This window comes from Mus caroli, unplaced genomic scaffold, assembly GCF_978045245.1.
Source record: "Mus caroli unplaced genomic scaffold, Mus_caroli_1 scaffold_16, whole genome shotgun sequence".
NCBI classification, from domain to species: Eukaryota; Metazoa; Chordata; class Mammalia; order Rodentia; family Muridae; genus Mus; species Mus caroli.
Genome location: NW_028227271.1, coordinates 11,012,535 through 11,084,623, shown reverse-complemented (window position 1 = coordinate 11,084,623; position 72,089 = coordinate 11,012,535). Strand labels below are relative to the sequence as shown.

Below are 72,089 nucleotides of genomic sequence, written 5' to 3'. Positions count from 1 at the left end.
AGCCAGCACTCTTAGCTACTGAGCCCATGGAACTTGAAGACCACTGGAACTCTTTATTTGTTCCTCTGCACTGTGTGGTTAAATGACTCTCCTCTCTTTGATTTTCACCATCAGCCTTCTCTTTAGTTCAGGGTGGGTGGCTGAGTTTAACTTGTTAGAACTTCTTAGGCCAGGCTTGGACCCCAGAAACCCTGATCACAGTCTCCTCTTCTATCACAGAAGGTGATAGAGAAATGGTTTAGGTCCTATGAGAAGCACCTGGTAGGGTATTGCATGTATCTAACACTGTTTAATCCTAAGACGGGGTAACACTTTCAAACCTTTAAAAGTCATCCTAAGGGAGAAGGAACTCTCCTCTTCCTCTCATACATCCTACAGCAAATGAATATATTTTCACTGTAACATACTCTGAGAACATAGGGTTACTGTGAATAACTTTATTTTCACTGTAACATACTCTGAGAACATAGGGCAGTCTTTGTTCAGATCTCTTCTTTCCCCTCAGAGGAATGCACGTTAACAATCCCAGGTGCCACCTTCCATAGACTCAGTATTCAAAGCCTCCTGTAAACAGCAAGCAATTCACTTACAGTTGCGGTGGGAGAATAGAGACTGGAAGAAAGATAAATGAAAGACTAACATATTAAAAAAGAAAAAAGCCAGTTGGCAGAGAAAAACAGCACCTTCCCCAGCTCGAGATTCATCCAACAAATGGAGAAGGCTCCTGCCACGCGCTCTGGTCGAGTCAGCTTGACAAGCCGAGAGGCTTGGAAACTACTCATGAGGCAAAAAGAGTTTCACAGAAACTCGTTCCTGGAGTCTGGCGTTCTCTCTAACCCATACATTAATTTTCCATTCCCACATTAGTCTAGTGTATGGATCCACATGCTCTCTTTTAGTATTATCCTATTATAAGTGCCTTTTAAGATTGAATTCTGAGGCCAGGCATCGTGGCGCACACCTTTAATCCCAGCACTCGGGAGGCAGAGGCAGGTGGATTTATGAGTTCGAGGCCAGGCTGGTCTAGAGAGTGAGTTCCAGGACAGCCAGGGCTACACAGAAAAACCCTGTCTCGAAAAAAACCAAAGAAAAAAAAAAGTTTGAATTCTGACATAGCTAAAGCCAGTGTTCCAACAGTCCTAGAATCTCCTTGAGCAAGACCATGGACTTGAAATTCAGTAAAAATGTTGCTATTCACTGACATTCAGAATAGCCTTACACAGGAATTTACCATCACTAAGGAAGAAGGAAGTTTCAGACCAAAGGAGAAACCAGAATAGATACTTAGACACTTGATCTTAGCTAAAAGGCTAAGAAGCTATAGAATAGATACTTAGAACTATAGCGGAGTTAAACCCATACACAGGTATTTACAATGGCCTAAGGGGAAGGTGGACTATACAAAAGACTAAAATAGGAACTATGGCAAGGGCACAAAGCCCTTGACCCTGGCTTCTAAGATTAAGTGAATCTTAGGTGCAGCCCTTGTTGATCCCAGTTGTTAACAATGAATTCTACCCCAGGTGGTTCCTGTTAGACCTTCTGTGTTTGCATTCCTCTGTTTTATGTAAGAATCCAGTAACCTCATTTGTACCTTGCAGGTATGTCACCCAACTTCCTTATTGTCTTCTGCATAAAAAGTCTGATGCTCAATTTGAGAAAATACATTCAGATCCAACACAGCCTCTCCTGTGTGCATCTGTCTGTCAATTCATCCGACACTTTGCCCATCCGCGACTAGAGACCCGTTCCATGCAGACAAAGGGGCCCAGAGGGTCTGCGGCAGGCTCCAGAAATTCTCTTTAGATACAAATGTAGGAAAGGTCAGTACAGTGTAAATGTCCTATGAATGGTCATGTGACATATGACCCTGTACTTTGGGGGTTTTTCCTTCAGCTCACTAGCCCATCACCACCCTGTACTTTCCCTTTCTTAATGAAAGTCTCTATTTCTAATTCAGATCCTGTTTCCTTGGACACAAGGACTAGATACCCTAGAAGATGTGCCTGTTACACAATGACCTCCTGAAATCCCTCCACCACTTTCTAACCTGAGAATGACCTTGGGGAGGGGGTGCTCAGCAGGCAACTCTACTTGCTGTGTCTTTTAAGATGATAACTTACTCTACAAAAGATTCTGTGCCAAGGGCAGCAGTTCATACACATACATGAAGGAGGAGGGGGAGGAGGACGGGGAGGAAGAGAGGGAGGAGGGGGAGGGGAGAGGAGGATAGGGAGAGGGAGGGGAGGAGGAGGGAAGGGGAGAGAAGGAGGAGGGAAGGGGGAGAGGAGGAGGGGGAGAGGAGGAGGAAGGGAGGGGAAGAAGAGGAGGAAGAGGAGAAGAGGAGGAGGAGGAGGAGGAGGAGGAGGAAGAAGAAGAAGAAGAAGAAGAAGAAGAAGAAGAAGAAGAAGAAGAAGAAATAATAATAATAATCAAGTTTCAAATGAGTTACCTAAAACCAGAAAGATGGGTCTGTAGATGAAGCTAATTGCTGTGCCAGTCTGGCAACTTGGGTTTGATCCCAGAACTCAAGTGGTCATAGGAAAAAACCAACTCCAAAATACTGTCATCTGTCATCTACACAAGTGCGCTCTTTCTCTCTCTCTCTCTCTCTCTCAACAAGCTTCTCCGGAACCATTCTGTTCCATCCTAAAACATGACCCAGAACTTCACCTGTTTAACTATTGGTCCTGCTTATTAGACTGGGTGGTCTGTGAGGCCAAGAAGCCTTTTAGTTACCTAAATAAATGCAGAAACCTCACAACAATTCAACACATTTGCCTAAGTATGGGGAAGGAAGTTATAGGGCATCAGGTTTGCTTCAGTGGTACTAAAGTCAACATTTTACAAAGTGCTGTTTAAAGGAAAACCAAGTACTAGTGAATGAACCATGGCTAAAGGTAAGTTTTTGACCAAAGGTTTTCATCCAAAGAGTTTCTTACACTGTAGGAAAATTCGGTTTGTCCATGTGTGATAACCCTTGACGCTAAAATTTAATACCAAAATTTAATTCTGGTTCTACTTATTTTTTTTTTACTGAGTGTGTGTTTTTTCTCATTTGTCTGTTTGTTTGTGATCTTATGTGTATATGCATGTGCCTGCATGTATGTATATGCACCAGAGCATGCAGAAGCCCATAGAGGTTAGAAGAATTATCGCATCCTCTGTAACTAGAATTACAGATGGTTGTGAGCCGGCTTGGGAATGCTTGGAACCAGACTTGGGTCTTTTGTAAGAGCTGTAAGCACTGACACTGCTGAGCTGGGACTCCAGCCCCGTGTGTGTGTGTGTGTGTGTGTGTGTGTGTGTGTGTGTGTGTGTTCTTCTAAGAACTGTAACAAGGAATCCAAAGAGACCCTACTGTCCCTCTTCCTTATGGCTCCTCTCAGTGAGCGCCTCCCGGATCTTCCTTCAAGACTCTAAGCAGAGGCGAGAAACCAGGTCCTAGTTCCTTTGTAGTGTTGGAACATAGAATCCTTTCTTCATTTGTTCCTTCCTTCTTCAACAGGACACAGTCAAGTTTGAAGACATGTCCTTATAAACATGAAAGACTAACTCTGCTTTTGTGTTTACCAGGTTCTTAAACGTTAACGACTTTACTTCACTAATCAGTAAATTTCAAGAAAACGATCTTCATAAAAGCAGCATTAAACTAGGCTGTGGTCATTCGTCATCTCTGATCATCCCAGGTTGCTCAATGCTCCTTTAGTGGTCTGCCATTTTTCTTGCTTTCCTCTGCTTGTTTACTTATTTCTTCCAGATCTCCTGTTCCCATTAAGTCTTCACAATAGCCTATAACTCAAAGGAAAGAATTTTTCGCATCGTATGAGATTAAGCGAAAAGCATTTCCTTTCAATATTATCATGAGAAATTTTTCCGGCAAAAGTTTTCTTTTCCCCCTCTTCGGGTGGATCTTGGGTTTTCTATCAGGATTTTTGCAATTATCCCACAGTTATCAGCCGCCCCTCAAGGCCAAATCGAATTACTTTGAGCTTATCGCCAACCTTTAGCACTTCTTTCATATTGTTGGGATCTAATTAGAGGCAGTTCTTTCCTAAGTAACATTTCAAAACCATCCCCTGAAAGCTGGAATACCCGCTGCTGCCTCGTCTGTCTCTTCTCCCGGGTTCTCCCACCCACGGCAGCTCTAACTGAACTGCGGTGAAGGCTGCGGAGTGGCGGGGATGAAAGCAAAGCCCGTGTGCGGAACCCGAACTGAAATCACAGAAGGCAGGATTCACACTGCTAATTGTTGCTTAGCAATAATGCTCAGAACATGCTAATGGAACAGTGGCTCCGGGCCCCGAGAAGGCTGCTTCCACGCTGCAGTAAATCAGGGAATTAGAAAGCCCACAGAAGTGCCAGGCAAAGCGATTCCTTTCCCTCAGGAGCGCAAAGAAAGCTCTGCCTCCCTACTTACTTCTCAGTTGAAAGGAAAGCCCGCTTTACCCATTAGACAGTCCTGTTGCAGATGCGCGGAGGCTCTGATTCTCCCAAAGCAGTCCCTGGTGAACTGACTTGTGCCTCCGAGAAATAGTTGTGTTTTGTTTCTCTGTTAAAATATTCTCAGTGCGACTAGACGTGAAAATTCCCCTCGTTAAAGGAGTGAGTGGGGATGGGCTCCTGCTGTCACAATCCCCCACCGAGTGGCCTCTTTGGGTGCTATTAATATTCATGCTTACACCTCCAGTACTCAGGAACCAACAAGCTTGAGCATACTGGACTAAAGTGGAATGAACAGATCTAAGAACAGCTTTTCCTGGCATTTAGTTCAGGAGTTTGTCCTACCTGTGGTTTTTTGAATGGGCTTCCAAAATAACTTGGTCCAAGATGGCTGTGAAGGAATCCGAGCTTATCCCTGGTCTCCAGCTCATGTAAATGAGCAGATGGATGCACGGGGAAGGTATCTGGAGATTAAATAAATAGAACCTGATTCCAAAGTATGTCATTTTTTTTCTCTTTTATTGGAAATAGATTTTTTTCCCCTTACAATATATTGTGATTATGGTTTCCTCTTTCTTAATCTTCCCAATCCCCCGACACCTCCCCTCCCATCTGGATCTACACCTTTCCTGTCTCTGATTAGAAAAACAAACATGCATCTAAGGGATGATAATAAAATACAAGAAGATAAATTAAAACCAACAAATCAGAATAGGACAAAACAAGCAAATGGAAGAAAAAGAGTCAAAGGAAAAAAAAACACAAAGAAATACAGGTGCAGAGACATACATTCACATATGAGAATTCCATTAAAAACACAAATCTGAAAGCCATAAAACATACAGGAAGGACCTATACTTTTGTTTTGTTTTGTTTTGTTTTGTTTTGTTTTGTTTTGTTTTAAATATACTCTGACTCAATGTTACAAGCCAAAGACACCTTTGAGTTTGTTTTATGTTGGTCCTCTAATACTGGACATGGAACCTGCCCTTAAGAGCAGTTTCTTTCTCCAGTGAGACTTCCTTGGAAAAAATTAATTTTCCATTTGCAAGTGAGTATCAGTCGGAGATAGCTTCTGGGTTAGGGAACGGGACATGTCTTCTCCCTTTAGCTCTAGGAGACCATGAGGTGCAGACCTTGCAGGCCTTGTGCGTGCTGCCCCAGGCCCCGTGAGCATCTGTGTGTCATTCCTTCTGTGTTGAGAAGGCCTTATTTCCTGGGTGTCCTCCATCTTCTCTGACTCTTAGGCTTTTTCTTCCTCCTCCTGAATCTGAGGGGAGGGAGATGACGGAGACATCCCTTTTAGAACGGAATGTTCCAGAGTCTTTCTGTCCCTCTGCACATTGTAGCCTGACTGTGGTATCTGTTCCCCAACAGGACTGCCTTGTCTGGCCTCAGTGAGAGAGTATGCACCTATTCTGTCAGAGACCTGATGTGCTAGGGTGGGGGGAAATCTGGGGGCACCACCCTCTCAGAAGAGAAAGGGAAGGGTCTCTGGGAGGGGGTACAAGGAGGGGGCAGCATTTGGGATGTAAATACATACATACATACATACATATATACATACCACTGATGTTGTCCTAGCCTGGATTTCATTGTTGTGATAAACACTATGATCAAAAAGAGCCTGGGTGGAGAAAGAGCTCACTCTGCTTGCAAGTTATAGATCTGTTTGTCACCAAGAGATGTTAAGGCAGGAACTCAGATGTAGGAACTGAAGTGAGACCACAGAGGATCAGGCTTCCTCTGGCTTGTTCACCAGACTTTCTTATATAGTTCACACTCACTAGCCTGGAAACAGCACATCACAGTGGGCTGCGCCCCCACCCCTACAATTAGCAATTAGCAAGAAAATGTCCCGCAGGCATCGCCACTAGCCAACTTGATCTGTGGAATTCCTTACTTGAGAATCCTCTTCCCAGGTGTGCCAAGTTGACATCTGAAGCTAACTATGACAGATGTCATGTCCAAAATAGAAACGAATAAAAACTGATGCTATGCATCTAAAACTAAGTCATTTATTTTGCAACTCTAGCTACCTGATTTTCCCTTCGGTAACGTTCTGTTATTCCATAGGTTTGGTGAATAGAAAATTTCTGATGCTCTGTTTCTTAATATATTTACTGACATATAATATACGTACACTATAACACGAACAAATTTTAATCATGCTGCCCAGTAAATTTTTTATCCAGGCCATATATACCCATAAAACAACTATACAGTCAAAACAGTTCCAGACCGCTGCAATGTTCTCGCATTCAGTACTGTCCCACACACCGCCACCTCTCTACTGTCTCCTATAACACGTTATCTTTGGCTGTAACTTAACTAACTCCATTGAAATGACACCAAACAGTATTTCACTCCTAAAAGAATTTTTTAAAGCTTATGTGTATGTGTCTGCTTGAATGTGTATGTGTGAACCACACATGTGCGGGTACCTGTATATTCCAGAAGAGGGTATCAGATCTCCTGAAACTAGAGCTGCCCCTTATGGGTGCTGGGAATCAAATCTGAAGCCTCTACAATAGGACAAGTGTTTCTAACTGCTGAGCCATCCCCCCAGCCTCTATTTTACTCTGTGACATCGTCTGCCGTCTGAACAAACATGAGCAAGCTGATGTGAACACATGTGTCTTTTTGTGGATGGGAGGACTATTTCTGTGGGGCATATGTGTGTGTGTGTGTGTGTGTGTGTATAATATATATAGTTTCAGCAGATACTATCAGTTCTTCAAGTGGCTTTCCCAAACTGTGTACCCACAAGAGATGTGTTCACTAAATACTTGCCAATAACTGGTAATAACAGCCTTTTAATTGTAGCTATGTTGGTTTCTGAACCACCTGAACATACCTGAAAAGAATTTGCAGGTTTCCTCAATTTGTAGTTTCCTAATTGCCAGCGATATTAGGCCCAGTTGATATGTTCATTGGGCTTCCTGTAAAAACAGACTTTTATCAGACACACTCTGGGTGGGGCTAGGGTCTCAGCTGACCAGGATAGAAGTTGAATAACATGAAGGGCCTCACTACTCTCTTTTCACTGGCAAAAAGTAACTATGAAAGGTAAGAACAAATTGCCAGACAATAGCTAAGACAGGATGTGAGCACAGGTGTATCTAAATGTGGGGTCTGCCTTCTTAACCAGAGAGCACCAGCAAGAGGATTCAAGAATAGTGGTACTAAGCTGGAATTGGCTGTCCTGGGGAGGGGAGACTCAGAATGAGCCAGGTCGAGCCAAAAGGGTGGGTAGGTTGGGATGGCAAGGAGATCACTGATGGAGAATGTGCTGCGTATCCGGGTGAGTGAAGACAGGAAAGGGTGAACATCAGGAAGCATTGCCAGTCTAGAAAGTCAGACAGAGACGCAACAATCCGATGAGGTATTCAATAGGGGATTGCTACAGGTTTGCAAGCACAGCCCTTAAAATGTTAAGACGAATTACGCCTCATCCTAATCGATACGTATTTGCAATTTCACAGAAGAATAAATCTTGATGGTGACTGAAGTAGATACCATCTCTACTTGGCAATGCCTTCTAAAGTGTAGCTATAAATGATTTAAACAAACACTGTGTTACCCTGGGGATATTTCTCATGGAAGCCCTAAATGGAAGACTTTGCAATACAGCCAGTAAGGGTTTTTTTGTTTTGTTTGATTTGGATTGGTTTGGTTTGGTTTTTTAAGAGTCCTGCTACACCCTCTAAAACCATAAGTCGTAAAACTTGTGCCTTTGGAACTTCCTGACGGTGGTAAGCTGGGAGATGGGGGCACTGTGGCAATCAATGCTCTTCTGAGCACCAGATCACATCACCTTCCAACCCAAAGGACAGCCAGCGTGACTCGGGCCCCAACCCCAAGGAAGCTATTTAAAAGAGGCAACAGTACTCACAGCTGCCAGCGTTTGTCTCCTAACATACCACGTGCACCCAAGCCTTCCTCCACTTCCTGCCAAAGCATCACTATCACCAAGTGTTTGGTGTGGTGAAATGAAGCAACTGGCATGTGCCTGAATAACCAAGGATTTAGGCTTGGAGTCAGGCTGCCTCTGGTGGAATCCCCTTCTCCAGCTCCCAAAATGAGTGGCCACAAAACTCCATTGTCCCTCTTTCATATTTTGCATGGCAAGTAATATAGTAATAATAATGGTTATTATTATTAATAATAACAACAACAACATAATGCCTAAGAAGAAGCCATGCATAGTCAGACCTGCAGAAGGACAGGATGAGACGGTGCATGGAATGGGCTTCTTGTAGGGGATGAACTAGACACACAATAAAACATTCATGCCTCTATCATTAGTGCATCATTAGCACCGTGCTCTGCTAATAAAACAGGATGAATTTGTTGAATAAAATATCCATTAGAAAACACAGTCATGAATCCTCTCTCATCTTGTTTCTTCTCCAAGGATGCTTGTACCTCCGGGGAGCGGGGAGGGATTGGAATGAGTCCGACGCTGCTTCCTGGTGGATCCGCTCTGCAAGCTTGGGGTAGGGGAAACCTTTGAAATACCTTTAAATTTGTAAGCACTGTTTTATGCAACCAAATATATATTTTCCAAATAATATTGGTTAAAATATATATATGTACATGTATGTATTTATATATATATATATATGCATCTAGGTATGTATATATTTTTATATTATGTTGTACATTTTATATTAACTGTCTAGACAGTTGCACTAAAAGTAAATTATGTCTGAAATTAAAAAATATTTAAAGAAAGCATGTATAATATTATTTATATTTTTACATATTTCAATGTATTCAATTTTTAAGTTATTTTCATCTTCAGCTACTGCTAAAAGTACTAAAGAAACTTTCCATCAAAATAAAATTTCCACAAAACCATAAGCAATTTTTATCTTTAAAAACTATATCCTTATAAGGGATTTCAGTCTTTTCAGACATTAGAAAAACTTTCTAAGTCTTTTTAAAATGGCTGTACATTGGTTTTATTTTAATTTGTATAATAGAATGTCCCTCAAAGTCCTGACGTCTCATAAGAGGCAAAGTCCATAGACTCAGCATTGAAAACACTACTCCTAGACACCTAAAGAATTCACTAATGTGGTGTCTTAGTCAGGGTTTCTATCCCTGCACAAACATCATGATCAAGAAGCAAGTTGGGGAGGAAAGGGTTTATTCAGCTTACACTTCCATGTTGCAGTTCATCACCAAAGGAAGTCAGGACTGGAACTGAGCAGGTCAGGAAGCAGGAGCTGATGCAGAGGCCATGGAGAGATGTTACTGGCTTGCTTCTCCTGACTTGCTCAGCTTGCTCTCTTATAGAACTCAAGACTACCAGCCCAGGAATGGCACCACCCACAAGGAGCCCTTCCTCCTTGATCACTAATTGAGAAAATGCCTTACAGCTGGATCTCATGGAGGCATTTCCTCAAGGGAGGCTCCTTTCTCTGTGATAACTCCAGCCTGTGTCAAGTTGACACAAAACCAACCAGTACATATGATCAAAGAAATAAGTAAACTACCTCCCTGTATCCATGTGAATTTGTAACTCCTTATCCATAAGAGACAGAAGCCAATGTGTTCCTATGTCCATGTGAATTTATAAGGCCTTGTCCATAGGAGACAAAAGTCAAAATGCACAACAGATGTCAAAACCCACATAGTGCTTATCATATATATCATGGATTTCTTATATATTTATACCCACAACACTAACTAGTATAATAGGCATAAAAAGATATTAGAAATAACAAATAAGAAAATAGAAAATTATAACAACATGCTCTAATAAAAGAAGTTGTGTAACTGTAATATTTTTCTCTCTCTGAAAGCATTTTATTGTGCTTCTATCTTTTCTCTTGAGAGAATCGCTTTATGGCTTCCTTGGGTGCATCTGAGCTGCTGCCATTGCTGTTTTTGCACTGCGATACCAGGTGCCTACTGAACACAGAACTGCTGGGCACGTTAAGAAGGACTTGCACCCTGGGAAAGATGAAAAGGGGCAGGCCTGCAATCTGCCATTCCACTGTGAACAATGTACAATTTAAACTTTATTTGTTTCTTAATTCCTGCAATTTTCCATTTATGTGTGCCTCAATCTATATCAACAGGTTTCCTTCTGAATACATTTGAGTATATAATACACCTTTATATCCATAAGTAGCTAACATGAATGATTTCTGAAAGGTTTGGCTTTATTAAATTGCCTTCCTCTTACCCAAAGAAAAACAACTTCAGATTCTTTTTCTCTAGAAGATGCTCCCTAGAAACAAGAAAGAAGGTTTTCAACAGCTCTCGGGGTACAGGCCTCAAGGGGGTCCCACATTTGTACCTACAATCCATATAGCAAAATAAAGCCAGGTTATTCGGCATTATCAGGCCTGGGGATACCCCAGATAACAAAGACCCCCTAAGAGGGAATTACTTGTTAATATATAAGAATCAGAATATGAAAACTCTACTATGCTGTAATTAAAAGATTTTTTGTATGTGTATTAGCATTCATACAAGATTTTCTAATATCATCCTCAGCTGAACTCATTTGATTCTTGACTATGAACAACAGAAATCAGTCTAACTGTTGGATGAGAGACTATAGCAAGTAAGGATATTAGAAAGGCTTCTAGCCGAGCAGTGGTGGCGCACGTCTTTAATCCCAGCACTTGGAAGGCAGAGGCAGGCAGATTTCTGAGTTCAAGACCAGCCTGGTCTACAGAGTGAGTTCCAGGACAACCAGGGCTATTCAGAGAAACCCAAATTAAAGAAGAAAGAAGAAAGAAGAAAGAAGAAAGAGAAGAAAGAAGGAAGAAGAAGAAGAAGGAAGAAGAAGGAAGAAGAAGAAGAAGAAGAAGAAGAAGAAGAAGAAGAAGAAGAAGAAGAAGAAGAAGAAGAAGAAGAAGAAGAAGAAGAAGAAGAAGAAGAAGGGGAGGGGGAGGGGGAGAGGGGAGAAGAGGAGAGGGGAGAAGAGGAGAGGGGAGGGGAGGGGAGGGAAGGGGAGGGGAGGGGAGGGGAGGGGAGGGGAGGGGAGAAGAGAAGAGAAGAGAAGAGAAGAGAAGAGAAGAGAAGAGAAGAGAAGAGAAGAGAAGAGAAGAGAAGAGAAATGTTTCTAGACTCATGGGAAAAATCCTAACAGAAAGAGATTGGAAGGCTACACCAAGGAAGGGCGATGGGAGAAAGGGAGCCGCAGCAATGACTATTACTCATTATTACATTCCTAGCCCCATGCTTTGCACAAGGCTGTCAAAGAACATAGTTGCTCTCTTTGTTCCAGGTAACTTCACACGCTAGCAGGAGACAAAGCCTGACAAGGTGACTCTTCTTGCTGACTTTTTCATAGATAGGAGGCAGGAATCTGAATCTCAGTACCTAGTGCTAAAGTCTACAAGGCTTTCATGATGCCTCACTGAAAGCTACCCTAGTCTCCCCACTGAGAAATGTACAAACACATTCGCCTTGGCACTTTGCTTACTCCAGTTGGTGGCTGACAAAGGCTGACCCAGGACACATCCAGGCTTACAGAAACTACCTTTCCCAATGTTTTCGTCACTGAATTAGTGTTAGCTAGAGAAATGAAACGGATAGAATACATACAGGCAGAACTAGATCAAGAGGGAATTTTTTTATCTTTAATATTTTTTACACTCCATTCATTATCCCCTTCCCGGTCTGCCCTCCAACAGTTCCTCATCCCATTCCTCTTCCCTCATCTCCAAGAAGATGTCCCCACCCCACCCCTACCCCACCAGGCCTCCCCACTCCCTGGGAACTCAAGTCTCTCAAGGGTTAGGTGCATCTTCTCTCACTGAGGCCAGACCAGGCACTTCTCTGCTGTATGTGTGCCAGGAGCCTCTGACCCACCGGTATATGCCACCTGGTTGGTGGATCAGTGTCTGAGAGATCTCGGGGATCCAGGTTAGTTGAGACTGCTGATCTTCCTATAGGGTCACCCTCCTCCTCAGCTTCTTCCAGCCTTTCCCTAATTCAACCACCACAGGGGTCACCAGCTTCTGTCCATTGGTTGGGAGTAAGTTTGGGTGTAAGTATCTGTGTCTGTCTCAGTCAGCTGCTTGTTAAGCCTCTCAGAGGACAGCCATGCAAGGCTCTTCCGTAAGTACACCATAGCATCAGTAATAGAATCAGGCCTGGAGCCTTCCCTTGAGATGGGTCCCTTTCAAGAGGGATTTCTTTTAGAAATTGACTCTCACAATTTTTGAGACTAGAAGTGTTATTACATAACACTATATCTATATAGTGTTATGACACTGAATCTATAAGCAGAACTGGAAACCAGTTATAGTTCAACTTGAGTACCAAGGCTTCAGAACCAAGAGAGCCCTTGCCTGCATGCTCAGGCAAGTCCAAAGACCTGAGAATAGGGAGGATGGCCGTTGTCTGGAATTCAAAGGCCCCAGAACCAGGAGCTTCAATGTCCCTGGGCAAAAGAAGATCTGTATCACACCTCAAGAAGATAAAACAGGTTTTCTTGCTGCTCTGTTGTTCTATGAAGCCCTAAACAGACAGATGATGCCCACATACAGAGCAGAGAGCAACCTTTGTTACCCAATCTACCAATTAGGATGCTAATCTCTTCTGAAAACACCCTCATAGATGCTTCCAATCTGAGGACTTTGCCAGCTATCTAGGCATCCTTTTTCCCAGGGAAGTTGACAATAAAATTAATCATTGCAGCCACTGATAATTATTTATAAATTACAGTCCAAAATAGCCTGACACCCACTGGCCAAATGTAAGAAGGTAATTATAGTATCAAAGAGAATAATGACCACGGCAGAGAACGGTTTGACAGTTCCTCATTTAAAATGAACACTGAATTATCATATGATCCAGAAACTCCACTGGTGATGGACACTCTAAAGTGTCAAAGCAGGGAACCCAACAGACACATGGACACCTATGTACATAAGCAGAATTTTATCTGATAGACAAAAGGCAGAAATAACTCACATGTCACTCAATAGATAAAATATGGTTTATAAATATGATGACAGACAAAATAGTCTGATGCATGCCAGGTATTAGGGCACTCCACAGGAGTAATGAGCAAGACAGGGCTTTATTAAAAGTCCTGAAGGTTGGGGAGCCTCAAAGTCTGCTATTAGCAAGTTGGAGCCCAAGAGAGTCAGTCACAGCCCAAGATCAAAGGTCTGAGAAGCAGAATGCGGATGGTAGGAGATTCCAGTCCAAAACCCAATCGACCCGAACACTATTAGAAATCTGTACTTGTGAATTTCAAAGCAGATCAACCTGCTAACACTCATAGCTAACCTATGCTAACAGTCAGGCAGACATTATTGTGTTATTAGAAATAGTTACTCAGAGGAGACAAAGACAATGAGCTTGGTGCTGTCCAGGCTAAGGAGCCTTAGTTCACTACTAGGTTTCCAGGAAACCCACTCAACCATTCAGCCCCCTGCAGGGGAAATAGTTAGATCACAAAGATGCTGAACAGCGGGGGGGGGGGGGGGGGAGTGTTTAGGGCCAGAGTACTTAAATTCAACTTTTTTTTTTCTGAGTCAGGCTTTACGAAGCCTTGGTTGTCCTGGAACTCACTCTGTAGACCATTCCAGCTTCAAACTCACAGAGATCCACCTGCCTCTGCTTTTCCAGTGCTGAGATTAAAGGTGTGTGCCACCACTGCCCAGCTAGTTCAACTTATTAAAATACCCAGAGCTGTGATTTTAGGGATATGATCTACATCATAGAGATGTTGAGAAATTCAAATCGGAAAATGTGTGCTAAGGAGTTCAGGAGACCTCACTCACCTCAGGTGGACTTTAAACTAGGTCTTGGGATGCGGAAAGTTCCCAGTTACACAAAACATCCTGAATTTGAAGAACAGATTCTCAGATGCCTGACAATTTGTTTAGAAAAAGAGAGTTATTATTCGCTCGTAGGTAGGAGCTTACGAGGAAGAAAGCAAAGTTCCTGTGTGGCAGGACGGGTCCCAGAACGTGGGCTATCAGCACACTGGTAGCGTAGAAGCTCCTGTTAGGGCTGAAACCAGTATGTGGCATATGGAAGGGAGGACAGAGGCAATCTGGCCCAACCACACAGTATCAGGTTCCTCCTCTCAGTTTTGGTCATGGTCTTGACTCCAACAGGGGTGGTTATTCAGCAGAAGAGAGATAACGGGAAGACAGGTTTTCCTTCTTTATCCCCGGCCTCTCACCAGAACAAAACGAAAAGCTAAAAGCCCTGAACATTTCTGGTGTTTTCCTGGGCTTGGATAAGGACAAATCTGTTGGCAGGATTAGAGACATTTTATGGGCTTTTATCTCAGGGAAACATTTATGTTTGGGGTCCCCTACCCTAAAACTACCTGGCTAGTGTCTATCTCTTGGCCTCATCGAAGGAATCTACAGGAAACCCCCAAAGTTTGCAGTCTATTTCCCAGACTCAATCCTCCTGCACCCCAGTTCGGTGACTGCCTCTTTCTGCAGGTTTCAGTCTTACATCACAACCCCCAGATCAGCATTTTACAGCCTTCCAGGACTAATGCTTGTTTTGCTTCCTTACCCAGGATGTGTTAAATGAACAAATAAACAAACAAACTCTTACGGAGCAGGTAAGGCACATTCTTGGGAACACATTTGAAAAATATATTTAATAAAGCATTAAAATACAAGGTATGAAAATGACTCCTAAAACAGCAATAAGAGAATCTAATAAAATAGGAGCAATATATTAGAAAGGTTCATCGATGGAGAAGACGCACGGATGATTGATAAGTCGACAAAAGCGTGTACTTTTCAGTGATCGCCAAGGAAATGGCCATTATAATCATAACAAAGCTCCCTGCATAATTATACACAGTGTGAAAACAATAGAGACCGACAACCCCTAAAGTCAGCAAGGATGTGGGTCAGACATGGCCTGCATGCCAGCAGCAGTTCTGTACCTTGTTCCCTGTCAAAGGACCAAAGTGTGTGCCTATAGAAAGCCTGCGACTAGAATATCCACTTTTACTTAGCCTAACCTAAAAATGGAAATGTCCTTAACTTTAGAAGGAAGCTAGCGGGCGAATTGTCTCATCTCCACATAAAGGAATAGTACTTTGCAATGAATGAAAATCGGTCCTTAAAAGCAAGGAGAAGAATGACTCTCAAAACGGTATTCTAGCCAAAAAAAAAAAAAAAAAAGATAACAGAGAGGTACCACTCTAAAGAAACAAGTCCTAGCACACCAGAGGACCATCTGTGTGCTAATAAAGTTCTATGCAAACAGGTATGGCATTATACCACAGTTTGCTGTCCTCTGAGATGGTAAATATATATCTAGAATGTGTGTTTCTTTGTATCAAACTATTAAATCAAGGTGGGAAAGTAGCTGCAAGCAAACACTTCACTCTGCTTAGGAAGAACTGTACTGGTTGATGCCTGCCTGTTCCCTTGAGTGTTACTTCATTTGCGACTGAATCTTACAGCACAACCCAGGTTTCCTTAGACACAGGCTCCTCCTGCCTCAGCTTCCCAAGGGTTGTGATTACAAATGTGTGTCACCAGATCCACCAGAGATTTGCTATAGGATAGGTCAAGTGTTTAAATGGGTTTAAGGATAGAAAGGGACAAAGAATGGAATAAACCATGTGTTCACAGCAAGTAGAGTAAAATTTTAATGCTAGGGACCTAAACAGGAGAGGTGGAAGGAGTCCTTGTGGAAAATCAGTTATTTTGTATAGTAAAGCTTGGAAAACATGAAATGGTGTATAACTGATTGGCATGACAGGGAAGCCAAGTAGTCACAAAGGGGAAACTTTATAATTGCGGAGGTCACTGAAGCGACCTTTTAAATTTCTGAAAGGGAGCTTCAGGGGGACATGAGAAGGAGGCATCCGCCTGCTGTATGAACTCTGTTGTCCTCTAAAGATAGCATGAAAACAGTTCAAGTCAGCAGCAGTGACATAAAAATGTAATTTAAAACAATCAGGAACACAACAGTATAGTGGGTGATGGGCAGGTCCTTTCCCTACCACAAAACTGTATGATGGAGAAACTGCTGAGGTGGGAAACAGACACGAAGCTGTCATGTGACATCACTAGCTGACACTGCTCATTCAGACATTGTGACTTTGAGACCCTTTCCATACTTTTCTTAATCTGGTCTACCCTATTGCTTCTCCAACATTTGGCTCTCTGCTTTCTGCAACCATTTCTGAAGGTCTTTGTGGGAAATTCAGGTTCTTAGCATCAAACCATAGCAGCAACTGAATCAACACCCAAGAAAGACCAGACAGTGGGTATGCAAGGGTTTAGGGTGTGGAAGAGCTATCAGTACCAAGACTGGGATTAGGTGACTATTGCCCTGTTCTTTTTAAATTTTTCCCATGTGATTGAGCCAGAATTGAGAACCAAGATCAGGGCTAGGGGTATAGTTCAGTTGCTAGAGAACTCACCTGGGCTTGAACCCTAGCACTGCATAAGCTAGGCATGGTGGCACAAACCATGTCCTACCATTTGGTGAGTGACAGACAGCAGAAGGAGCAGGAATCCAAAGACATCCTCACATGCAAGAAGGCATCCCCCTGTCACCTCTTGCTAACTCCAGGAACCCCCTCCCCTCCACTGGCACACACAGCAGCTCCCTGAGTGTAGTCCACTCCAGCTGAGAAGGGCAGGCACATTTTCCAGCTCATTTGCAACCACAAAGCCAGTTGTTTCAAGCTCTCAGCCAGGGTTGGTGTAATGGGATGTGCAGAGCAAGTCAAACACAGAGATCCCCTAGGAGACAGGGACTCTGACTCTGCCCAGTGAATGTGTTCATTCAGTGACATGTGCTTTTGCTCATCCGTGCAGTACAGAGCTTCCTCGCGTGTATTCATGCTCTAACACGTATGTAATCTCTCATATATATATGACTAATATATATATGCATATGTATAGACTAATGTGTATATGTCATATATATGTGTGTATATATATAAACTAATATGTATACGGTCCATTAAACTGGACTAAAGTATGAGGCAAAGACACTCACACTGAGAGAAAGAAGAGAATAACACCCGGAAGGCATTTAGGGCCAGACCAGGTACATACTGATGCCTTAGCTCTATAACTAGATGTCAGCAAACCTCCCTTTATCCTCTGCCAAATAATCCACACATCCAGTTCTCAAAGCTGCTGGGGGAACCATCTCTGCTGGGCACCTGGAGCCACTGTCTGTTAACCAAGCTGTGTTCTCACTCTGTGACCCAAAGACCCCATGTTCCCCTGGAGTAGGAGCTGCAGGAAGCTGTATATGAGAGTCTATTCTATTTTGTGGGAACACTACTCATCAATTCAATCTCTGGAGAACCTTCTAGCCTAGAAGAAGAAATATTTTCATTTCCTTCACACGTTTCTCAGCTTTATGTGACTACCAAGGCATTTTTGCACGTAGCACGCAGCAAAGACAACTGAAGCAGAATCTAGATGCTGCCACCACAGACAGAAGGAGCAGGAGTCCAAAGACACCCTCACATGCAAGGAGGCATCCCCCTGTCACCTCTTGCTAACTCCACGAGCCCCCTCCCCTCCACTGGCACACACAGCAGCTCCCAGAGAGTAGTCTACTCCAGCTGAGAAGGGCAGGCACATTTTCCAGCTCAGACTCCATTTTTCCCTTACAGACTCCATCCTGACTGCCCAAGAAAGGACCACAGTCCACCTGTGACTGTCCAAAGTCCCAAGTAAGATGGTAATTCCATAACCCAGACCTACAGTTTCCAAACCCATTTGGAGTAAAATGAGATTAGGGGCCCATTGTTCAAATGGTACCAAGACTTTCAAGACAGCAGCAAGGCTGAATGAGAGTCACAAGGGACTCCTCAGGCTGTCTACCAATAGGACCAGCCAGCCCGGACTCAACCTCCCAGTCACCCACGGAGGAAACCAAAACCACCTAACCATGTGAGCTGAAATTAACTATATTAATGCAGGAAAGGCCTTTGTGTTAGTAGAGGCAGGGCTATCCTAAGCAGATAGATAGATAGATAGATAGATAGTACATAGATAGATAGATAGATAGATAGATAGATAGATAGATAGATAGATACATAGATACATAGATACATAGGTAGATAGATACATAGATACATAGATAGATAGATACATAGATAGGTAGTGGTAGATACATAGATACATAGGTAGATACATAGATAGATACATAGATAGATGCATAGATACAGACAGACAGACAGACAGAGATACATGGGGCTGGAGAGGTGGCTCAGCGGTTAAGAGCACTGACTGCTCTTCCAGAGGACCTGAGTTCAATTCCCAGCAACCGCATGGTGGCTCACAACCATCTGTAATGGGATCTGATGTCCCCTTCAGGTGTGTCTGAAGACAGCTACAGTGTACTCATATAAATAAGAATAAATAAATAAATTTTTAAAAATAGATAGATACATAGATAGATAGATAGATAGATAGATAGATAGATAGATAGATAGATAGAACAAAGAGGGGGATCCTGGAACCCAGGAAGCTCGAGTCAAGTAGGCGCATGGCCTGCTGAGAAAGTATCTGAGGATACATAGATATTGCTGAATGTGGGAATGAGGGTAACACAAAGGATGAGGGGATGGGACTTTAAGGAAACTGAACCATAATTGCTAACATAATGGTGACACTGTAATTCATTTCTGCAATCAGTTTTACTGGGTCTTATAAAACTTAATCCCAAGCCATCTGAGAGTTTTTAGCTTAAAGCCAATAGGATTCCAGTCATTCACAGACAATCATCTTACTATAATGGGCTTAATATTCCTCCTAAGTAGTTTTATTTAAATACAGGAGTGAGCATTAAGTTTTATGGGTAACCATACAGACCTACACAATAAAAATGATAACATGTGTATGAGCATATACAGTGTGTGGGCGGGAGGGGGCGGTGAGGGGGTATTTGTGTGCTGTTTGTGTGGTGTGATGTGTGTGTCTGTGTGTGTGTTGTGTGTGTGAACAGAGCTGTTCACAGAATCACATTCTGTGAGACCAATTTCTGTGAGAGTTTAGTTTCTCTACAAAAGAAAAAATTAAACTCTTTGGGAACAAAGGACAAATTTCAAGGTTGGGACAATGGAAACAACTAGCTAAGCCTGGAATATCTTGTACCACAAAGCATAAAATTGGTAGGAAATAAAGAAAAGAAGAGAAGGGAATGGAAGGGAAGGGGAAAGATGGGCTGTACCAAAAAGATATAGGAGCTGTTTCCACTGACCAAAGGCAGGACAAGGTACACATTAAAATTTTTTAAAATGTTGGTAGTGAACTATAAATTAAGGAAACAAGGGAAGCATTTCCTTGCTGAAGAACAACAGGGTGAGCATTATACAGTCATCAGTGACTAGACTGGTGTGTGATGTCTCATGAGGAGTGTATTAGTTCCTTCTCTGTGGCTATGACAAAACCCTATAGCCAAAGCCAACTTATGGAAGAAGTTCATTGGACATAGTGTTCCTGAGAAAGAGTTTATAATGTCAGGAAGGCCTGGCAGCAGCCAATCAGATCAGAAAGCTGAGAAATCACATCGTCAACAGCAAACATAGACAGAGCAAACGGGAAATGAGGCGAGGTTATACAGTCTCAAAGCTGGCCCCAGTGATGTACTTCCTCCTACAAGACACCACCTCCCCAACGTTATCTAACCGACGCAAACAGTGTCACCGCCTCAGTTAGGGTTTTGTTGCCGTAAAGAGACACCATGACCAAGGCAGCTTTTATAGAGGATAATATTTAATCAGGGCTGGCCATCATGGCAGGAAGTATGGCAGCTGTGCAGGCAGACATGGTGCTGGAGGCCCTGAGAGTTCTACATCTTGATTCAAAGGTAGCCATAAGGAGACTGGCTTTTGGAGGCAGCCAGGAGGAGGGTCTCTTCCACCCTAAGTGGAGATTAAGCATAGGACCTCAAACCCATTCCCATAGTGACTCACTTCTTCCCACAAGGCCACACCCACTCCAGCAAGGCCATGCCTTCTAATAGTCCTGCTTCCCATTGGCCAAGCATATTCAAACCACCACCACAGCCACCAACTGGGGACTGGTTTCAATTGAATGAATATTTCTCATCCATGCCCCCCCCCCCGTGGAGCAAAACTATGTGTAAAATCTTAAAATATTCCATCATGAATTACTTCATAATTATAAAGGAAAATAGCTCTCTGTAGAAAACATGGGGGATACTGAGTCTAATTATAAGGAAATACAAGACAAACCTAAAGATATTCTATGAAGTAAAGCCAGGGAAAAGAACACATATACTAAAGCCTGAAAAACTATCCCATAATAGATCCTCATGACAAAACCAGTAGACTGCATGGACCATGTCTTATGTAGGGTTTCTATTGTTATGATGACCAAAAAGCAAGTTGGGGAAGAAAGGTTTTATTCAGCTTACACTTTCCACATTGCTGTTCATCATTAGAGGAAGTCAGGACAGGAACTCACACAGGGCAGGAACTTGGAGGCAGGAGCTGCTGCAGAAGCCATAGAGGGATGCTACTTATTGGCTTGCTCCCTATGACTTGCACAACCTGCTTTCTTACAGAACCTACAACCACCAGACCTGGGATAGCATCACCCACAATGGGCTGAGTCCTCCCCCATTGATCATTAATTGAGCAAACGCTCTCTATATAGGCTTATCTACAGCCTGATCTTCTGGAGGTGTTTTCTGTTAAGGTTCCCTCCTCTCAGATAACGCTAGCTTCTGTCAAGTTGATGGAAAACTATCCAGCATAGTCTGGCTTTGGAGAAAGCAAAGTCTGAATACGGGCTGTGGGTCAGCTTGCTCTGCATCAGTGCTGAGGTTTTGGCTGTGGTCTTTGTGTTTATGGTAGGCTGGTACTTTCCTCGTCCAGAGGAACAATACAATGAACCTAGTGTCCTCTAACTACTCTGAAGAGATTCAGAAACGAAGTCAGGTCCACAGGCATACATCTGTAGGTGCACACAGGATAAAGGATAAAGCAGTGTCACAGAGCCTTGTGCATTCAGAACTGCTGACTCCGGATAAAGGGTTATGGGAATGAGTCTTCTATGGGTTTCAATTCTATCAAGCTTGAAGAATTTTTAAAGGAATATATAAGGTTGTAGCAGGGCCTTAAATTCTGAGTTATCTCATTTAGATCATGTGGCTGCTAACAGCGTGTAGAATCCACGGCTTGAGTCCATAAAGTGCCACTCTGCACGTGTCTTGTCTTACCAAAAGTTAATATATCTGCAAACGTGGCAAACACTTACCTGGAGCCAGCTGAAGAGCTACCAATGTGGAGCACTCACCACACTGGCTGGGACACAGCAAGGGCCCCACTGCAGAAATCACAGCCCACATGTGAAGTCTACCATGACTACTAACTATACACACAGTTAACAAGTCACTTCCACCCTCTGACATCCCATCGCTAAAACTGAAATGGAGTATAATCTTGCAGAGTTGTGCGAGGAATAAAAAGTGAATATATGCAAAACTCACACATTAGAGCTGTCAAGATGGTCCAGTGGATAACGGTGCTGGCCCCCAAGGCTGATGACTTGATCCTCTACGAACGTCCTATGTGGTGCGCAGGGCCCATGTGGATCTCCTGACCCTCACATGCACACCATGGTGCGTGAGCATATATAATAAATAAGCTAATTAATAATTTTTGAAAGTCATAGCTGATGTCTTTTTTTTTTTCCGAGACAGGGTTTCTCTGTATAGCCCTGGCTGTCCTGGAACTCACTTTGTAGACCAGGCTGGTCTCGAACTCAGAAATCCACCTGCCTCTGCCTCCCTAGTGCTGGGATTAAAAGCATGTGCCACCACACCCGGCATAGCTGATGTCTTAGTTAGAGTTTTAGCGCTGTGAAGAGACACCATGGCCAAGGCAACTCTCATAAAAGGAAACATTTCATTGGAGCTGGCTTATAGTTTCAGAGGTTCAGTCTATTGTCATCATGGTGAGAAGCATGGCAGCGTGCAGGCAGACTTGGTGCTGGAAGAGGCAAGAGTTCCACATCTTGATCTGAAGACAGGCAGGAGACTTATCTTCAGCACTGGGTGAAGCCTGAGCACAGGAGACCTCGAAGCCCACCTACACAGTGACATACTTCCTCCAACAAGACCACACCTCATAATAGTGCCACCCCCTATAGCCAAGCATTCAAATCTATGGGGGACAAACCTATTCAGAGCACCACAGCAGGGTACTTGATAAGTCACCGGGTTTTGTTTGCACAACTTCTACAGGTTCTCCCAATGACTTTTCAGATGCCGAAGAAAGCATCACCTTCAAATGTCTCACTTTAGCGGACAGAATGCCACAGCTCTGTCCCTCACACGGTGTGTGCATGAAGCAGCCTGGAGTTGACCGCAGCATGGTCATTCCAAATCTAAATTCCTTTGACAGCTTACCTCACACTGTGCAGATGCCTAGGGCAAAGAGCAGCAGTGTGGCCCATGTCTCATGCTTGAGAACAGTGACCCTGCCGCTAACAGCTAAAGGACACCCATGAATCTTTGCCTGTGTGTTGAGCGCTTCATTTACATCTTCTTAATAAATGATAGAATAACTCGAAATGACATTTTCATTATTACCTCCAACCATAATGCCAAAGGACCGCTAGTGACCTGTCAGTTATCCACCACTATAGTTAGTCTCTGTCCATCTATCTTCTGCAACTGCCACCAATATTGCCACCAGGACTGGCATTATTAAGATGGGCCTAGAAATCTCTGTTATCAAGTTCATCATGCTTTGCTTTTAAGGCAAATTACAAATGCTAAAGTTTGCGCCTTAAAAAGCCATCAGTCAAGCATTGCGGATGAGATTCAGTTCATGTACTTCGTCGGAGTGTTAATAACTGTCACTTTTCAGCTGAGGGGACTCAGGCACCAGGACCCCAAGCTCTCTGAATACCTCATGCTCATATTGAGACTCAATACTGACAACCATTAGCCACCTAGTGGAAACGAGCCTAATTGCTCTGGTAGTAACTGAAGGAGAGAAAAATAAATAAAATAAAATAAAATAAAATAAAATAAAATAAAATAAAATAAAATAAAATAAAACCTAAGAAAAGTGAGTCAAACTCTGTGAAGAAAAAGAAAGCAGGTTAGTTGCAAAGGCGACTAGCCACGTGAAGAAATGCTTTAAAGTATATTTTAACAGTATGTCCACCTGTTCATTCAGCTCCTAGTTGTACAAAATAGAAGCTAAATAAATATTGGGGAGCAGAGAAAGGGCCATCTTCTTTAAACTTGTCACTACTTCTAACCACAAAAAAAGAGCTTTAAAAAAAAAAAAAAAGATGAGAAGGCTCCGGAGAGGTGGCTCAGTGATTAGGAGCACTGGCTGGTTGTTCTTACAGAGAGCCAGGGTTTAGTTCCCAGCATCCATAGCCATCCATAACTCCAGATTCAGGGGACCAGATGTCCTTTCTGTCCTCGGCTGGCACTGCAGGACATGGTGTACAAACACACAGGTAAGACATCCACACACAGAAAATAAAAATAAATAAATCTAATGGGTTTTTTTTTAATGAGGAATTCCTAATTCCAGTGTTGTTTCCCTTTGCCATGTTTTTAAGTAAATTTCAGCGGTGGCACACAGCGTGGATTAAATTTGGCACCAAACGTGAATTGGTGTCTATCTCAGAAGCAGTTACTACACATCACTGCACAGTGCAATCCTGCTTGTTCCCATCAAACCTGCTCAGTCCACATTCTTCTTCAGATCAGAGAGACAAACCCAGCCGAGCTCAAACAAAAGAGGGAAGGCAAAGAGAGATTTAGCCTGCTCATGGTTTCACCTGTGACAAAGTGACGGCTCACACTCACCACATACATACACACACATGCATGTACACACATGTGCAGGCATTCACATATACACACATGAATGTATGCACATGTGCAGGCACTCACATACACAGACAGACACATGCATGTACACACATGCAGGCACTCACACACAGAGACACAGACATGTACACACATGGGCAGACATTCACACACACAGACACAGGCATGTACACACATGTACAGGTACTCACACAAAGACACATGCATGTATGCACATGTGCAGGCAATCACACACAGACACATATATATATACACACATGGGCAGGCACTCATACACACAGAATCATACACACAGACACATACACACAGACACATATATATACACACATGTGCAAGAAATCACACACACAAACACATACATATACACACCTGTGCAAGCAATCACACACATACATATACACACCTGTGCAAGCAATCACACACACAGACACATACATATACACACATGGACAGGCAATCACACACAGAGACACATTCATGTACACACATGTGCAGGCAATCACACACAGAGACACATTCATGTACACACATGTGCAAGCACACACACACACCTTTGTTGGAAAGCACTTGGAAAGTTTCTAGCATCCTTGGAGGAGAGCCCAGTCCCTGACCTCAATAAGCCCAGTTTGCTTCTGACTCCATTGTGTTTCTCATCCTTCCTTCTGAATTCACCTGAATCTTTCTCCCTCACTGTTTTCTTCGGTTCTAGAAACAACAGGCTTGATTGATGGATACCTTAAGAAAACAGACCACAACAGCAGATAGTGTACCAACAAGCCCTGTGTGGAGATCCTGAGCTACTGGCCCCATGTCATGATCAACCTGGCCCTGGCCAAAGCCATTCAGCAAGCTGCTGCCATGGCAACGCCAATCCTCACCCTTGTTTCTCTTTCCTGTGCAACTGGGAACTGCTGGAAGTATTTCAAGGACAGATCAGGCCATTAGCCTCTGCTCTGCCCACCCAGGAGCAAAACTCCTCTTCTGAGTCTCCCCCACTGTCCAAGCTGTCATGGGATTTCTAATCTACAGGGATTCTGGGAAGGGCCTGGCCCAGAACTATACATCACACAGCCTTACAGTGGAGTATGCTGTCAGTGAACAGAACTCAGGATGCTTGAACATCATCATTCAAGAACTGTCAATCTTGAAGAGTATTCAGGAAAGCCCCAGCCACCGCATGGTGAGACCATGTCTCTTTCAGGGTGCACACAACAATCCTAGAGACCCACAGCAAAGCGCTCCAATGAGAAGGAACTATCTGGAGCTGCATGGTCCTCCGTAAACAGCCACAGCACTCAGTAAGTATTTCAGGAATATGTCCAAATTCAAGCACTCCTGGCTATTTTTTTTCCCAAAGAGCTTACTCAAAGGTAATGTGATATGAAGAATAAAGTAGTTAACTGTTCAACTTTATAATAAGGTTTATACACACACTAGACACATATATACACACCTGTGCAAGCAATCACACACACAAATACATACATATACACACCTGTGCAAGTAATCACACACACATACATATACACACCTGTGCAAGCAATCGCACACACAGACACACACATATATACACATGGACAGGCAATCACACACAGAGACACATGCAAGTACACACATGTGCAGGCACTCACACACACAAACACATGAATGTACACATACGTGCGCGCGCGCGCGCGTGTGTGTGTGTGTGTGTGTGTGTGGTGTTTATTTTCCACAACATATGGATAATGTAAGCACTATCATCTTTCCATACCACGTCAGAGGAAAATGATGCTCAGATATAACATCAAGTCCTTTGCCCAACGGCAAACGATTGGGAGGTAATGGAAGCCAGCTTCCAGCTAGCTTTCCTTAACCACAATGCCTCGGCTCTTAACTGCAGGGGAGGTACAGGGTCCTTATCGATCGTTCACACTAGGAGAAGAAATACAGCTCCCAGAAGCTAATAACAGAACATTTAGAGAGATGCTGGCGGTCCAGGGTTCCATTGCACTTGAGAAGCCCAGAGCACTACGTCTGCCTTCCGTAAGTGGGAATTCCACGGGTTCCCAAATCCATGCATCCTATTAAACGTGCACTCAAGAAAGCAGCCGCATCCACGGCCTCGGCTTATAGCAGATTTATGATGCTTCTGAGGTTTGGATGGATAGCACTCACTGCGGCTGATAGGTGTCCACTTTTATCTATTGCTCCTACTCAGGAGAGAGAAATCCCAACAGAGGAGACACTCACTGAGCTCGGCAAACCGCCTACATCCAACAATGTAGCAGGTCTTTGGACGCTCTCCTGAGTGGTCCCAGACAGACGCTGCCCAGAGTGCCGCTGACTATATCCAGTGAGGCTCCAGGGGCTTCTCTTCTTGAAAACCCTCTCCCTTAAAATGAGAAAAATCTTCACCACTGCCAGTGTGACTGCTCCAGATGAATCCCATAGAGATAAAGATGTGACCTTGTGCCATTGAGTTCTCAGCTCCTGCCCGAGCTTCCCCAGTCAGGACCTGGAAGGAATACCTATCTCATCAAACACACTCAGTATGAAATCTCAGGCTCACTCTCTCCCCAGCAGCTCCCCACCCTTCGCACTCTGTAGCACTGTGGAATTCATCGTCTGCACCAGGATACACCTGAGAGTGGAAAAGTGCGCTATGTTAGAAGTTGGTTTCCCAGAACAAGAGACATGCAGACCTAGATCCATTCACTCAGTCAAGTGCCCACAGGACTTTGCTAACTTAAAACCAAATCATAGGCCAGGCAATGGTGCCGCAGGCCTTTAATCCAGCGCTCAGGAGGCAGAGGTAGGTGGATTTCTGAGTTCAAGGCCAGACTGGTCTACAGACAGAATTCCAGAACAGCCAGAGCTACACAGAGGAACCTTGTCTTACATAATAATTTTTACACTATATATATATCTTTTGAGTGACTTATTCAACTCCTTCCCACTTTCACTGCTGAAATTCTAGGAACCATTGTGAACATTGCTTTTATATATTCACCTCTTCCTTCTCTGATCTCCAATCTTCTGAGCCACCATCAGCTAAACTGACTCTCTGCATCCTCCACGCCTACTCCCTCCATCTCCCCACCCCCTTTGTTCCTTACCTATCTCCTGAGCCTCTCCCCTTCAGACTCCTGGCGATCTCACTTTGTCCTCCACCCTCTGTCGGTGACAGACACCTTAAAATGTTCCAGAAAACCCACTCTTTCCATGTCAGAGGACAGCTGTCCTTCAATTAATGTGACAGTGGTTCCTCTCAGCCTTCCCACTGATGAATTCTGGTCACCAACACCTTCCTTGAAACATCTTCTCTGGATATGAACGCCGCCCAGCCAGCAAGAAGAGAGAGTGCTCTCCCCAAGTCTGTCTTCCTATTTCTCAAGCCCCATCCTTCCTAGGCTTTTGTTAACTTCTTCATTTTGGAGACTGCAAGAATAGCCAGTGCCGACAAACTCTCCCAAGTCCTTGATTATAAACTTTTACTGAGTCTGTTTCTTCCATTTTGACCTTGTGTGGGGGGATTTTTTTTTTCAACTCAAATATGGGATTTTACGTTTATCCTGGTTGTATAGCAGCATCTTAATTTCAGCCTTATTTCACAGCCTGCCAAGGCCCTTTTGAGCTTTAATGCACCCATCTATCATGTTACCCCTCCTTCGATTGAGTTATCTACGAATTTGATAAGCATCTCTTCCGTGATTTTCCCCTTCTCTGTGTCAATTTCAGCTGGGCAGCAGCTGATCTTTCAATGTAAGTAGGGAAGAGCCTCCACTGTCTCTCAGACACGCTCTGTGGCACCGTGTGTGTCACTGAGAGTTCTTTGCCATCTTGTGTTAAGGGCATCAGCCCTGTCATTTGGAGCAGTGATTTCAAACTTTAGTGCATTGGGGCATCACCTGTCACTCTTACTAGCATGGTAATTTCTGGGCTGAAGCTTCAGAAAGCCTAATTCTATAAGTTGGAAGGAAATCCAAGCATGGGTCCATTTAACAATCTCCGGTCCAACAATAATCAGCAACCTACAATTTTGTCACCAACATCTGCCTTTCTGGATCTGTGGGGATGGAGGTGACGGGGGCCCAGACACAAGGCATTTCCAGACTGCCTTCTCAGATCCCAGGCACCTTTAAAAACATTCCTAAACTCAGCTGTTCTTCATTCAGATTTTCTAGAAAAATTCATACGAGTGTCTCCTTGGAGGACCGGAGACTCAACATGGAACTATTAAATGAGGTGAATATATTCAAGTCTCTTCTTCAGGTCTTTAATTTAAATAGATTTGGGGTCAAAACAACCTTTGGAGCCTACATCTCTGAGATATTACACCAGCATTACTCAAGGCAGCTCAAAGAGTTCTGCACTTTGTTTTTTAGCTTTTCTCACTTTAAATTTCATGTTATGTTTATTTTAACTCAACATTATTTTATTTGCTTTAAATCACATGGATCTGGTTTGAGCTTTGTGTGTGTGATAGTTTGTATATGCTTGGCCCAGGGAGTTGCGCTATTACGAGGTGTGGCCTTGTTGGAGTAGGTGTGTCACTGTGGGCTTTAAGACCCTCATCCTAGCTACCTGGAAGCCAGTCTTCTAAGGGGCCTTCAGATGAAGATGTACAACTCTCAGCTCCTCCTGCACCATGCCTGCCTGGATGTTGCTGTGTTCTCACCTTGATGATAATAGACTGAACCTGTAAGCCAGCCCCAATTAAATGTTGTCCTTTTAAGAGTTGCTTTGGTCATAGTATCTGTTCACAGCAGTAAAACCCTAAGACAATGTGCATGTGTGTGTGTACATGTGTGTGCATGTGCCTGTGTGCATGTGTCTGTGTGTGTGTGCATGTGTCTGTGTGTATGCATGTGTGCATGTGTCTGTGTGTCTGTGTGTCTATATGTGTGTGTGCATGTGTGTGTCTATGTGTCTGTATGTATGTGTGCATTTGTGTGTGTGCCTGTGTGAGTTGTCCTTGTTTTTACATATTCTTGCATTCATTTAAAGTATTTTAAGGTATTTCACATTGATAGTTTTATTTGGGGGGTTATTTTGTTTGATGGTTTTAGTTTTGACAGAGGATCTCATTAGCCCAGACTAGCTGGAATTTAACTTCAGCTAGCTGATAATGACCTTGAACTTCTAATCCAGTGCTTTCACTCCTGGGATTCCAGGTAAGAATGACCAACCCTCTTTCTTACGGTGCTGAAGTCAGTCCAGGGCTTTGTTGCATGCTAGAGAAGCACTCAACCACCAAGCCATCGGACAAATAGTCAACTTTTCTGATTTTTAAGTTGGTAAGCATTTTAAGTTTAAGTCTTAAGTCAGCCTTGGCTATTTTCAATTTCCCTTTTATTTTGCATGCTTGTGTATGCGTCCATGTGTATGGGTTTACCTGTACATGTGTGTAGAGTTCAGTGTTGGGGGGTGTGGGGTGTCAAACTGAGATCCTCCTGTTTGAGTGGCAAGCACTTTTCTGACTGCACTTTCTCCTGGCCATACTCACCTTTGCCCAGCCCACCTCATCTGCATACCTTTGCCCAGCCCACCTCATCTGCATACTTACCTTTACCCAGCCCACCTCATCTGCATACCTTTGCCCAGCCCACCTCATCTGCATACTTACCTTTGCCCAGCCCACTTCATCTACATACCTTTACCCAGCCCACCTCATCTGCATACTTACCTTTGCCCAGCCCACCTCATCTGCATACTTGCCTTGCCTTGGACAGTTCTAGTCTACATTTTATTTTCTACTTTTGGTTTCACACTGCTCATCTGCTTGACAAACAGAAAGAGAGTGTCTTGTGAAACCTAGGGACGTTCAAATGGGAAAGAATCCACACAGAGTAAACTTCAAAGCTTCCCAGCCATCTCATACCTACTCCTCCATCTTGTAATTTTCATCCCTAAGACTCAAGAGAGAGACTCACAGGAATCCCCCAGCCAGGGGCCTTCAAATAGTATATCAAATGTCTTACGTCATTTTTGTTTTGCCATTAATCTGTTAAAGAAAACAGGCAGGGCACAACAGAGCAGATCCCTGCATATATGAACTCACAGAGACTGTGACAGCACACACAGGGCCTGCAAAAGGTCAAACCACACAAAATCCCACCACGGAGAAGAGGAAGTAGGCACCCAGTTGCTAACCAAGAAGCTATTTGTCACTGATAGCTGCTAGGAAAAGAAAAATCCATTTTCTTCCTCGGAGTGATGCTAGGTATATCAGCCATACCCCAGAGCAGGCATCACGCTCAGAAGAAGTTGGCTGACATAAAAAAAGACTCCATAGTTTTCTTTGTTTGGGATTTTTTTTAGGTATGTGTGCTGGTACTTTTTGTGCTGGGGTAGGGGGTGCGGGGGGGGGAGGGTTGTATGTAAGAAGGGATGTCCAGTTGGATGGGGAGGGAGAAGAGAACCTTGAGGAGAGATTGGGGAAGAAAAAGAACAAGACCAAAATATATTGTATGAATTTTCTTTTACTATATTTTTAAATTTCCTGGTATCCATGATGTCCTCCATGAATTTTCTCATTCTTTACTGACCATTTAAGGCATGGTGCATACAGCAGTTTACCATCATCTTCCTCACAAATGACCAGAGTGTGGCCAGTTCATCTCACAGTTCACTAAAAGGTCCTCATGCTGGAACATGAAATAAAGCTATTGTCTTAGAGTTTTACTGCTGTGAACAGACACCATGACCAAGGCAAGTCTTATAAAGGACAACATTTAATTGGGGCTGGCTTACAGGTGCAGAGGTTCCATCCATTATCATCATGGCGGGAATATGGCCTTATCCAGGCAGGCATGGTGCAGGCAGAGCTAAGAGTTCTTCATCTTCATCTGAAGGATGTTTGTGGAAGACTGACTTCCAAGCCTGCTAGGATGAGCGTCTTATGCCCATGCCCACGGTGACACACTTACTCCAACAAGGCACACCTCCTAAGTACCACTCCCTGGGCCAAGCATAGATAACCCATCACAACTATGAATAAAGTTAACATCCTTAGATGAGAAATGGAAAGGTTAAGAAGCACAGAAAAGTGAGTCCATCTTCACTTGGTAGTACGCTAAGGGGATGTTTTAAAATAAAAAGCATATCCCACTCCACCCCTCCCCACGCCCCTGTGCCCAAAAGTAATTTTGAATCTTTTCTACTATATAAATACATTGCTGAGGGGGGAAAAAACACAATTGTGTTAGAAACAACTTCAGTCTGGGGAAAACAGAACTGCAAAAGGCAGATGTTACCCCCGAATCAATCTCAATAAATCATCCTCAGAATAATTAACACTGCCACTTTCAGGTCTACCTACCATGATAAGCTATTTGTAGAATACAAATGGTACCTGAATAATTCAGGACTACCTGCATCTCATTTTGATGAGACATCCCTGTCTACCCACTGTCTAGTCTATTCCTACACCGCAAGCCACTGGAGGCTTTTCATACTGATGCCCTCCTGATGGAGCCTAGGAGGGAGTCAATAACCTCCATTTAGAAGTCCCCGTTTATCCCCTGTCTCTCAGCAAATAACCTCTGGAAGTCACTTAACAAATAAGTATACCCCTATTCCCAAGGGACCCAAATCAGCAATCATATGGATTTTCTTCTCTGGTCAAGTTCTAGTTGTCAATTGTAATTTGTAAAGGAAACCGAGAGGAAGTTGGAAACAAAGATGGCAATTATCCAGCTAATCTGGGCTTTGTGTACAGCCTGCGCCTGTCAGGCACACATCAGGATATTTTGTTTCCATTGACAACATTGCCAGGTGGTTGCTTCGCGGTTCTTTGTTCTGGAGAGGTGTGCAGAATCGGCCACAAGAAGAAGGGCAGTGAAGATGTTATATGGTACGGGACTCAAAGCACACTGTTCAGTAGGGAAGGGTTTACTGCCAGTAAAATTCAGAAGGTAGTCCTAGACATCCTTTATCTTCTTGTGTAAACCACCGTTTTCTCTTGAGGACTAAGTTGCCTGAATGGGTGCCAACCAAGACAAAAAAAAAAAAGAAAAGTCAGCTAAAATTCTAAAATTCCAGAGAATTTTACATTATTCTACATCATTTATACGTTGGCAAGCTGATGCCAGATCTTTCCGAGTGTCACATGCTTCCTTCTCAAGGCGCTGGCATCTACAGAGAACTGAGGCCCTCAGGGCTGCGGCGATGGCTCAGAATGCTTTCCGGCCCTAAGAGCCTTGTTTGTATTTCCTCCTTCTCCCCAGCCCCCACGTCCCAGAAGATGGAAGAGCTGGGTGCTCCAGAGCCGAGCACTGTGGCACCTCAGAAAGGCGCCATGCTTGCCCTCCTTGACTTCTTCACCCTAGCCTGCCTGCTTCACGGCTCCATGGATTCCATTACACACTTGGCTGTCTGCACTGGCGGCTCAAAGTCATTAGGAGGGGCCGAGCGGTACAACAATGAAGTTTTATCCGGTCCCTCGGCTCAGCGGAAGGCCAGCTTTTCTTTTTCCTGAATACACACTTCCATCTGTGACTAAGCGCTCTGAAATTGTCCTACTCACTCCGTTTCCTTTTGCATGGCATCAAAGGGGGAGGTCGGTAATCTTCTTGACAGATTTAAGAATAAGCTGCCTAGCGCTCAGTTCTGGAGCTCAGCCCTCTGGGCCCTTACCAGACACTTCTAATGCAGCTCCGTTGCAGCCTCCAGTTCTTCTCAGATTGCCTCTTCAGACCTCTAATGTCAGGCATTGCCCACACCTCTAGACCTTCAGACCTCAACCAGAGGCATGCCTAAACACAAAAGCACGCTCCTCCTGGCGAGGTGAAGGCAATAGCAGGCATCCCAACTCCAAATGCATCATTGTTGGTCCATACCTGTAGCCAGTGTTAGCATTCTATCTAAGCTCCGCCCCACAGTTACCTGGCAACAGCCAGGTGTGCCTGACTCACTATAAAAGTGGCTGCTTGCCCCCCTCCTCGCTCTCCTGCTCTCTTGCGCTTGTTTTTCTGCCCCAACTCTCTCCCCATTCCCTTCCCTCCTCTCTCTCCACGTGCTCATGGCCAGCTTCTATTCCTATTCCTCTAATTCTCTTCTCTTCTCTTCTCTTCTCTTCTCTTCTCTTCTCTTCTCTTCTCTTCTCTTCTCTTCTCTTCTTCTCTCCTCTCCTCTCCTCTCCTCTCCTCTTCCTCTTCCTCTTCTCCTCTCCTCTCCTCTTCCCTCCTCTCCCCTCCACTCTTCCTCTTCTCTTCCTCTTCTCTTCCTCTTCTCTTCCTCTTCTCCTCTGTCTCTGTCTCTGTCTCTCTCTCTCTCTCTCTTTCCTTTTCTCTGCCTCTACTACCCTCTTAATGCCCCTTGCCATGCCCTAAATAAACTCTGTTCTATACTATGCCGCCCTGTTGCTGGTTCCTCAGGGGTAAGGGATGCCTCCGAATGGGCCCTCCAAGGCACCCCCTTCCCCTACACCTCACCACACCTCCATAGAACACATCCCCCTTCTCTTTATCTTTTTATAAATACAACAGCCAGTAACCCAAAAATTGGACTGCCACCTGTTATTTTCTAAAGGTGAAATGAGCCTTGCTTTGCAGAGCTTTGGTCTTGAGGACCCATAAGTTTTACACTGAACAAAGGAATTACAGGTTAGCCGTCCCGCTCTTTGAAGAATACACACATTCCTATTTCCAAAATGTACATGCATACATTTGTTTAAAAATAGCTGCCTTCATTACCATAATGATCCCTGCTCTGTTCCGTGGGCTGCGAATTAGTAGCAAATGTAAATGTAATCAGGGCCACCACCTTGCTCTTAACTTGGCAAGTGACAGCCATTTAGGTCTTCCATCATGTGGCAAGGCCAGTCGGCATTACCAAAGAGGTTTAGGGAGAGACTGATTGCCATCTGACACCTTTTTCCCATGTTTATGTCTCACTCTGGGGGAAAAAAAAATCAGTCTTATTGTTAAGGTCACGTGTAGGTACAATCGAGGCGAAGCATGCTGGTGAAGCACCTTGGTGCTTTCCTAAGAGATAAGGAGCATAGCGATAGAATATATATATATATATATATATGTATATATATATATATATTATATATTATATATGTATATGTATATGTGTATATATATATATATATATATATATATATATATATATATCCACCTCTATAAATCTACCCAGACATAGAGGCTCATTCACAAAGAGAGGCATGTTCACAGCATTGCTGTGAAGACCAAAGGGAATAGGTTTCACCCAATAAAAGGCAACGGTCAAATACACACGGTATGCAAATAAAACGTAACACAATTTATTTTAGGTAATTTATGGCTCGAGTAATGGGTATATTTGAGAAGATTTGAAATCAAGAACATATAAAATGAACTTACACAACAAATATTTATTGAGTATATTTATTGAGAGACATAGCGCTGCAGCTGAGATCACACGCTGTCAAGTGCTAAATACTTGCTACTCTTTTTTTTTTCAATTTTTTATTAGATTTTTCTTCATTTACATTTCAAATGCTATCCCAGAAGTCCCCTATATCCTCCCCCACCCTGTTCCCCTACCCACCCACTCCCACTTCTTGGCCCTGGCATTCCCCTGTACTGGGGCATATAAAATTTGCAAGTCCAATGGGCCTCTCTTCCCAGTGATGGCCGACTAGGCCATCTTTCCATACATATGCAGCTAGAGACAAGAGCTCCGGGGTACTGGTTAGTTCATCATGTTGTTCCCCCTATAGGGTTGCAGACCCCTTTAGCTCCTTGGGTACTTTCTCTAGCTCCTCCATTGGGGGCCCTGTGATCTATCAAATAGATGACTGTGAGCATCCACTTCTGTATTTGCCAGGCACTGGCCTAGCCTTATACAAGACAGCTATATCAGGGTCCCTTCAGCAAAATCTTGCTGGCGTATGCAATAGTTACTCTTATAAAGGACCGGTTCCATTCCCAGCACCCATGTGGTGGCTTGCCACCATCTGGGACTCCAGACTCAGGGGAACCGTTTAATTATAAACATCCACAGAGTAAATACTTTACGACCTACGCTCAGGTCTCTGCACAGCTGCACGGCTCTGTCCTTGTGATGTGAAAATAGCACCAGGTGATATGTAAACAAATGAGCTCCAATAAAACTTTATGTAAAAAACAAAAAACAAAACAAACAAACAAACAAAAAAAAACATGCTGCTGACAATTTCCCAAACCCCGCTCTAGACGATGGGAATATACAAGTAAAACAACACATGCACCAAGTTCTAGCACGGTGGACTGTGTTATACAGCTGTTTGTTTGCACATAAGAGCAACGGGTTGCTCCTAGGCCGGATGCTCACCAACCAACCGCTCCTAAGGAAATCACTGGGGACTGTGGCAAACTCCAGGCTGTACACACAAGAGACGTGTCCTCTGCTCTTACACAGATCATGGTCTTGTGAGGGTGGGTGACTGATGAGAAAGCAGGTAAGAACCAAAATCTCAGCATGTTAAAATTGGTAACCGGCCGGGCGTGGTGACGCACGCCTTTAATCCCTGCACTCTGGAGGCAGAGGCAGGCGGATTTCTGAGTTTGAGGCCAGCCTGGTCTACAAAGTGAGTTCCAGGACAGCCAGGGCTACACAGAGAAACCCCGTCTCCAAAGATCAAAACCAAAAACCAAAAACAAAAACAAAAACAAAACAAACAAACAAACAAACAAAAAACCTAGTAACCAGTAACAGAGACGATCGACGTGTTTGTGCCTGCATGGTGAAATGCCTAATTGGGTTTCTCTCTTTCCTCTGCCATTTGGAGGCTTTGTAATAAGTATGTGTTATTGTTTCAAAAAAACAGTAAAAACTGGTCTTAAAAAGCTGTAACTAATGAAAAAGGATACAGTTGATTTGTGTTTTCTTCTGGATGTGTACTCCTCGTGGATCTCTGCTCCGTGGTTTTATGAGGAGGATCAGTTGTTTTGAAACTGTGTGCCTCGAATAGTCTTGCTACTCCCTGAAGAAATACACAAGCAAAAGTCTTTGTCACTGGAATATGGATGAGGAACTTGGGGACTGAAGAACTCTAATTCTCCCTTCACTCCTGAATTTTAATCGTAAAAACCAAGAGCTTATAGAGATATATAAGAGCAATAATCCAAAGACCTTTTGATAACAATGATTCTTAAAAGATATATTTTTTTTAATTTTCATTTTGAAAGGAAATTGCACAGAAAACAAAACCCATATTCTTCACCCAGAGCACGGCTCAGCCTTGGTCCTCCATTCTGAGAAGTCGTCTCTGATGAACAGTTTCTGTTTACAGATGAGTCTGGCTACACAAGACGTTCTTCGGTTGGGGTCTGACCACAACCCAGGTGGGAACTTTGGGTATCCACCTTCTACCCTAATCACATGGGCCATTCATCAAATACACGTGTCAAAGGCGCTTAAAAACTGGATAGCATGGGGCTTGAAAGATGGATTACTGATTTAAGAGCATGCGTTGCTCTTAGAGAGGGCCCAACTCAGTTTCCAGCACCCAGATGGTGGCTCAAAAACAGCTGGAACCCCAGTCTCAGGGGATCCGATGCACTCTTATGAACGCCCCAGGTACCAAGCATGCATGTAGCACACATACTATATATATGCAGGCAAAATGCAGAAAGTAAAAAATTAATAAAATTTAATATTTTTAAAACTGGACACTGTTTCTGATGAGCTTCCCTGGTTGTCAATACTGCAAGTCACATGTTTAGACAACAATGAGTCCTGGGGCCTCCAAACGCTGTTCTTGGAGGACTTCTTTTGACCCATGTTCTTTCTTTTTAATAATGCATAGCACCCAGCCCAGTACGTTTCAGTTAATTTTGTGACTCTTTCTAGGGAGTTGTGGAATCAGAGGACATTTGGGGGGGACCCCATGAACTTTCAGTCAGCATCTAAATGATCCTATGTGAAGAACTACGTTTGTAACTAGCCCAAGGCCCTGCTGTGGGTGTTTCATCAAGTCAGGTGTGTCTCCCATTCCATAGAAAATGGGGTAACAAACACCCATTCTCCAGAGCGCTATAAGAGCTTAAGTTCCACGGAGGAAGAATTAGGACAGAAGGATTAAGTGCATATGGCTAATCGGTACTGGTCAAATTGTGTCTCCTTAACCATTATTTTAGTCGTAGCACTACAAGGTGTGCCCGGAGAAGTTCACAATGCTTGAGAAAAGAATCCTGCTCTCACGAGAGGGCTGCTGGGAGCAGCTTCAGCTTCCCTCAGAGGCTGACTGAGCCCTCAGGAGCACTCGTTGGCAATTGGGCGATCTGTCTACAAGACTCCACTCTCCTGGGATCCAAGGTGGCTCCTGGCTTGGGACTGTGAGTGGAGATGTCTCCAGCCCTATGAGGGCACACGAAAGCTCACCGATGTCCTTCAAACCTCACATTTCTTCCTGCATAAGGCCCCGGGTGCAGTCTGTAGAAGCAACAGTGGCAACGACAGCAAAGCTGTTTCCTAGCATGTCCGGCTGTGCAGCCTGACTGTCATCTACAAGGTCACACTCAAGAGCCGCACACCAGTGTTTCCAGAAACAATCTCATGACAGTTTAAGTCTGTTTACAATCCAGCACTGAGCTCCGTGCTGTTAGTGTGCAGAGGTTGAACACAGCCCGGTTGAATGCATCCTGTTTTTGTTGGTTCAGGAGAACCCCAGAGACTCCATCTTCCTGGAAGCTTCGGCATGTTTACAGATCCTGAGTGATCATCTTACTGTCTTAGAATGAACACCGGGATCTCTCAGTGGCAGCGTCTGGTCTGTCCTTACGGTATGAAAACTTGAGGCAATACTTAGGGCTTACTCTGTCCTTTCCTCAGAGAGTTCCCCTGTGGCTCCAACACTCTTAAGTACTAGACTTTCCAGCCTACTTTCTTAATATGGAAGATAACTTAGACAAATGAACACCGTGGTCATGGTCCTCCAACAGCAGCTAAGTCTAGAAAGCAAATACAGTTCTGCCCTAGCTGTGGCTCCCTCTCTGAGTCATAGCATTCTCTTTGAAGGTTTGCAAGCATCACAGATTCACTCTCAGAAAAACTCAAGTCTAGTTCTGGGTTCGTCCTTGACCCCGGCTCCGGTGCCTGGCACTTGAAAAGATCAGGTGCAATTCAATTATGAAGTCGCGCCTGACTTTTTGAAGTGTAAATCCACCACACTTGAAAATGGCAAGTGTAAAATCCATTCTTAAAGAGCACTTGACATTTTCACATCCAGCTTTACAGCCATGGAAATGTGAGGATGCTCACAAGAGACAGCCGAGAGAAGCTTTAAAAAGAAGAAAGAAAAAAGGTTCTAATATTTGATCAGGAGCGGTAGTCTAATTTTTGACTCTCTGGGTAGAAAATAAGAACTTTTTTATTGGCTCAGCTTCGTAAAGCTCATCTCTGTAAACCGACTTTTTTTTTTCCTGGTGGAGCCTAACTGCTGGTTTATATGCCCAAAATTGTCTGCCTTTCTCTTCCAAGATATTTCAGAGGTCACCCCACTGTCTTTGTTCCATACTTCTATTGTAAAGTCTTTGTGTGGACCACGGGATTGTCACGCTGACCAGGGGACAGACAACACAGTAAATTTTGGATCATACGGTCTGTGTTGAGGGTTATCACGTCCTGAGAACAGCCACAAGCAATTTATAAACAAATGAGCTTGATATGTTTGTTAAGACACCATTTATGGGCACTGAAATTTTAATTTCATAAGATACTAGTCTATCATATTATTCATCTTTTGAGTATTAATCATTGAAAAGAATGGAATCCACTCTTACTAGGTGAGCCATGCAATGGCAGGGAGGGGGAGGGATTTGGCTTTGGGTCACATTTTGCCAACTCTAGTGTGATAGTTCTTCTCCCTTGGAAATGTGACTGGATTCAGAAGACACTCCTCTGGGCACACATCTAATAGGAGGTTTAACCAAGAAAAGAAGACCTACATTGATTGCAGGCAGCACCATCCTTGGGCTATGGTCCCAGACTCCATTAAAAAGTATGCTAGCTAATTTTATATCAACTTGACTTAAAACAGCTAAAGTCATTTGGGAAAAGGGAACTTCTATTGGGATGAGGGAACTTAAAATCCCAAACACACACCAAATGGGCTTGTGGGGAAGGCTGTGGTACAGCTGATGACTGATGTACCCTCCCCGATCACTGTGGAGGGTGCCACTTCTGGGCAGGTGGTCCTGGGGTGTGTAAGAAAGCAGGTGGAGCAAGTCATAGTGAGCAAGCCCCTAAACAGTGTCATTCCAAGGCCTCTACTTTGGATCTGCCGCCAAGATTTTGCCTTGAGCTCCTGCCCTGACTTCCCTCCGTGATAGACTGTGACCAGAGATAGAAGCCAGAATAAACATTTTACCCCCAAAGCTGCTCTTTGTCATGGTGTCTGTCACAGCAATAAAAAAACAACAAAGACAAGGGTGGGGAGGGGAGTAAGGGATCTGAGGGCCAGCATCCCACCCTTCCTTCCTTATTAGGGATACAGGATGACAGCTGTCACATGGCCCCAGGGTATAGTTCCTCCCTCACAAGGATGTACAACAAATATAAAACCTTCTTTAGGTTGCTTTGGTCAGATATTCTGTCACAGCAGCAGAAGCAACAACAACAACAAAACTAACTAATATACCTAGATAGAGACGAGAAACTAATTTACCAAAATTAAGTTGCAATCAGACAGTGCAAATGTTACAATGTTTCCCATACTCTGTAGAAGAGATCCACATGGGATCCTGGATTTTGAATGTCCGTATTGTTACAAACACATCACTTGATTCCATAGGGGGTTCAGTAGGGTGGCCGTCCTATGGAAGTCAGCTCTGCCTCTCACTCACACCCAGGAGCACCAACCTTATTCAAAAGCCACCGCCCCCATCAGCAGTAGCAGCATGTGGGGACATTCACAGCACAGGACCTCAGACTCTGTCCCTTCCCTTTCTGAATCACCTTCATCAATTCCTCTCTGATCGGAAAAGTTGCATGGCCTGTGGATCTGTTTACAGGAAGAACAGAAAAGAGTTAAGTCCGTAGGGACAGAAGCAGACGCGTGGCTTGCAAGGCTGGATGGAGCGCAAGGGGCATCGGGTCTCCTTGTGATGAGGTGACAGTTTCACAACACTGTAAAGAAGCTAAGGCTCTGAAATTGGTTGACGAGTAATCTCGTGTCAGGCTTTACCTCAATTAAAAAGTGTGCGCCCCCCCCAAAAAAAAAGTGGTCCCTTTAAGAAGCTTCTTAGGTGACTAATGGGCATGTTAACGTTTGAGACAAAACCTCTATAGATAAAAAAAAAAAAGAGCAGGCATTTTCCATCCCTCTGAAAGGAACAATGGGCTTTCTATGAGAGAAAACTCACTGGGTTGATGCTAATGCCTTTTGACATCCTAATAAATTGATGGACACCTAAATATCATTGATATATTTTTCAACCCCTGGCGTGGATATTGTTAAGAGTCTCACTTTTAAACTTGGTCTCAGACTTATTTTTACACGTTCAATAGAGAAATTGCTAATGCCAGGAAGATATCAAATGCCTTTCACCCATTAAATCTGAGTTTATGTGGCGCTTGTCTTGCTGCCGGGCTCCACTATTCCTCCCTATTATTTATTCAACTATAACATTCTTTAAATTTCCTCAACTTTCGCAGATTAACTCTCCAGAAGAACTGTTACCCTACTTGATATTCAGTATATATTTTCTGATGACAGCTTTATGGTACAATTAAATTTCATACATTTTTTCAGCCTTCCTTGAATATGCATTAGAAATCCAACCATCATAATTCTAAACCAATTGGCTTGATTTAACTATTTAAGCTCACTTCTCACTGGGCCACATTTCTGTACATCCCATTCCTATACACACTTCGTCCACTTGCCGAAAGTTATTGACTGTGCAGGCAATGAAGGAAGGGCATGGAGTCCTGGCAGGGGGAACAGAATTTCCATGAGAAAGCACATTGAACGAAGCTGAACTTTAATCTGCCCCACTGCAGAGGTACCAGCCTAAGCCAGGTCACAGAGCAAACTGACGTGTGATTAGCTACAGCAGATTGGACACTATTATCAGAGTTTAACACGCAAGAAATTGTTATCGGAACTTAGCATAGGAGGAAAAAAAAAACTCTGATGTTTCGATGGACTAAGTAACTTAATAAGGCTCATTTGGATGCAAAAGTAAATGAGCATCAAGTTAGCATTAACTTTTAATGCTTGCCATTTTATGTTAATTCCTATTTTTTAAATTATGGCTGATTCTTTGCAATCAGTCTATGGCTAATTATATTTCCAACATGTAAATCAGATGGAACGCTGGGACCAAAGAACAACAGAAAATACCCAACAAAGACCTTGGAGACTCAGAACTGTCACTATGTTAATGGCGAAGATTCCAGTCTACAGAGAGAACCAGGCTCAGAACGACTGTCACTGCTCTTCCTCGGAGATCAAAGCTGGGCGTGCTTAACCATGGTAACCATATTGCTGTATCTTGTTTGCAGATGCTCCTGCTGGTACTTTTCTTTGTACCTGATGGCTCTGCCCCGAGGCTCAGGAAAGAACTCTGTGTAAGGTAGATGTAGACTGGACTTTAGGAAAGAAATCTACACATGTCTAAATAGGAAATGTGGCATTCAGTACTTTCTACCTCCCATCACTGAGTGTCCTTGTTCTTCTATGCCGGGCAGAACGATATTCAAGTCTACATTATGAGGATGTGTTCTAAGGGCTTGCATTCCAATCATTAAAAAAGAATACCAACTATACCAAGGGCTTAAACTCCATAAGAACAGCTCTTGAGAAAACAGGAAGCTCGCTATTAAGGTAGCCAAACTAGAAAACAACGAAAGCAAAGTGTCTGGTTTGGTTGGCTGGTGGGTATGGATTCTTTAAATGGAAATGCATGTCCCTATGTGCCCACCAATTAATTACTCCCTGTAAGAATCCAATGTCTATGTTTCACTGGTGGAAACACTGAAGACTTGAAAGTGCAAGCAATCCGTGTAAGTCAACTGAGCCTCAGTGCAGATGCCTGCTGTACCAACACCCTTCCTCCACATCAGGACAACAGAGTTTGAAAGTGAATTGTAGGAGATCCTGTTCCCAGAGTGGCCTGGGATGAGTGAGACTCTTCAATCATGGGACTCAGGGACAATATTACATGTGCAAGACTAATATAAAGGGTAGAGATAAGAGACCCAGAGAAGTGTCTTGGAGTTCCAGTTATGAGAAATTCTGCTTCCTTCTGGGTGAGGTGACTCACTCTTGACAGAGAAAACCCACTTCCCAGGAACTCTTTCCCAAATCCCTGGCAAACTGGGACACTGGCAAACATCCTCCCCAGATTCATTTACATACCACAGGATCATAGAATTAAGTGTGAGAGGGGAAAAACCCGCAAGACGGGTGAGGAAGAAAGAGGGAGGGGAAGACTGTACCTGTGGACACAGTGTCCACGACTCAGGAGAGTCCCACGCTTGCTTCCCTTCCCTGATGTTCTCATCACAACTCATGTGAGACACCACGGAAAAGAAAAATCCTCAACCTATAGTAATAGATGAGAAAAAAAAAATCCTAGGTCAATGGCAAAATCCTAGATGAAAATTACCCCCAAGCTAAGGAAAGGCACACCTATACAGATATACAAGAAACATACAGAACACCAAATAGATAAGGCCAGAAAAGAAAATCTCCAGGGTGCATTATAGTTCAAACCCTATATATACAGAACAACAACAACAACAACAAAAACAGTATTGAAAACTGCAAGAAAAAAAAATAATGTCACATCTCAGACTACCCATTTGATAACATCAGATTTCTCAGTGGAAACTTTGAAAGCCAGAAGAACTTGAAACAATGCACTTCCAGTCCTATAAAATCATAAAGGCCAACCTGGACTAATATACCTAGCAAAACTATCTGCATAGTTGAAGGAGAAAATGTTTCCATGATATAACATCTCAGCTTCCAACTCTAGCCACCACATCTGCCTCCTGCTGTCATGCTGTTCCTACCATTATGGATTCTAACCCTCTGGAACCATAATCCCAGATAAACCCTGAGCTAGATTCCTAGGTTCCTGAAAGTTTGTAAAAGTTTCGACTCCGCCATGTCAGCTAACACTCATTTGCCTTACATTAACATTCTATGGAGTAATCAACAAATATAACAGGTGTGCGACTAGTTTCTTTTGGAGGAGAAATAGGAGAAGCAGGCAGAAGAGTCCTGCCATCAGGAGTGAGGACCATTTTCTCTGGGGAAACAGAAGATAAATGTAGAGAAACAGAACTTTGAACTATTTCATGTATTTGCACAGAATGACTCTGCTTGCCTGCATGTGAGCCGGGTTGGGAACCACTCTGCTCAAAGTGTTGTTGTTGTTGTTGTCATTGTCGTTGTTGATGTTGTTGTTGTTGTTGTTTTGCCTTGTTTTGTTTTGTTTGGGTGGCAGAGCTAGGGGATTGGGTTGATTTGTCTTGCCAATGGCTGGAGGCAGTTCTGCCTGGCTTGATTTATGAAAGAGACTGAGGCGTATTTTCTTGCAACACTGCGTCTCTCCCGGAGGATTTGTTAATTGAGGTATCACCTCTCAAGAATCATTGAGTAAAGCTAATATATTACGCTGCCTGTTTCTGATTTCCACCAGGGCAATTATTTCAAAATATGCATGAGAGGGAAGACCACGCTCTTGAGCACATCAAGGAAGAAGCAGTTTATTCAGAACCAGGCGGGAAGAGGTTGATGTCTCTAATTTACACACTGGAATTAGACTTTATTTCATTTCTTTATCCTATTTGTAGGAATGAAATTGTAAATTCCTCCTGGCAGGTTAGCACAGATTGGTTTTAAGTGTTCATAATTCAGTTATCTTTGGGTTGTCTGGTCAGCAGTTAGCTAACGTCCATCGTATAACTCTGAGTAGCCCAAATTTAACATTTCGTCCTTATAACGTTCTGAGATAGTCACAATATAGGAGCATCCTAAAAGAACCTAGCATGCGTTCTGTGGACTCGTGGACCCTAGGAGAGGTGGGAAAGGACCTAGAAAAGGTCCTTATGTATGTTTATATCTGTGACTGTCTAGTGAAAATCCACCAGAATATCCACATACGCCAACAACAATGGACGTGCGTTGACTTCTGGCTGTACCACCTAGACATTCACCAGACATTCTGACTGATAGTCATTTGCTGCTGCTGCCGAATAAAAAGTTAGTTAAACTTGAGAAAGTCGTTTTGCAGATAGAATATTTTAAAATCAGGAACCATGAGAACAGTGCCAGCTGCAGAACTAAACAGGTCCTTGGTACTGAGAAGTCTCTGAAAACCAGGAACAAACTGTTTAAAAATAAAAAAAAATAAAAAAAAAAACACCAGAAAATTTTATTCCTTGTATTTTCCCTCCTGGCATTTTCCTAATAGATTTTTTTAAATTTAAGTTTACAGAAAAATTAACAAAAAGTACCAAAATTTCATTTACAAAACTCTGTTGTTTTAGTGCCTACTAGCTTTTGAGGGCAAAGCTATTCCAGGATGTGTGTCCTGCTTGGCTGTCCCTGCTCTCAAATATTTGTCTCATCCCCTGTCACTCCCACCTGTGACCTAGAATGAACCACACCTGAGAGGATGCTTCCTAAGGCAAGTCCTTCCGGCAGTCTACACAACCCAGATGACTTATATTCTTGATAAGCTCTCTTAGCAACCCATAACTTGGGTTTCATACATGGATATTAACAGCTAACATTTTTTGCTCTGCTCACAGGAGAAACTCTTGCCCAGCATGAGAAATCTTAGTGAAGGTACAAGAACCACCCGGTTAGTGGACCTTCTTAGATTAGGGCTTTCCCAAGTGACTGCCATGTTTGTTTGACCCATCCCCAGTCTTGCTTAAAAATCTATTTTGAATGTGTCTATCAAAGCTAAAGGAAGCAAGGCTTAAGCAGGGAGCGAGGATATCAAGATAACAATGAATGAAAAGCCATAAGAACACTTGATGCTTGGTAGAGAAATTTAGAAATAAAAAGTTAAAGGAAAAAAAAAGAGTTTGAGCATATTCATCAGATGGTGGTAGATAAAGCTGTTTTCAGTGAGTCATTGGTCAGGGATGCCATTGAGGCCCCATACTATTGATGTTGATGCCCTCTGAGAACTAGAAGGTAAGACCCTGTTGCTGGAGATAGCCCATACTTCTGTTGTAAGACATAGAGAAAACTCTAGGTGGAACTGAGCTGGAGGCTTCTTCCCTGCTGGCTAGTTGTCACAATGACAGATGGCATTTAGTGGGGGGAGGGGAGGAGTTGTCACTAGTCATCCTCAGCTGTAGCCCCTGTGAGCAGCAGGATTGACCTGCCAGCCATGGTATGTCAACAGGTACAACAGTAGCAAGTCTGTTATGGGGATAACTGGCCATCTTCTTATGGGATTTAATATCAGCTCCTCAGAAGGGGCCTCACTTCTGTGACAGCCAACCTAGTCAAAGCCCATGGCTGGGGTACTGGGAGGCATAGCTCCATCAGGGAGGCTACTGCTGCTGCCTTACTAAATGGACATGATGTGTGCACCACAGAGCCCTCTGGATAATGACACGTCTATCCATTGATCAGTTCTGCTGTTAGCTGTGGCCAGGCACGATTCTTTTTTTGCAGTGGACAACAGAAACCACCAAGAGTCATGACTGAGCAAAGTGATGAGAATAAGTGGCTGAATACTCCACAAGTGGGACACCTATATTTTCCTCTCAAGGGAACATTGAAGAGGAAAAGGAAGAAGAAAGAGGAGGAGGTGAAGGAGGAAGAAGAGAAGGAGGTGGAAGAAGAAGAAGAATGTAAGGGAGGAAGGAAGGAAGAGAGGGAGGGAGGGAGGAAGGGAAGGAAGGAAGGAGGGAGGAAGGGAGGGAAGGAAAAAAGAAAGGAGAAAAGGAAAAGAAAGAAAGAAAAGAAGAATGGAAAGAAAGAGAAAAAGGAAGGAAGGAAGGAAGGAAGGAAGAAGGAAGGAAAGAAGGAAGGAAAAGAAGAATAGAAAGAGAGGAAGGAAGGAAGGAAGGAAGGAAGGAAGGAAGGAAGGAAGGAAGGAAGGAAAAGAAGAATAGAAAGAGAGGAAGGAAGGAAGGAAGGAAGGAAGGAAGGAAGGAAGGAAGGAAAAGAAGAATAGAAAGAGAGGAAGGAAGGAAGGAAGGAAGGAAGGAAGGAAGGAAGGAAGGAAGGAAGGAAGGAAGGAAGGAAGGAAGGAAGGGACAGACATACAGACACCAGAGGGTAGGGTGTAGTTATGGAACGATGTCTGCCATGCATGGCACGACTATTGCACACTGAAACTTGAAGCAGCCATAACGACCTGTACAAGCTTGAACCTATCACCATGTGTCTGTCATGGATGCTGGAGAGGTTGATGAGGTCTCACCCCTCCCTGAGAATCTATAGGCAGTTAATGGTTGATGAGAGAGTAAAAGACAATTTTCTACATATAGCACAGCCACAAAGTACCTATGTTTGTATGAATCGTCTCCCACCCAGGCTCCTGTGTGCAGCCTTAGTTAAACTCACTGGGTCTCAGCGGAGTCCAGGGAGTAAAAAGGGGATGAGTTGGGAAGATAAGGCTCAGAGAAGTGGAAGGGACAAGAAAGAGTAATAAAGAATGAATATGATCAAATACGACGTATTCATGTATGAAACATCATAATTAAGTCTATCTAATCGATATGTGCTAAGAAGAGTAAAAGAAATAATAAAATGAAAGGGAATCGAGAAAGAAGCGGGAACGGGCCATGGAAGCAGGTGAGCCTTTAGCAACCAGGCACAAAGCAAGCTGTGCTCACCCACACTCCCCAAACCAGTGCTTCCCAGAGGCTGCTTCGCCAACGTTCCTCTCACAGCACCACCTGAGCCAGCAGAAACAACTCGGCTGGGGATTCTCCACTGTGCTGCGTGAGGAAGATGGCAGCTCTCCTTCATCCTCCGGGTGGAATCGGAAGGGTGCCTCTGTAGACGCCGCAAGAGGTCCAAGTGGAATAGAAAACCCTGCATACCGTGTTTTGTCCCCTTTTCGGTTAGTAAATACAAACTGCAGTTAGCCATAACTCTGCTTTGCCCTGGTTTTGTATTTCCTGTATTCCCTACGCAAGACAAAGCATGACCTGGGACCTATGTGAGATAACTCCGCCTTTGGTAAAAGATACACCAGGTTATGGAGGGATGAGGCAGTTAAGAAACTGGAAGAACACAAGGCAGAGGAAGGACAGAGAGGTCAAGTGAGCATCAGTTAGTTCCTGACAGGCAGGAAGATGGGGAGGGTGGAAACGGTTCAGAGAGCCCTACCATGCTGCTCCTGGTATCACGGACCCTAGGCATGTACGGTGGACTTAATAACAAGGAATGCTTGTCCTCAGTCACGCAAATGTTCCCAAGCTGAGGCTCAGAGACAAGGCATTTCTTCTCCAGAGTTGCACAGTCAGATCATAGACAAGCTAGAATTCTGCATTAGTGCAGGGTCCCCAGTGGAGGAGTTAGGGGAAAGATTGAAGGAGCTGAAGGGGTTTGCAACACCATAGGAAGAACAATATCAACCAACCAGACTCTCCAGAGCTCCCAGGGACTAAACCACCAACCAAAGAGCACACATGGAGGGACCCATGGCTCCAGCTGCATATGTAACTGAGGATGGACTTGTCGGGCATCAATGGGAGAAGAGGCCCTTGGTCCTGTGAAGGCTCAATGCCCTAGTGCTAGGGTGGTGAAGCAGGAGTGGGTGGTGGGTGGGTGGAGGAGCACCCTCATAGAGGCAAGGAGGAGGGGGGAGCGGATAGGGGGAAACTGGGAAGGGGAATAACATTTGAAATGTTGGTAAAATAACCAATAAAAAATAAAAAAATTAAAAAAAAAACAAATACAAATAAAATGAATAAAACCTTTTTTAAAAGATTTCACATGCCAGATGATATGGGATTCTACATCATAAACCTCTGCAAACTGTGGACAGAAAAAGAGACGTGTCAGACTCGATGCCTAGCAGCCAGAGCTGGGGTCAGCCAAGGGAGCTCTCCTGTAAACGGCATACCTGATGCACCCAGACAGCACTGCCCATGCCCCATGCTCCAATCAGAGGCTGAGGTACAAAAAATGCAAAGGTTTCCTGTATGCTGCCAGCTGCTTTCTCTCACATCTCAGGTATCTAACAAGCCACACCCACGTCTGCTTTCTCAGGGCTTGCTTTCAACGAACCAAAAGCTTCACCACATACGGACTCAGTCGTGTATGGACTCAGACCTGATTCCCTAGCCCGATCTTCAATTCTGCATTTGTCTACCCTATTACAAACACCAATTTTGAGGCTCTGACCCACCCTGGAGCCCATGTTCAGGATCCTGACCTGTCCTTGTAATGGTTCAGAGGGATTCTGTTTTTAAACCTTCCTCTTTAATTACTGGCATACACCAATTCAAGTTACTTTCTTGCAATTATGTTATTCAGCAATAATTGGATTTCTGGTTTTAATTGGGCCCTAAATTAGCGATAGCTTTCAAGAAAGCCATTACAGTGATTTCTGGCCACAGTTTCTGCTTTTTGAGTGCATTATATTTCAAACAGAGTGATTGGCCAGTAGGAGTCGCAGCCGTGTTGAACTCTTACATGGGATCTCACTAACGATTACAATTCTGCTGTAACTGAACACTTGCTGCAAACTCTGTCCACTGAGCGCGGCGATGTCACAGGGGTGGCTATCCCTATTTGGTTTAGGATAAAGATGTAGGCATATGAACAGATCTCTAGCTCAGCTAAGTAGAGAAGTGCCGCCCCATGTCTGCTTCTCCCTCGGGATAGTCAGGCCCCTTTGCGCTTAGAGCTGGGCTGGAGGGAAGCTTAGCCAATCGCTGAGTTCAGTGAAGGATCTTGGGCCTCAGTGAGAGCACCCGCAATGAACACACCCAGTAACAGCTTCTTTGGAGAACTGGTTCATTTGTTGGGAATCGGGGGGAAGAAAGGGTATTTATGCCCCTGGGGAGGTGGCCAGGGTATCTTGGGCAAGGTTTGTGTGGCTTTGTACCATGGACCAGGGAGGGATGTTGGAAGATGCCTCATCTGCATACTAAAGGGGTGGAGTAGAGGGAGGAGACCTCATTAGGTCAAACAAGGAGTGACTCCTGATAACTGTCAGGGTAGTAAATTCTTACTGGGGTTGATGGTGCGGAAGCCGGCTGGGAGGCAGGAAGTAGCCAATTCCTGCCATGCTCATGTTCAACCTGGGCTTGAAGCTCCCTAGACCGTTCCTCTGTAACTCTGGGCCATTGCGTTCTCACAGAGAGAAGAGAATCTTCTTAGTCAGTGCCACTAACGAACAGCTCCGCGTAATACAAAATACTGTCACAGCAAACCATTCTTAAGAGAGGCTGAAGGGAGAATTTTGGTGATGCTACAGAAAACAATGTCACCGCCATCCTCCTCCCGTACAAGGACTGTCACTCAAGTCAGGCCAAGAAGTACCTTCCTAGCACCGTAATTACTGCCAAGGATACCAAGCTGGTAGAAGGTATCATGGTAGCACAGTAAGAGCCTGGGCTGCCTGCAGCAGAGTTCCCAGTTCTGCTGGCTTTCTGCCCGTGATGCCAGGCTAGTTACTCACTCTCTCCACGCTTCCATTGATCTCTCTGTGGACCGCATCGGCGAGATTGTGGTCCACATGACAAAGGGACCAACATCCGCAAGCCACCCCAAGACCAAGTTCTCAGCACCAAGGGGATTTCTTTTCCCCAGAGGGACAAAAGTCAGGGAATAAGAGACAAAGACAGGAGACAGAGGACGAAGGAGGAGTTTTTATCCTGGGAAGAGGTTTTCCACCTCTGGATAGAGAGAAAACAGACAGATGAGGCCCATAGGCAAATGGCAGTTTTATAGAGTTAAAAGGAGAAATCCCGTGTTAGGATGAGGTATTTAATTTTAATTAGGTTAATTAGGGCAGCCACAAAGGGGGGTGGAATGTGGGGTTGATTGCCGGACTTCAATACTTCTCTAGCTAGACCTTGGTAGTCAGCCTCAGAAGGAAAAAGTGGCCAAATAAGGGAATAGACCTTGGTGGCCTGCTTTAGGAATGCAATCCAATGATTTTTTAGCAAGACAGAAGGAATCGGGGAGAAGTTGCAAGGCCTGCCAGAGCCACATCTGCCATGCCCGGGCAGGCTAGAGTCCCTTCAGGTTAAGTGAATTAAAGATGCCCCCTTTCCCACAGGCTATACATTCCAAGCCACAACCAGTGGGTGACCCCACCTTCTATATTCTTATTTCCTCTTTATACATCTCTGCAATGCTAAATTTATAAATCGGACACAGCAGGAGCTTAAGTTCCTCATAAAATACAGTAACTATAACTTATGATGTGATAAAAGTTATTTAACACAATTTTTTTCCTAAAATGTTCCGTGAGATACTTCCAGTCCTAATTAGTGATGAGTACCTGAAACCTTGAGAATGAATCATCAGCTTCTCATGGCACAGAACTGCCTTTGAAAAAGATCCCGCCACCTGGTGAGCAATCACTAAAGGTGACTTTCACCGTTTCCATTCAAGGGGGCATTGTCTGTCTCTCGATGCCCCAGCATCCAGAATGGTGATGAAGATGGAAGCATATTGAGTTTTTGTTTGTTTGTTTGTCTTATCTCATGGGAGAGATCAGGACTACAGGAAGTGCATCAAACAGGGAAAGGGTTTGTGCTTGAGAGAAGCCTGTCAGGCAGTATCCTGCCAGGAGACATGTGGCATAGCAAGAGGGCCATGGCGGGAGCATCCTGGGAGTTACTGCAAAGGCATGAAGCTGATCGGCACAGCCGGACCAACCTCTAGAAAGCAGCCATAGCAGAGAGCTGTCCCCAGCTGTGACCTAATGAGGCCTCAACTGCTTGAGAGAGGGAGGAGCCCCAGCCCTGCAGGACAACAGCCATTGCAGAGAAGAGACATCCCCGCCTGCCTCTCCCTCTCCTCTCCTCTCCTCTCCTCTCCTCTCCTCTCCTCTCCTCTCCTCTCCTCTCCTCTCCTCTCCTCTCCTCTCCTCTCCTCTCCTCTCCTCTCCTCTCCTCTCCTCTCCTCTCCTCTCCTCTCCTCTCCTCTCCTCTCCTCTCCCCTCCCCTCCCCTCCCCTCCCCTCCCCTCCCCTCCCCTCCCCTCCCCTCCCCTCCCCTCCCCTCCCCTCCCCTCCCCTCCCCTCCCCTCCCCTCCCCTCCCCTCCCCTCCCCTCCCCTCCCCTCCCCTCCCCTCCCCTCCCCTCCCCTCCCCTCCCCTCCCCTCCCCTCCCCTCCCCTCCCCTCCCCTCCCCTCCCCTCCCCTCCCCTCCCCTCCCCTCCCCTCCCCTCCCCTCCCCTCCCCTCCCCTCCCCTCCCCTCCCCTCCCCTCTCTCCTCTCTCATCTCTCCTCTCTCATCTCTCCTCTCCTCTCTCATCTCCTCCCCCTCCCCCTCTCCCTCCCCTCCCCTCCCCTCTCCTCCCCTCTCTCCTCTCTCCCCTCCCCTCCCCTCCCCTCCCTCTCCTCCCCTCTCTCCTCTCTCCTCTCCTCTCTCATCTCTCCTCTCCTCTCTCATCTCCTCCCCCTCCCCCTCTCCCTCCCCTCCCCTCCCCTCCCCTCTCCTCCCCTCTCTCCTCTCTCCCCTCCCCTCCCCTCTCCTCCCCCTCCCCTCTCTCCTCTCCTCTCCCCTCTCCCCTCTCCCCTCTCCTCTCCTCTCCCCTCTCCTCTCCTCTCTCCTCTCCTCTCCCCCTTCTCCTTCCCCTCCCCCTTCCTCCCCCCTCTCCCCTCCCCTCCCCCCTCCCCTCCCCTCTTCTCTCCCCTTCCCCTGTTCTGAGTAACTGAACCCAATAGGGAATAACTAATGTGATTCTTATTACTGCAACAAATGATAAACCTTGATGGACAGACAGGAGAGCCATCATTTTCCGGTGGTAATAGAAGAAAATGTTGCTACAGATAGCAGGGCATTACAGTCTGTGATTCCTATTGCTGGCTGTTTGTGAAGGCCTTTTGCCCACACTGTGGCTCAATGAAGATAGATATGAAATCTTTCCCTATCCAGATCCATAGAGCCCACAGGCCTATTCCCCGTAAGCTTGTTTTCATCTGTCCAACAGCACAGGTTTCTGAACCCTAGTTAAACATAGGTTGAATAAGAGGTCCTGGGGACCAACTCATTAGTATAGAATCAGACTTGCATAATGTGCATTCACTCATAAGCGTGTATTGGGAAGAGCTTTCTGTAGGACCCTGTTCTCCGTGATGAGGATAGATCAGTTAAGCCGTTCTTTTTCTTGCTTCCATGAAGCTGAGGTATTTGGGGAGAGGTCAGGTACCAAAATGAATTAATGAAATGATAGCAGCTAAAACATGCCTATAATCTGAACATTGGAAGGTAAAGGTGGCAGGGTGACAAGTTGAAGGCCATCCTGAGCAACATATGACAACCTCACATCAAAAACCAAACCAAAGGCTGAGGATCCATCTCAGAGGCTGAGTGGATCCTCAGCCACGCCCATCCTCACAGAGCCACACCCATTGTAATAGAGCCACACCCATCCTCACAGAGCCACACCCATTGTAATAAAGCCACGCCCATCACACAGAGTCACATCCATTGTTATTCAGCCATGCCCATCCTCACAGAGCCACACCCATTGTAATAGAGCCATGCCCTCATCACAGAGCCACACCCATTGTAATAGAGCCACACCATCATCACAGAGCCACACCCATTGTAATAATGCCACGCCCATCACACAGAGTCACATCCATTATTATTCAGCCAAGTCTAACCTTACAGAGCCACACCCATTGTAATAGAGCCACGCCCATCATCACAAAGCCACATCCATTGTTATTCAACCACACCCATCCTCACAGAGCCACGCCCATCATCAGAGCCACACCTATTGTAATAGAGCCACACCCATCACCACAGAGCCACACCTATTGTAATAAAGCCACGCCCATCACACAGCCACATCCATTGTTATTCAGCCATGTCCAGCCTCACAGAGCCACACCCATTGTAATAGAGCCACACCTATTATCACAGAACCATGCCCATTGCTATAGAGCCTCGCCTCTCGTCTCCTCACCCTGTCACACTTGGTTTCAGTGTGTGGAGGACAGGTTATGATGAGAGCAGCTAAAGTCAGGGACCTGAAGGTGGTTGGGGAGAAGATTCCAGAGACTAGGTTGGCAAAACAATAACATTAAAAAAAGGAGTCACTGCCCTGTCTTCAATCCAACATCTGTTTACATGATGAGACTGTAAATCAGCTTTTATTTGAAAAAGTATTTTCCCTACAAACTTAAAAAAGAAAAAAACTTAAAAACCATTAAGTAGCAATTACATTTTTTATTTTAAACAATTGTCATTATCCAAAAGGAAAAATTTTAACACACCACTGCCTTCAACATTCAGTTCCCAAAACTAACCGACTTTTATGGTGAGGATAATGAATTTCTAAACAAATCTAATGAAATGTGCATCTCCTTGGGATTTTGAGAGTCCAGACTAAGCAAGCATCTTCCCAGGGGACCAAAGGACATACCAGTCAGAGGCAAAGGTTCTCCAGGAAGACAAACAGGTACGTCTCCCTGCCCTTATCCTTCCTTCCTTTCCACCCCAGCATTCCATCTGCCTCACAGAGGCTTTCCCCAGTGACTTCAGTGAAGGGTGAATCAGCTCATTATCCCCATTAAAACAGTGCACCCCTTGACACAGACGTTCACCTAGGGGAATTTCCTAAGTGGCCATAGATCCTCAATACTGGGTCCCATTCAGCTGGATGTCAGCCACAGCATAGCCACATAACTGATTATATTGCTCACCCCATAAATATTCTACCACCACTGAAGAGATTTACGATATTGTATCTTCAGTTCAATTTTCAGAACGATTTACAGCTCACATACATCCAAAAACTTATTACCAACTGCATTATTTGAAAACAAAGTGATAACTTGCTATCCTCTGAGAGGACCAAAGAGCCGTCAGCCGGGGCTTCTATTCATCTCCGCGCTATCTCTGCCACTCCTATTACTGTAATATATATAACAAACATCTTAAGTGGAATTACAAAGCACACACACTACAAGAGAGTAGTAGTCTATTAAGGGAGACGCCTTTGGAGAACCACATATTTGTCTTCAACGGGGGACCCCGGACAAGACTTTTCAAGAAATGGAAAAGCGTAAAGCGGAGATTGTGCTGAGAACTGATGAGCCCCTTAGATCCCATTCCTGCTGATAACAACCAGCCTTTGCACAGGTAACACTTGGCTCGGAGCCTGTGTTGAGTCATTCTGAATGCACAACACTCATCAGACTTGATGGCTGAGAACCTGTCCCGAGTCAACAAACATGACCTTGCCAGGGCACGCGTAAGCCCCAGCAGACCATTAGAGCTCCCAAGAGAATTTGCAAAGGAAATATCAATTTCCAACCCCATGCTTAGCAACTTTAATTCCACTGGTCTTGGGTGGGGCCTGGATAATAGTGGGGTTTTTTTAGACATAACCTCCCCTCCCTCCAGTACACACTATCAGATGATTTGAATGTACAATAAGTCAGGAAATTCTAGAGTCACACTGCGGGGTTGTGCTTCCCTTCCTATGAGCTATATTTTGTTCTTTCCTAGGAGCTATACTTTGCCTGCCGTCTCTTGGACAGTTGGGCAAACGTATGCAGAATTTCAATTATGACAGTCCACTAGTGCCTTGCATGAATTTGAGCTAGACTGATGGTATGTAGTCACCACATTCTGGCCTCGGCATTTACACGTACGTATATTTATAATTCTTTCAGTAAATAAGGTTCTTGTCCCATGTTCTTTCTAAACTCTGAAATCCAGTTCTCAGCAATGAAAAGGTCATTTGCCGCTTGCTTTTTCAGCCACAGTGGTGCTTTTCATCCTGTGCTGGTTTCTTTCACAAAACCGGAGAGCACTGTGACGTTAGAATTGGGAAGAGTGTCAGCATCCTGCACTGGCCTGTGCCTTTTATCCTCAGACTATTTCTTATACCCTGTGTCTGTAGTATGGAGGGAAGAGATAGTTCTTAACTCTGCTAGCCACTCTTCATTACTGAGCACATATTTTTCTCCATGGCCAACTCCTTATAATCACGGGCACATTCTTTCAAAACGGAATAAGTTTTGAAACAGTATGTTGCCATCGTAGAAGTGGACTCACCTCTTTATTTTGGCCCCGGCAGTTTCAAGCCCCTTTGCTACCCAGCAGGTGTGGACAGAAATCTCGTCTGCCCATAAAATGGACTCGCTGTCACACACACACAACAGTTACTCTGATCTTCTTCCTTTGAGAGCAGATGGTGACGGCATCAGTCCCACTAGGGAAGCAGCCTTGGTGGTCTATGCTGGGAATGAGCGTGTCTGAAAGAGCCGGCCTGTGGCTGGGTGCAGCAATGCTACAATAAGTGGCTCTAAGTGTGGGCTCAGTTAAACTGGAGAAGGGGGGTTTCGAAAACTTAGCCAGCCATGGGGTCCTCTTAATTAACCAATCCACTTCATTGAGAATCATCTCCAACTCTTCCTCCACACCCCAAGTTCCTCTACTCCTCCTGCACTGCTACTGAGTGATGCCTTTTATACCAGGCGTGTTCCGTTGTCACTATTTAAAACTTTTGGAGTTTCACTCCGATTTGGTCCCCTTGAAAGCTGCTTTCAGACTGCTCTTTAAAATGAATAATTTTCACCCCCTCAGCCAATCCTGTCGGCTCCCTCCACATTTCTTTTGAGGTTCGAGTTCCCCCAGGATAGCCTCAATGCCCGTGTCTTTGAAAAATATCTGCAATAAAAATTCAAATACATTCAAAAATGAACATAAATAAAACATAATTTCCTCCAAATGATTTATAAGATACTAAAGCATTCCCTTCTCTGTCTTTGCGCCTGTCAGGAGTTCAACACCATGTCTCCTTGGGGGAGTTCAACACCGTGTCTCCTTGGGGTTCAGCTTTCCTCCAATTCCCCTCCAATCTTCTCCCAGGCCTCAGCCTCCACCTCCTTGACAGTACTGAACACACAGAGCCCTGCCATGGCTCTGATAGTGTGTCGCACTTGTCCATAAGCTGCATCTATCTGGAAATGGTACGGCTCTCGATTTTCCCCTCAGAGGATGCTCATGTTAAAAATAAATAAATAAGCAAGATGTGAAGAATCTGTCAGAACAGCAATAAGTAGGGAACAGGGCATGGCATACATTATCTCAGGGAGATTTAAGTTTAGCCCTAATCTTGGAAGAAGTCACTGAAGAACGTGGTTTCCTCCTCTGCCCACCTCAGCTGTCATCCTCTTCCTGACAATTCGAGTTTCCTGCCTTGGTTAGCCATGGAGATGTCTATAATGAGCTCGAGGTAGGACCATCCTATTCACAGTCTCTAGAAAGTTGTGTGAAACACAAGTCACTAAAGCCACTCCACAGTTCCTGATTTGGGAGATCTAGGATGGAGCCTGCATTTCTAGTGAGTCCCCTGAGAACACGGATACTACTGTACTAGAGTCAGTTCACCTCAGTTATCACGGAGCAAGGCTCCCTTGGGATTTAGAAGAAGCAGAGTTGTGTCCCAAGACCGTTTAAAATATGCCAGACCTAAGCACACGGCATTTCAAAGGAAGCCTCCAAGATCATGCATGTCTTAGTTGTTTTCTATTGCTGTGATAGATAAGACACCACGGCCAAGGCAACTTCTACAAGAAAGTGCTGCTTAGTTTGGGCTTACAGTTTCAGGGGGTTACAGTGTCTGAAGCCGGAGCAGAGCCATGGGAGTATGAACAACTGAGTACTGGCATCTTGATCCATAACCACGAGGCCAAGGGAGCAAACCGGGAATGGGGTGGGCTTTTAAAGCCTCAAAGCCCACCCCCGGTGACACACCTCCTCTAACAAGATCACACCTCCTTAGTGTGTGGGGACCAAGCATTCAAATATTTGAGTCTATGAAGGTCATTCTACTTGCCGGCCCCCATAGGCTCATGGCCACATCATAATGAAAAATGCATTTAGTCAACTTCAAAAGTCCCCATAGTCTATCATAGTCTCTGTACAGTTGAAAAATCCAAAGTCTGAAGTCTCATCCGAGACTCAAGGAATTCTCTCATATATAACTCCCTGTAAAATCAAAACCAAAAAACAAAACAAAACAAAGCAAAAAAAAAATTTATGTACTCCTCACACACAGTGTCACCCAATATATGTTACCATCCCAAGCTAAGAAGATGAAGTTTGAATCTTTACTGTCAGGTCAGGGCAGTGTTTCCTTTAGAGACCAGTAGATTGCTCTTCTAGAATCCCACTTGTTCCCTACAACTGCCTGTAAACTCCATCTCTCCTGGAGTCTGAAGAAGGGTTGGCTACAGAAATGCAACAGACTTTATAAATTAGCTGTAAAATTAAGATATAACCCAGCCGCTGTTCAACACACCGTTATCTGGAGGCCGAAACAGGTTTAGCTCTTGTGGGGCAGACCCAAGTGAGAAGTTTCTGATTATGATCAGGAGTGTCTCAGTCGCTATTCTACTGCTGTGAGGAGATACCAGGACTGAAGCAACTCTTATGAAAGAAAGCATTTAATTGGGGGTTGCTCAGACTTTCAGAGTTTTAGTTCAGTGTAGGCTTAGATTTTTCAAAACCTACTCTAACATGAGTTCTTAAACATTTAAACCCTCCTCCTAGCCACCACCCACCAGAGGTAGTGGAAAAGAAAGATTCATAGGAAACCTGGTTTGTGGAGCTGTTTAGAAACAGTTCTTTGGGGTTATTCCAATCTTTAATGTCATCAGTCCAGGCCTCTAGTAAAACAACACAAATTAGCAGCTGCAGTCCAGTCTAGTTGGCAATCAACACTCAATCAGTAACGGCAGTTCCATCCAGAAGAAACCTGGAGGCTCCGCCAATTGGCCCCAGTCCTCTTGGTAGCATCAAGAAGCTGCCAAAATATCGTGAGAAGCTCTTTAGCGAGTTAGTCTCTACAAAGTCACAACAAGTGAAGATTTGCAACCTGGGGCAAGGCAAACCAATTCCAGAGCATCTTCAGTGAAGGCTAATGAGGCGGAGCAAGGTGAACCAATGCCAGCGTCTCCTCCCGCTGTCTGTAGGGTCATATTTGGATTCTTTCCAAACATCATGCATCCTCTCACCTGTGTGTGCTTCAGCCAAACATACTTTCACCTGTCTGCTTTAGCAAAGCATCCTTTCACCTGTGTCTGCTTCAAGAAAATATTAGATGACATAACTGAGTTTCCAAAGAAACCGGAAGTTTCCTTCTGTTGAGTATTATCTTGGGAATTGTGGAGGCAGTCAGGCACATGCTTGAGCAGTAGCTGAGAGCTACATCCTAATCCATAGGCCTAGAGAGATTCTGGGCTTAGCATGAGCTGTTGAACCCTCAAAGCCTGCTCTCAGTGACACGCTTTCTCCAACAAAGTCACACCTCCCAATCCTTTTAAATAGTGCCACTTTCTGGTGCCTACGTAGTCGAATATATGAGCCCATGAGGGCCGTTCTTATTCAAACCACTACAGAGGACTGAATGCACCAGCCGTGTGCATGATCTGCTGAGGCAGATGAGGCTGTGGAGATCAACTTGGTATGCAGCCACTGACCCAAAAGCAAACAAGACTCATGCCACATCACAGTGATAAGATGGCTACCATACAGACATAAATTATGCAATCTCAAACCAAAGTGAATAAAAACAGAACTTTTAGAAAACCATTCCCTTGTTGCTCAAACTACCCTACCTGTCAACAAAACGAGTCACGGGAATGGGAAACCTAGTCAACTCACATCCAGGAAAATGCAGCCCAAACCATCTCTCCGTCCTTTTAACTTCCCTTCCTAACCTGCCATTTTAGTCAGGGAGGCTCAAGTATCAAGCAACTTTATGAGCATATTCCCCTGCCTCAGGTTGCCTTGACCACATTTTATGTCCACTACTAATGCGACAGGTCAGATTTCTTAACTTTCATGAGCCAAGTACACACTAGCAGCCTCTGAGTCATGTACGCTCCACCGGTTTCTGTGTGTTAGGGCTGTGCAACCGCCTGGATTCTTCCTTGGATTGTGAGGCTTTGCTATATCTCCTTGCCACTGTGCACCACTATGTTCCCCTAAGATCACAGGTAACTTCCCCGATTCCTCTCAACTCCTTCAGGAATTAGGAACTCAGTATCAGAGAGCTGTCACTCTTCTCTGTTTGCACAAACTGTCTCACACACACATATACACTCACACCTTGCAGAAAGATGCACTACACACTTAAAGATAGGCACTGCTTTAGAGTAAAATATTGGATAAAAATACTCAAATCAGGGGGTTGGAGAGATGGCTCCATGGTTAAGAGCACTGGCTGCTCTTCCAGAGGTCCTGAGTTCAATTCCCAGTAACCACATGGTGACTCACGACCATCTGTAATGGGGTCTGATCCCTCTTCTGGGGTGTCTGAAGACAGCTACAGTGTACTCATATAAAATAAATAAATATTTTTTTAAAAGAAAGAAAGACGTAAAGAGAGAAATAATCTACTCAAACTAAATAAAAATGAAAACATGTGACAACAGAAACCTCTAGGGCACATTGAAAGCAGTCCTACAAAGACACTGAAGAAATAAGAAAGAGCACAAATAAATGAGCTTACTGATACAATTCAAAAATTTGGGAAAACAAAAAGAAAATAAATCCAAATCCAGTGGATGGCAGAAAACAATAAAAATCATATCAGAAATCAGTGAAATAAAAACAAATAAAAATACAAGAGAAAAATCAACACATCTAAGACCTGGTTCTTTAAGAAGAGGAAGACCCTTGACACAACTGAACAAAAGGATAAAACAAGAAGACTCAACAGATTAAGAAATGGACAAGAAATATTACAACAGATGCTCAAGAAACTCAGAACATTTCAAGGAAATGTGTTTAAAACCTCTACTCCTTTAAACTAGAAAACCTAAAAGAAACTGATAAATTTCTAGACTCAGCCAAATGACTAAAATCAAACCAAGAAATCAAGTCAACAACCTATACAGATACATAACAAATGGGGAGACTCAATAGTAACAAAAAGACTTTGAACAACAACAACAACAACAAAATCCAGGGCCAGATGGATTCACAGAAGAAGTCTGCAAGACTTTTTAAAAAGAGCTTAATCCTTTTGAAAATGAAAACAATATGGTATGGACACAAAAATGAGCATGTAGACCAATGGGACAAAAATCAAACACCCGAACATAAGTACAGCCACTGAGCATTTGACAGTGATGTCAAAACACAGACTGGATAGATGAACACATCCTCAATGTGTTGTGCTTGGAAAACCGAATGTCCATATACAGAAAGAACAAAGTTATATCCATATCTATTACCTTGCAAAACAAAACAAAACAAAAACCAAATGGATCAAATACCCAAACCTGGAATATTACACACTGAAACAGCTAGAAGAAAACAGAGGTAGTACTTTACATGTTACAGCTGTAAGGAAGAATTTCCTTTCCATTTTCCTAAGAATTAAAGCCAACAGTTGACAACCAGGATTTCTTAAAACAAAAAGGTTTCTTCCTCACAGCTAAAAATCAATCAACTGAAGAGAAAGACCAAAGAGGAGAGAATCTTTGACAGCTACACATCTGACAGAGGATTTATATCCAGAATATACAAAGAACTCAAAAAACAAAGAGTGAGGAAGAGAAGACAACAACAAAAAAAGACCTATTCAATAAATAGGCCCAGGACCTAAAGAGTAGGGTCTCAAAAGAAGGGGAGAAATGGCAAAAAAGAAAAAAATAAAAAAAAAAGTCTCAAAAAAAACGTTCACTTTCCCTTGCAATTGAGGAAATTCAAATGAAAACCACTTTGAAACTTCATCTTGCTCCAGTCAGAATGGCAAAGATGGACTGGACAACCGACAACAAATGTTGGGGGTGTGGACAACAGGGAAGAACCCTTATTTGCTTTAGGTACAATTGCAAACTGCTGCAACCACTACGGAAATAAATGTGGAGAATTCTCAAAAAGATACAAACAAATCTATATATGACCCAGCTAAACTACTCCTTGGCCTGTGTCCCAAGGACATGACAGCCTACTCCACGGAAACGTTCTCAGCCATTTTCATTACTGCTCTATCCACCACAGCTAGGAAATGCAAACAACCTAAATGTTACGCTGCAACCAATGAGTAAGTAATTGAAAATGTGACGCAGATGCACTGTGGAATCTGCTATGAATGACCACACACATGCCTATAAAATAAAATGATGAAGAAATAACTGGACAGAAAACATAGGGAAGTGAAGAGGGGCTGGTCAGAGCAGGAGGAAGATAAATGGGAAGGAGAAGCCACTGAGGGTAAGGGAGACTTGAACAAGACCGAAAACTGCCCATGTGCATGGACGTGTCACAATGATCCCATTATTATTCATAAATAATGTATGCTAGTGTTTTTACAATGATAGATTGTGCCTTATTATCCCCAAAAGAAGAATCTATTGTGAAGCTATGATCTAAGCACTGAAGGTACAATAAGAAACAAAACCAAAACTCTCTACTCTGAAAACTACATACTAGAGGAAGAAACACCACTATGACATTAGCTCAGTCGCTGAATATAAATAGCTGAAGATTATATATGTGTTGCTTAAATTTGTGTTAGAAGAGGGAACAAGTCCCACAAAAAGAAATATCAGTGTTAGGGAACAAATGCAAACCAGGAGACTGGACTCTACAAGTGTGGAAGCCTAACCCTGGTGTTTTTAAGTCTCCCAAATATTTTCACATGCAGTCAGACAGAATGGGAATGACAGTTTTTGTTTTGTTTTTATTCTATTTTTTTTATTTTTTTAATTTTTTTATTACATATTTTCCTCACTTACATTTCCAATGCTATCCCAAAAGTCCCCCATACCCTCCCCCCCACTTCCCTACCCACCCATTCCCACTTTTTGGCCCTGGCATTCCCCTGTACTGGGGCATATAAAGTTTGCATGTCCAATGGGCCTCTCTTTCCAGTGATGGCCGACTAGGCCATCTTTTGATACATATGCAGCTATAGTCAAGAGCTCCAGGGTACTGGTTAGTTCATAATGTTGTTCCACCTATAGGGTTGCAGATCCCTTTAGCTCCTTGGATACTTTCTCTAGCTCCTCCATTGGGGGCCCTGTGATCCATCCAATAGCTGACTGTGAGCATCCACTTCTGTGTTTGCTAGGCCCCGGCCTAGTCTCACAAGAGACAGCTATATCAGGGTCCTTTCAGCAAAATCTTGCTAGTGTATGCAATGGTGTCATCGTTTGTAGGCTAATTATGAGATGGATCCCTGGATGTGGCAGTCTCTAGATGTTCCATCCTTTTGTCTCAGCTCCAAACTTTGTCTCTGTAACTCCTTCCATGGGTGATTGTTTCCAATTCTAAGGAGGGGCAAAGTGTCCACACTTTGGTCTTCGGTCTTCTTCAGTTTCATGTGTTTTGCAAATTGTATCTTATATCTCGGGTATTCTAAGTTTCTGGGCTAATATCCACTTATTAGTGACTACATATCATTTGAGTTCTTTTGTGATTGTGTTACTCAGGATGATGCCCTCCAGGTCCAACCATTTGCCTAGGAATTTCATAAATTCATTCTTTTTAATAGCTGAGTAGTACTCCATTGTGTAAATGTACCACATTTTTTTATCCATTCCTCTGTTGAGGGGCATCTGGGTTCTTTCCAGCTTCTGGCTATTATAAATAAGGCTGCTATGAACATAGTGGAGCATGTGTCCTTCTTACCGGTTGGGACATCTTCTGGATATATGCCCAGGAGAGGTATTGCTGGAACCTCCGGTAGTACTATGTCCAATTTTCTGAGGAACCGCCAGACTGATTTCCAGAGTGGTTGTACAAGCTTGCAATCCCACCAACAATGGAGGAGTGGAACGACAGTTTTTTTTACATGGAAACCACCCATTCTCAACTCCATGGGGTCTTTTGGCTTCTTTCTTCAATTACTCAGTGTTTAGTTGTAGTATTTAAGGAGTCCCCACCTTTTCTTACCTTTTGTTATATAGCTCTAAATTCTGGGTCATCTCCAGTCAAGAAAAGATGCACAGTCGTTGGCCCCTTGCTGTCCAATACAGAGGATCTTGTCTCCTTTTTCATCTCATTTCAAGTTGTCAGAATTATCACAACTTTCCAGCAAGGATGCTGAACCCTGGGTAAAGTAAGTCCCTTGGCTGAAGACACAGGGCTACTGAATAACTGAGCTACAAGTCACCTGCACTCTGGAGGACCCTGAAGATGCCACTCATAGAGTTCCCAGGGAAACCTTTGTTTCTACTTTTTTTTTTCTTCCCCTTCTTCAATGCTCCATGATATAATTTAATGAATTATATTTGAATGGCTCCAAATTATGTAATTGATTACATTCAGCTCCATCGCAAATTGCTAATCTGATTCACACCTGCTGATGTGCCACCTGGAGAGAGAGAGAGGCGAGGTGGGTGGGTGGCTGGCTGGCTAGGCCTTCTTGGTCTCCCACATATGTGAGAATTAACTGCGTAAAATAAATGTTATTTTAAAGTATCAGATGGGTGATGACCTGTGATTAGGCAGGCAACCTAGCTATCATCAACTTACATGCGGGACACCTGGAAATTATAGTAGTCAAACCTGATAAATCCCAAAATTAATTTCCATTAAATCTCCCTAATATGAGACACATATTTATAGAACGCTCCTAATGTTTTGATCAGCATTTCACATTCGGCATAACTGGGTTATTTTAAGCACACACTGTTATAGGCTGCATTGTGTCTCTTGAAAAAAAATGCATATATCAAAGCCGTGATCCTCAGTAGCAAAGAATGTGACTGTCTTTGAAAATAGGATCTTTAAAGAGGTAATTAATATAAAATGAGACCATTAGGGTAAGCTCTTGTCCTGTCTGATTGAGGCCATTAAGGGAAGAGAAAATGCAGACATATAAACACCAGACATTTGCATATGCAGTATAAAGATCGTGTGAGAACTCAGTCGTAGGCAGCCACCCATGCATCACAGAGAGGTCAGGAGAAAGTAGACAGGCCAACATCTCGATCTTGGACTTGAAGCTTCCAGGATGATGAGAAGCATGTTCAAACCACTCAGTCTGTGAAAGTTTGTTAAGGCGGCCACAGAATTAATTAACCTATACACGTAAAAAATGATTGCTGTAAGTTGAACTGTCATCTGAGAGCCTTCCTCTAGCAGCTGATGGGACCAGATACAGAGACCCAGAGCCAACCATTAGGCGGAGCCTGGGTAACCCCACCAAAGAGAGAGAGGAAGGATTTTAGGAGCCCGAGGGGTCAAGGACACCATGAGAAGAGCATGACCTACAGAATGAACTAAGCAGGGCTCAAGGGGCTCATGGGGACTGAAGTGAATCACAGAGCCAGTATGAATCTGAGCATGTACGCTATGATTGTATTGGTATTCTTGTGGGACTCCTAGCGGTGGGAATGGCGGTCTCTGACTCTTTTGCCTAGTCTTGGGACCTACCTCCTACTGGATCGCCTTGCCCAGTCCTGATATGAGGGTTTGTGCCTAGGCTTATTGTAACTTGTTAGGCCATGTTTAGTTGATATCCGGGGGTGGGTAGTTAGACTTTTCTGAAGGGAAACAGAGGAAGAGTGATATGTGGGAGGGGTGATTGGGAGGAGGGACTGGGAGGAGTGGAGAGAGGGGAATCTACAGTAGGGATGCAATCTGTAAGAGAAGAATAAATTTAACGTCATTGTTCTATATCTAATATACAACTGTGTTGTTGGGGGACACCATAGAGCCAGCTTCAAGAATTTTGTATTTTAAGAGCTGGAAAGATGGCTCAGAGGTTAAGAGCACTGGTTGCTCTTCCAGAGGTCCTGAGTTCAATTCCCAACAACCACATGGTGGATCATGACCACCTGTAATGAGATCTGATGCCCTCTTCTGGCCTGCAGGCACACATGTAGGCAGAACACTGTATACATGATAAATAAATCTTCTTTTTAAAAAAAAAGAATGTAATATTTTAGAAAGACAGTGGATGAGATAATTAGAGAACAACTGGAGGTCCAAGACCTCAAGCAACCAGAAAGGTAGCAAGATACACAGAAACCTCAAAGGGACCAAAGCTAACATAGTCCAGCAGACCTCACAAAAAGAAATGGGGTTCTAAAGAAAAGGGGAGTGTCTAGGTTGTCAAGACTCAGTACGGAAGAGCACAAAATACTGAAATCGACTGGCAGCGGTCGTTGTGTGTTGTGCAGTCACCACCTCTGACTTGGTGACCTGGGCTAGAAAGGCCTTGGGGCAGGCGGACTGAGCAACAGCTGCAGAAGTGAACTGCTGGCACTGTACTCTCAGTGACTATAACAGGTGTGGGAGGACCACACAGAAGCCTCCCAGATACTAAAGATTCAGGCCAGGAGTCGGGAGAAACAGGGTGCCCTCAGCTAAGGACTTGAGACCAACCAGATGCCCCAGGAAAAACGATTTCTCCTTAGGAAATCGTTGTCTCTGAATTGATAATGATACCATGAGATACCATAAGATATTATATACATATATATATACATATATATATATACATATAACATCTTATTGATATTTTATATATATAATATCTTATGGATATATATGTGTGTGTGTGTGTATACATTTCTCATATACTCAAAAAATCTACAATCATGCCCTTTACAGATTAAGAAAAAAGCCAGGCAGAAAGAAAAAGGTGAAGGCCACAGTTGTACAGTTGGTAACAGAAAGGAATCCATGAGTGGCGATCCCAGCCCAAAACCCCACAGTCTACACAGTGCACACCCACATTCATCTCAAAGGCACATGCGGCTAGTGATCTGTGCACACCGTTTGCCACTGGAGAACAAACATGGGTCATGACCATGTTACTCAAAACTGAGTATTAGGCAATGACTGAGCTGGGTCTCCAAAACAACAACAACAACAACAAAAAGCAAAAAGAGATGCAAATCCAGTAGCCCCAGAGCCCCACAGGAAACACGCATCCCAGGAAGGAAATATCTATCCCATGAAAACGTTGACTTGTTTTGAGGGAGGTAGGACCATCCCAAGGATTCTGAGGGCCCTCAGCAGACTCTAGGATTTCCCTACTTCTCTGCGTAACTTGCAACTCTCAGAGCAAGAGAACAAAGATCAGGAGGAGCACATTCTTACATTATAAATTCTAGGATCTGGAGAGATGGCTCCGCAGTTTACAAACACTTGCTGCTCTTGCAGAGGACCAAAGTTCTGTTCCCAGCACTCACGTCTAGCATATACAACTCCCTGTAAGGCCAGCTTCAGGGGGGTTGAGGCTCTCTTCTGGCCTTGGAGGGCAACTGCACACACATATTCACACACACACACACACAGAGAGAGAGAGAGACAGAGACAGAGACAGAGAGACAGAGAAGTTTTTGTTTTTTTTTAATTCCACTGGTTCTTAGGTTAGTCAACCAAAGCTGGGTATGGCTGGTGCTTAAGGTTTGTAACTGAAATAACTAGAAAAATCTTATACAAAGCAGAGGCAGCAAAAGGGTGGGGAGGGAGGGAGGGAAGGAGAGAGGGAGGGAGGAAGAAAGAAAGGGAGGGAGGGGGAGGGGAAAGCTGAATAACTTGCTTATAGTTGAAGTTAGAGACAGAAAGAGATGCAAAGCCAGAGAGAGGTAGGGAAGGAGAGAGGAAGAGACAAAGAGAAAGACAGTGAGAGGGAGAAATACAGAGACAGAGACAGACAGAGACACAAAGAGACAGATAGAGACAGAGACAGACTGAGAGACAAAGAGAGAGGCAAAGAACCCATGTCTGCCCCAAAGAACCTCACTTATTTCAAGTTCACGTTTACTGTATATTAATGAGTATATTATATTAAAGATAAGACACTCTCTCTGGCATTTCCTCTTCAAACACATGGGTGTACAAATAAGGGGAAAAAAATGTCAGCCTTACAGGTCAAGCTCTAGGCAAAACTACTTCTAAGAGATAGTGGGAAATTCTAATTAGAATATATGTTGATTTTTACTAACCAAGAGGAGCAGAAAAGATACAAGTTATTTCAAAGATAGCTTTGAAAAGTTCTGGTTTCCTTACCTTTGCAAACCAAAGAGATTCCATTTCCTTCAGAGCCATCACCCTGGATATGAGCTTGATTCTCCAGGATAGCCTGGTGATGGTGTGCTTCCGGTACAGTCGTCGCTCCGGCGTTCATGGACATTTATTAAGCATCTACTGTTGTCGGAGTCTACAAGGGAATCAAGAATGACAGTTTGAGAAAGAAACGGTGACACTGGGTCCTGAGGCCAGAGCGGGGACACTGTGACCACAGCATGTGACAGAAATGAAGGCAGGAAATAATGTTTTTATGTTATGGCTCGGAGTGTTCCAGCTCTTGTTCCCACGTGTTTGAACAGGGCACCGTGGGTGGCGGGAGGAGCAGACGCAGAGGATCACTTAATCTCATCAGAGCAGACCAGAACCAGGGATGGAGACAGGAAGGAAGGAAGGAAGGAAGGAAGGAAGGAAGGAAGGAAGGAAGGAAGGAAGGAAGGAAGGAAGGAAGGAAGACACTGAGAACCCTCCCCAGGGGCTCACTTCTTCTAGCCAAGCTCCACTTCCTAAAGGCTCCGAAGCCTTTTCAAAATGGCGCCCGCCAGGTGAAGGTCAAGCCTTGAAAACAGCCTTTGCAGGACAAGTCAGATTCAGCCGGTGACACAGGCCTTCTAGTTCAGACTGACCAATGGAATCAGAAAAATACTTGAACGTACGTTTCATCAACAGGAGAACCAGTAATATGAACTCTGTCCTCCTGGCAGCCTTTATCATTGAGAAAACAGATCCTTAGTCCACGACATGACCCCAGGGGGGAAAAAAACAGAAGGGTAAAAGAAATCCTTGCACCCTCTATGACATTTTAATTTTAGAACCCTCTAATAACGGATACTTACGGTTCTGAAGCATCCGATGGCTCACATTAGTATCTACAAGTCTTTAAATAATTTCATCTGAAATTTAAAAAAAAAATAAAGCCCCCCTATCCTATTATTATGCTCCTTGTAAATATAAATATATTGGTAGCTGGAGAAATGTCTCAGTGGTTAAGAGCACTGGCTGCTTTTGCAGAGAACTCAGGTCCAGTTCCTAGTGCCCACATGAGAGCCCTCTTAACTACCTGTCACTCCAGCTTGAGGGGATTGCACACCCTCATCTAGCTTTGTGGGCACCCATACACATGCGGTACACAGATATGCATGTAGGCATGCTCAATTGAAGGGTATGATATAGTCAGTATTATCTTGAAATGATTGTCATTTTTATCAAATACATACGTGCATGTTCTATATTGATAGAACAAGCACTTGGCCATTTGCTGAATTCAGCCTCCAGACAGCAGCTGGTGCACTTGGCCGTCTGAAGATCCCTTTCATCTTGTCAAGGCCGCAAGTCGCTTCCCTCCTGAAGACTGAGATCTCTTGCCAGAGTTTGTCTCAAAGGTTTTCCTTCTAGAGTCCTCTTATCCAGTTTCTAGAAATAGGAGCCCAACACCCTGGCAAAAGCGGAGAGCTTAGAACTGCCAGCCAGAAGACAGGGCGCCCACAGAAAGCAGACTTGCAGGTGGTTTCCGACAGCCTTTTATTTAAGGCTATGAGGCACTGGCCATGCTTAGAGCTGGGGACGGAGCCTCCTTCTCTTACAACTCCGTGGCTGTATGTGAGGATAGGGTTTTCCCTCTGAGGTTACCTTGCCAGGCAGAGAAACATGGGTAGCAAGAAGACAAGACCAAGGAAAAGCAGTAGCGAGCAGCCACAAATGTCCAATTCCTGCTAAAGGAGGTAGGGCTTGTCCTTAGGAATATTCATCCTTCGAAGCTCTGGGCAGCAAAGAAACAGGTCAAAGCAGGTCAAAGCAGACCGCTTGGAAGGCGTAGTCCTCAAAAGTCAAACATGATTTCGGTTTGGGGTCATTCACCAGGCATGAAGGTTGCGGATAACAGCATTATTAATATTCCATAAATTCTTTATACGGTACTCAGTAGAAAATCATCATTTGTAATATTTATCCGGTGCTTAAATGAGAACACGCGATAATACGACAATTCAATTTTCAACTTTGACATTTCAGATATGACCAAGTCATGATAATCAATCCGTAATACATTTATCACCTACAGGAAGCCAATTAGGCACCAATAATCGGTGAAATTTCGAACCTTGTAACCTGGACTGTGTGCAGTTGTGACAGCGAGGTAGAGACATTTGCTATAATTATGCTGTTATTGCTTCTAACAAAATGTTTTATACCTGAAAGGGCAGGCAGTGGCTTTAAAGCCTCAGTTCCAGTCTGGCTCTTTATTACAAATTGCCTTTGCTATCGCAGGCTTTTCAGAAGGGCAACAGCAGGCACAGACAGAGGGGAGAAGAATATGGCTGGCGGGAATCATGTTTGGACTGTGCAACCAATCCTGGCTCTGCATTTACTGAATAACCTTGAGCGAATGATTTAAACCCCCTAGGCTTCAGTCCTTCCCACCCCCCCACCCCATCTATAAGGGCAAAGTGATAACTACCCCGCAAGGTTGTATAAAGATATGCCACAATGAATATGGACTATCATTAAACCCAAAAGACTTACCCAAAACAAAGCTGCGGGTCATGGTTTTTTAAATATATATATATACATATATATTGCTTTAAAATATTCTGTATAAATAAGCCAGTATGGCAAGGAGAGAAATATTGAAAACAAAGCACCAATTATAATCAAGTGTCTTATTAAATATGCTGATTGCTAGATAATGATCATATGTTCTTTTAATAATATCATAGTGGGCTACACCTTGGTTTTTACTTATCATATCCTGAAACCCTATGTTGATTACAGGGATACCACTGGGGCAACCCAGAATTCCATCGAAGACATTTACTGAAATGCCTTCATGGAGTCTGACGTCCTTGGAAGAAGAAGTCCAATGTCTTGCTACTTTCCAATGCCACCCGCATACATAGTGTTCAGTTGAGGCTCTCTAAACAGTGTGCGCTTGTGTATCTAGGTTTGTGTGTGTTTGCACACACATTTTTAAACTCAATTTCCCACAAGACCCCACAAGTAGTTTCATTCCCCTATGAGTTGAGAGCACTGCTTGACACGAGGCCACAAGACAGGTCATCAGCAGACACAGAACCACTCTAGAAAGCATTCCATGAAGGTCTTGGGTCTCAAACAGCTCCTCGTGAGAATACAAGGTTGTAGCTAGGAAGCCTTAAATAAATGCTGAGGGCCAATAATATACTACTATCGCATAAACCTGTGTTTCTGTATGTATTACTGTAGAACAAAAACCCCTCAAGATTTAGAGACGCAAAGCAAATGAACTCTCTCCTAATTCAGTGGGCCAGCACTAATCGCGCAGGCCACCTATCTCCTGCAGGAAACTTCAGGGGTTATCTGGAGTTGGTTATCTGGAGTTGGGTTGGGCTAAAATATATGAAGACTCTACCTCGGCATCGCTGCCTGCTGTTGGCTTTTAGCAGGAAGGTTTATCTGAGCAAGGGGTTTTACTTCCCTGCGGAGTCTCTGTGTGAAAAGGGCTTCTCACAGTAGCTGGGTTACAACAGGTAGGTCTCAGTAAGGAAGAATCAAGAAGGCTTCTTAGGACCTCCGCTTTGAAAGCCTACAGTGCCATCCTATTAGTCAAACAACTCACAGGGCCATCCTTTTCCCCAAAGAGAAGCATGTAGACCCCATGGCTGCTCCACGAATGTGTCCCTACTATCCACCTGTTTTTCCCTGTGTGAAGGACAAAATACAAACACATTGGAAGGCTAAATGAACATTAGGCAAACTGCACCCACTATTTCCCAGCCATGCCATGAAAGCATACTAACTGTCTCACAAGATAATTAAGAGCTCCAGTTATGCGGGGTGATGAGTCTCAATTAAAGTCTCTACGCTGATTGTGTAAACAAGAGAAAAGTCACTAACACGGTCCTCTGCCCTGAGACCCGAAAGAAACAGAGTGTGCCAGGGAGGCTGAGCTCCCAGCTCTGTGGAGAGGGCTTGCCTAGAGTAGATTCTAGAGTGGCGGAAGCTGGGAGCCAGCACTCAGCACCCAGAGAATGTCTGATCTTGTCATTGTTGTAGTGTCTGGAAGTATCTCTTCCAACATTCCCCTTTCCCACGCCCTAACACAGTGGTTCGCAACCTTCCTAACACTCTGACCTCTTAAGATAGCTCCTCACACTATGGTGACCCCCCCAACCATAAATTTATTTTCATTGCTACTTCATAACTGTACTTTTACAACTGTGATGGATCGTAATGTAAATATCTGATATGCGACCCCTGTGAAGGGTTATTTGATTGACCCCTGAGGGGGCCATGACCCACACAGGTTGACAACCACTGCCTTAAACCATTTCCCCTCTTTTAGTTGATATTGATTTAAAGGCGTGTGGTTACTTCAAACCCAGTACTGTTTTCTGGCTGGGACATATCCATACCAAGAAACGCATTGGAACAATATAGTTTGTCACTTGTTTATGGGGAAAAAAAAATATAGCAAATAATTTTAAGGCTACGACACTGTCTTCCTTCACTTTTTATTACTTTAATAAAACACTGACCAAAACCAACTTGGAGAGGGAAAGAGTTTGTTTAGCTTACATTTCCTCATCAAAATGCATAATTGAGGGAAGTCAGGAACCTAGAGGCAGTAAATGTAGCAGAGACCATGGAGGAATCTTGCTGTACACAAACCTGGTCTACAGAATAAGTTCTAGGACAGCCAAGGCTACACAAAGAAACCCTGTCTTCAAAAACAAAAACAAACAACCCCCCC

The 72,089-nt window shown here is 44.0% G+C and overlaps 1 long non-coding RNA gene across 1 annotated transcript; it reads right to left on the bottom strand.

Annotated features, from left to right (window-relative positions):
- Window positions 1-36,098: 36,098 nt before the first annotated feature.
- On the bottom strand, window positions 36,099-67,877 carry LOC110309999 (uncharacterized). Its single transcript, XR_002379785.1, has 3 exons — window positions 67,847-67,877; window positions 67,346-67,496; window positions 36,099-36,205 (listed from the first exon to the last, which is right to left on the bottom strand). It is a non-coding gene; the product is annotated as an uncharacterized LOC110309999 (long non-coding RNA).
- Window positions 67,878-72,089: the final 4,212 nt, after the last annotated feature.